Source organism: Mustela putorius, unplaced genomic scaffold (genome assembly GCF_011764305.1).
Source record: "Mustela putorius furo isolate JIRA1106 unplaced genomic scaffold, ASM1176430v1.1 tig00000480_pilon_pilon_pilon, whole genome shotgun sequence".
Taxonomy (NCBI): Eukaryota; Metazoa; Chordata; class Mammalia; order Carnivora; family Mustelidae; genus Mustela; species Mustela putorius.
Genome location: NW_025421397.1, coordinates 2,418,202 through 2,490,290, shown reverse-complemented (window position 1 = coordinate 2,490,290; position 72,089 = coordinate 2,418,202). Strand labels below are relative to the sequence as shown.

General features: G+C 39.8%; 2 long non-coding RNA genes across 2 annotated transcripts; one reads left to right on the top strand and one right to left on the bottom strand.

Moving 5' to 3' along the window:
* Window positions 1–23,397: 23,397 nt before the first annotated feature.
* Window positions 23,398–56,141, top strand: LOC123392250. Its single transcript, XR_006606962.1, has 3 exons — window positions 23,398–23,461; window positions 24,217–24,336; window positions 55,828–56,141. It is a non-coding gene; the product is annotated as an uncharacterized LOC123392250 (long non-coding RNA).
* LOC123392249 lies at window positions 52,948–62,699 on the bottom strand. Its single transcript, XR_006606961.1, has 2 exons — window positions 62,541–62,699; window positions 52,948–55,954 (listed from the first exon to the last, which is right to left on the bottom strand). It is a non-coding gene; the product is annotated as an uncharacterized LOC123392249 (long non-coding RNA).
* Window positions 62,700–72,089: the final 9,390 nt, after the last annotated feature.

The following is a 72,089-nucleotide window of genomic DNA, read 5'->3' as shown; positions in this document are numbered from 1 at the left end:
TATCAACTGAGCCACCCAGGTGCCCCTGAACTGGTAATCTTTGGAATATTAAAGGCCAGAGCATGAAGAGGAACAATTTAAGTGTGGAGCGATGAGACCAGAGAGAAAAGCAAGAATCAGATGGCAAAGTGCTTTGTGTGTCAACTCTCAAGAGTTTAAATTTTATTCTGAGACACTTGGGGACGATTAGGAAAAATCATGGGAGGTTTGTAAGTCAAGAGACGAGATTTGCAGACATATATTTTAGAAAGATCTTTCTACAAGAAAGGGCTCTGTGGAGGTTTGATTTGAATAGCGAGGCAGGGAGGCAGGGAGACCAGATGGGTGGCGGCGAAGAAATCCACTTAAACAAAGCGAGTCTCGAAGTCCATCCATGGTGGTGGGGATGGGGAAATTAGGTACAGGTGGGTGGATGAATCAATCAATGAGGAAACAGTGGTAATTGGAAGACATGATTAATTCACTCTTTTATCTGGACAATTTCTTTAACAATCAATCGATTAAATTGTGTCAAAAGAAACCTTTTTGTAGTTGGTGTCAGCAAGATGGAGTAGGAGATACCAGGCTTCATCCCCTCTCCCTGCCCTGCCTTCCCCCCACCCCGACCCGCACCCCCAAACAACACTGAGCAGCTATCCACAGATGATAGCCTTGGTAGAGCTCAAGAATCCAACTCAGACTTACAGCAACACAATCAAGGAAGAAAAAAGTGTAATAACTGTACAGAAAGGATTGGGATGGGAGATTAGCTTAGCTGAGATTTCTGGAGATGGCTGAGCACAGAGAAAGAGGCATAATCAGTCTGAACTGTAGAGCAGGTGCCATGCTGGCCCCAAGGACTCTGGCAGCCATGCCACCGAGGACCTCAACAACCCCCATGGCAGCCGCACTCCCCACAGCTTTCACAGAGGAGAACCTGGTAGTATTCGTTGGCATAGACCTAGTAGCCTCCTCTACAAAGGACACTGGTAGTTTTTGCCCCTGAGATAACCAAAAACTACTACTGTTGAAAATTCTCCAGAGAAGGAGTTGCTGCTGTATTCCTTCCAGAAGGAACTGCTGTTTTGTCACTCTACAGCCAGAGTTGCCCCACAAAACCCCATGAACACGTTGGACCCCAGAGTCACGGCTGCTGCACACGCACCCCTATTTCAGACCCTGCCTCTGTAGCTGCTCTTTGCGCTTAGGTGCACCAGACAATGATCCCATAGCTGCTCTGCCTATGCCCGTGTCTTGGCACCAGAGTTACCACTACTGCAGGCTGACGAGTGCCCCAGAAGTTGGAGTTGCCGGCGTTCTGTGTGCACTTGCATGCCGAACCCCAGCTCTGTGGGTGTTCCACGGCGAACCAGGCATCAGATACTAATGCCAACGCCACTGCTAGGGTGTCCATGAGCCAGACCCAGCATCTGAAGGTCCTCCCCTGGGCCATGGCATCCACTGTGGGAGAAAAAGAGATCAGATGATCCCCAGCAGCTTTCTCAACAGCCCTAGATACTTTGGTGGACACCCACAGTCTTAAGTATTGAGGACCCTTGCCAACACTGACATTAGCTGCCAGATCTGTGCAGACTACACGACTGATCCTTTCCCAGGTCACCAACTGCCACAAACCACCCAGCCCGCTCCCTCACTCTCACCTGTAGATAAAGGTCTTCACCTACCAAAACCAATCCATAAAGTGGAGAAGAGGTAATGGCTCCAACAAACATGCAGACAACAGCCCATGGCTACAAAACATGAACAGTGAAGGAAATAAGACCTTGCCATATGAACACAAGAACTTTTCAGGGACTGACCTCAAACGAGAGAAACCTACAGATTGCTGGCTAAAGAATTCAAACGAATTGTCTGAAGGAAGCTCAGTAAGCTACAAAAGAACACAGATATTTGACACCCAAAGCAAAGGCAACAGAAGCAAAAATAAACAAGTTGGCCTACATCAAAATGGAAAGCTTCTGCACAGCAAAAGAAATAGTCAATAGAAATGAAGAGGGAACCTATGGAAAGGGAGAAAATATTTGCCCAAAACTATATATCAGATAAGGGGTTAATATCCAAAACGTGTAAGGAACTCCTATAACTCAATAGTAAAAAAATAAAATAATCTGATTTCAAAATGGGCAGAAGGCCTGAGTAGAAAATTTGCTGAAGAAGACATATAAAGTGGCCAACAGATTGAAAAGATATTGAACACCAATAATCACTAGTCAATGCAAATCAAAACCACAATGAGGTATCATGACATACCTGTTAGAATGGCTATATTTAAAAACAAAAAACAAAAAACAAGATATAAGTGTTGGCAAGGATGTGGAAAAAAGAGATACTTAGTGCACTGGTGAAATGTAAATTGGTATATCCCCTGTGGGAAACAGTATGGAGGTTCCTCAAACCATTTGGATCACCATATCATCTAGCAATCCCACTTCTGGGTATATATCCAATGGAAATGAAATCTATCTTTCATCAAAAGATGTCTGCATTCCCATGTTTATTGCAGCATTATCCACAGTAGCCAAGACATGGAAACAATCTAAGTGTCCATTGATGGATGAATGGATAAAGAAAATGTAATATAAAATGGAATATTTTCTAGCCATTAAAAAGGATGAAATCCTGATGTTTGGAAGTCCATGACATCATGGATGAATCTGGAAGGCACTATGCTAAATGAAATAAGCCAGACATAGAAGATCAAATCCTGCCTGGTATCACTTATATGTGGAATGGAAAGAGAAAAAGAGTTGAAATTGTAGAAAGTAGAATGGGGGTTGCCAATTACTGAGGGGTGTGGGAAATGCAGGGTTGTTGATACAGGGTACAGTCTTTTAGTCACGAGTAAGTTCTGAGGGTAATGTACAATGTGGTGACTATACTTAACGATACTATATTATGTACTTGAAATTTGCTGAGAAAGCTGATTTTCAGCATTCTCAGTGCGCACACACACACACACACACACATAAACACAAATGTAACTACATAAGGGGTTGGATGTGTTAATTTAGTTTGATTATGATAATCATTTCACAACGTATATGTATATCAAATCATGTTTTACACATTTTTTTTCTAAAGATTTTATTTATTTGACAGAGAGAGAGAGAGAATGAGATACAAGCAAGGGGAGCAGCAAAGGGAGAGGAAAAAGCAGTCTCCCCGCTGAGCAGGGACCCCAACGCAGGGCTCGATCCCAGGACCCTGGGATCATGTCCTGAGCAGAAGACACACGTTAACTGACTGAGCCACCCAGGTGCCCCATGTTGTACACTTTAAATAAACACAACTGTCCTTGTCAATTATACCAATAAAGTCAGAAAGAAAGGAATCATTTTCGTGTAATATTTACCAGGGGTGTTCAGTCTAGTTGTAAAGACTGTATCTTCTGGACAGAGCTGCTTTTTCATTCGCCTTCAAAACACTGCTTTATCATTATTTAGAATTGCTGTTTAGGAGATTCTCCCTCTGAAATACCAAATTTTATTACAACCAATCAAAGGAAACTTAAAAGAGATAAAATAGTGCATATTTACTTCTCTGGATGTGTACTGTGATTTCTTTTCACCCCGCTAAGTTTTTAATGCTTATAATAGTGTTCATATCATTGGTTATTTTCATGTTAGGGAATAAAGGATATCTACATTGAAAGACACAAAAGTAGTAGTGTAGTTTTTAATTATAAAATTTAGAGGATGTTGAAACAGATCTGGTATGCTTGGTGTGGGATTACATATTATTTGGATATTTTCCACCATGTGCCTTCTTTTTTTTTTTTTTAAGGTTTTATTTATTCATTTGTCAGAGAGAGAACATGCGCACACAAGCAGGGGGAGAGGCAGACAGAGGGAGAGGGAGAAGCAGGGATTCTGATGTGGGACTCAATCCCAGGACCCTGGGGTCATGACCTGAACTGAAGACAGATGCTTAACGGACTCAGCCACCCACACGTTCCTACCTTGTGCCTTCTTTTTAGGAAGTATTTATAGTTCCTAATTTAAATTTTCTGGAGACACTAGGTCACAGAGGAAGGAGTCAAGTCATCTGTGAAGAGCATAGATTGTTAGAAGAAAGGGGGAGATGTTGGTCAAAGGGCACAAAGATTCAGCTCTAAGGGATAAGTAATTTCTTGAGATCTAATGCACAGCAAGGTGGCTATAGTTAAGAATACTGGATTGTGTACTCAAAATTTGCCGAGGGTTGATGGTGATTGTTCTCCCACACAAACACAAAGATGTTACTGTGTGAGGTGATAACTAGATATGTTACTGAGCTTGAGTGTGGTAATTATTTCACAATTATCTGTCTATCAAAACATTACATTGTCTACTCAAACATATACAATTTTTGTTTGTCTAGTAAACCTCAATAAAGCTAAAAAAAAAAGCAATATAAACAGCATCAAAAGCTAGACTGTTTACTGTAAAGGAGATGCGTAAATGCCTATCAATAAACCACAAAAATAAAAATAAATTTTAAAGAAAAAAAGAACTTATGTTGCTATATGTATAATAGGCATTAAGCAAAATTATATCATCACCTACGTGATTAACATGTGCTGTGAGCAAATTATTGAGTTGCAGTTGAAAAAGTTGAGATGTGGGTCTAAAAACATATAAGCGAAATTGTTTTCCCCATGATGTAGTTGATGAGGCAATATATATTAATGTATATTGTCTGACTGACTGGAGTGTCATAGCAATGGAAGCCAACATTGCAAGACACACCACCAAGCAACTTACGGTTAACCAAATGAACGACGGTGACAGGAAGTGTCCAGGAGGGAAAGGAAGTTATGTGGGCCCAAGTGGTTTAGGATGGGTCCCAGTGGAGTGGGTATAGATGGAGAGGAAGAGAATACAAAGATAGGGATATGCCAGTTACATTTTTGTGGAGAGGACAAGTAAAGAATTGCAGTCTGAAAAGCAGGTTGGTGCCCAAGGGTAGAAACAATCTGTCTTAGGTATTAAGAGCCCCCTTTGAATCTTGGGTTTGAATCCTAGAACAGTTCTCACTAATTTTCTTTGAGCAAGAAAGCATCTTGCTAATCCTCAATTTCTTCATCTATAAAATGTGATCAATAATGATTACTCCTTAGAGGGGTGTGTGTGCATGTGCGTGTGTGTGTGTACGCGCACGTGCGTGTGTGTGTAATAATTGACATACTGCAGATTTCTTAGTAAAGTGCTGTTTAGTGAATGGCACATTAAGAAATGTGAACCATGTGTGTCTATAGGTAACCAGGGATGGTTTTTGATGTGGATAATGACATCATGAAAACTACCATAAAAAAGCATGTTAGGATAATGCGTAAAAAGAAATGGGGGAGGGGGAGGAGAATAGGACTGGGGAGAGGGATGGCGTTATGGGCCAAGATAGTGGTTAGGAAGCTATTGCATTAAATCTAGCATGAGAAATTAAATGTCCACATTACAAAAGTAATAATAGGGATTAAGAACAACAGCAATAGAGGGTTAGATTAAAGAGGTCTTTGTGGGAAAAGAAAAATAGGACTTTGTGTCTGATTGAATATAGATTAAGGGACTACAGGTAAGAGGAAACCTATACAGGTACCTCTGAAAATTTGAGATTCTCTGACCTAGGAAATGGTGATCTTTTTATAGAGAAGTGTGAGGGGACAGCCAGTTTTTTGGGGGGGCAGTTTGGGGCTGAGTTTTCACACATTGTTTCACAGTTAGGCTTTAAAATAAAGTTCCTGGGGGTATAGTTAGAGAGGCTTGGAGGCAGGGCTACCGCTGGGAGAACTTCATACTTTGAGGAGCAAGAAAGGCACCTGCAAAGAAGGCAGGTGAAAACCCAGCAGAGGTTTTCTCCAGAAGAAGAATCCAAGGGATGTAGTGAAACCACACATGGAGTAGGGAGATCCTGCCTGGGCTGCAGGGTCTAATCTGTAGATGACACCACAAAGGTGCCTATGGGATGGACTGAGGCTCCAGTTACCATTAAGGAGGTCATCACTACCCTTTCAGTAAGCTGTTTCAGAAAAGGGGGTGGGCTGGGGAAGGACCAAGATGAGGTGAGATTGAGGCAGCAGGGTAGAAGGTGGCGGGTGAGAAGTTTGACAATCAAGAGAAGTAAACTGTAGGCAGGGGGAAGGTAGATGGGTTCTCAAGATGCCTTTTGGAAGGCAGAAGAGACAGAAAAATTCAATGGGGGAACCTAAACATGCAGAAGAGGCAGGAATTAACAAAAGCAAATTCCTGGAGCAGAAAGATGATAGAATGGAAAGAAGGCAAGGAGCTGGGATATCTCTACTTATTGGGTCAGAAGGAAGGAAAATCTGATGGATATAGAAAGAGATGTGTTGAACTAGGGCTTGCATTGGTCTTGGAAAAATGAAATTTGAACATGAAATTTGAAATTATTTCCAAACTGGGAACTGAGAAAACATGAGGCAAGAAAAGCAAAATGAGGGAAGTTCTAGGAAAGAATGGTGGTATTTAAGCCATCTTTAGGATAGTAAAAGATCAATAAACATCATGTCCAATATTGTGGGGTGAGCAAAGCCATGGTCAACTATATTAACCCATCATAAGTCATGAAGCTGTTGGCACCTCATCACAGAATTTTCAAATAAATTAACAAGGGCAATGGCAAAGTCAAGGTAAAGTGATCCCAGGGAACAAGGTTGCTTTCAGTGTTGAACTGTCCTACATTGTGAAGGCAGGGACTTGACATTTCCTGATCAGGTGGGGCTATAGGAGATTAGAAGAAACAAAGCACAGTAGCTTACAACAGCTCCGAGTGTTTTGATGTCAGTCAACAACCAGTGGGATTGCCCAGAAAGAACATTGAAACAAACAGTGGAAGCCATCCAGAGAATAAGAAACTGTTATTTTCAAACCAACCAATTAGAAAGTGACATGACAGCCTATAAATAGGCAATATGTCAGCATTTTATCACCAAACATCCTAAGTTGACAACCCAACCAACTGAACAAAATGTTACAGAGTAGGACAGGCCATTGTGAAGAGAAATTGCTGTTAAGCCAAAATAAATACTACTCCATGTGACATTTCAGAATGGCAAGCCTTCAAAAGAATAGCAGATGAAATAACCCTTACTAATAATGAATGAGAAGAGAAAAATACCCTGGGATGATGAAGAAAGACAAATAAAAGAGAAGGCAGAATTTAGATCAATAGTGGTTTAAGAGCACAGATTGCATTTCAAGAAACCTGTCATTTTTTCATTCTTTGTGCCTGAAGGTCCAAATCTGGGACTGGCAGTAGGAGACGTTTCTTCTGCCTTAAATGGCAGCGGGGTCCTATGCAATCGTTTCCCATTTACAAAGGAAGACAGTTGCAATGAAGATGCTTAAGGTCATTGCTAGTTTTGCAGTTCTGTGATGTTTGATGTTTAGGCACAAATGTTCATGTGAAAACTCAGATATGATTGGGTATTAGAGGAACATTACTTTAGGAATTGCAAGAATCAGAAACTTTGGATTCTTGTCTCTGCTCCATGTGATTGTGTGGCTTATGAAACGTCATTTACTTCTAAGTATCTCAAATTCCTTCTGTAAAATAATAAAAAGAGGCTAAGTGCTCACTAAGGTCTTTATTATGTTTTGAAAATCTGTGTTTCTACAAGAGTGGGGCGCCACATCATTGACTGCCTAAGTAATAAGGTTGTTTTTTGACAAATAACATTAGGTAGGTAACAACTATGTTGTGGGTGACAGAGCCCTTCGAGAAAATAAAGATTCCTATGGAGAAGGGATCCGATGTTAGCCCAAAGCAGAGATAGCACTAAAGCAATAGGACTGAATGAAGTGACTTAGGGAGTGGGTGTAGATATAGGAGTGTTCTGAAGATTGAGCCCAGCTTCTTGACTTCCAAGATGGTGGAGACCTAGCAAAGGAGACTAGGAGCACCCTGTGAGGGTAGAGGAGAACCAAGAACAAATGAAGTCCAGGTGACCAAGGAAAGAAGCCATGTTATGGAGGAGGCAATATTTCCAGATGCTATTGATCAAAGGAACAAAGGGTTTTATAGGAAAAGAATTGTCCATTGGATTTGGCAAGGTGGCATCATTAGTGACACTGATAAGAGCAGTTTCATCAAATGATTGGGGGACAAAAGCCTGACTGGAGTAAGTTCAAGGAAGAATGGGACAAAACGAAATAAAACTAGCAAGCTCAGAACCCTTTCAATGAGTTCTGCAGTAACAACTAAAGAAAGAAAGTCAGAAAGTTTTGTTTTATTGTGCAATGAGAGTTGTTCAATGAGAATGATGCAGTGCAATAGAAAAATTGATGATTCAGGAGCCAATAGTTAACCAGGGGGAAAAAAAACCCCAAAAACTAAGCAAAATAATTTTGGATTGCAGTAAGTACTGTGAAGCAACCAAATAGAATATGGTAGGCAGAGAAACTTTGGGATCTTACTTTAGATAAAATGGTTCAAGGAAACCTTTCTAAGATGTTTGAGTTGGGATCTGAAGATTTTCTAGTTGTTGTTGTTGTTGGGGTGGAAAGAGAAAGAGAGAGAGAAAAAGATTGATTTACAGAGGAAATGTAAAGCACAGATGACCCAGTTCAGCTTGGAACATGTGGGGTGTAGGGACGGAGGTCAGTATGGCTGAAGAGCAGCGACCAACAGAGAGCTAAAGCTGAACAGTGGGTTCATAGTGGAATCGTAGATCATGATAGGTCTAGATTTTATTGTAAGTACAGAGAAGTCCCTGCAGCATTTTAAACAGGAGAAATATTTTAATATGATCATTAATAACATTGCTAATAACAATTGTTATCATCTTGCCCTTAAAAAATACTTTATGGTCTGTTAGTGCTACGTCTCCTACGTGGAGGCTCACAGAGGACACATCAGTTGCTTGAAGGCTTTGCAAAGACCTGGGCACCGAGCTCAGTGGGAAGTACAGAGTATGGACTCAAACCCAGTTCTACCACTTGCAAAGCCAGTGTTTCTCTTCTCATCACTCTGCCATCTGCCATTTGCAACCTTTGTGCCTACTCCCCAAACTCAAGTCTGTCTCCATCAGTACTGCTTCTCCACAAAAACTCCCTACTGAGGTTCCTTTGTGCTTTTCTTTGATTCTTGAACACCTCAGGATTAACCCCAAGCATAGAAGGCACTTCAAGAGGCTTGTTTTTATTTATTTAATTTATTTTTTAAAAGATTTTTGTTTATTCATTTGAGAGAGACAGGGAGAGCACAAGCAGGGGGAGGGGGAGAGGCAGAGGGAGAAGCAGGCTCCCCACTGAGCTGAGAGCCCAAGATGGGGGCTCGATCCCAGAACCCAGAGATCATGACCTGAGCCGAAGGCAGATGCTCAACCATCTGAGCCACCCATGCACCCCAAGAGACTTGTTCTTAATGAAGAATTTGCTCTTATTGGTAAGCTAAAGTATTTGGTATTTCAAGCAGAGTAGACTAAGATTTATGTCAGATACGTAGGACCGGGTTAAGAGAGATGGATATGTTTGGTTAAAATCGATAAGATGTGATTGAAACATAGGAGTTGTATTTTTAAAGCCTGTAGCATAGCTCTTCATTTGAAACTATTAAATTCTCAGGTGTGTTTGCGAGGCATTTGGGTCATTAGTTTTTGGCATAATTCAATGAGCAAAAGGATCTTCTTAAATCTTATAAACAGAGAAAGGACTTTAAAAGACCATATTTTAATCAATGTTTAGTGAAGGAAGACTTCCTTACCAATCTTTTAGATTTCTGTTTGGAACTAGTTGCATATGATTTGTTTTGAAGGACAGAAAGAATTTACTATAAAATAGAATGTGAAGAGAAATATTAACAACAGTGTTCATATAGTCATGGACTAATCTAAGTGAAATTACCTTTTAAGTGGCTCAGGCATAACAAAAGATTTACCTGGAAGGCTAAAATCAGAAAGCAAGTGACTAAAAATGTCTCATTGGCTCAAGTTGCCCCAACCTACGAAGATGCCCCTCCCAATGGAGGAGCTGAGAAGTCAGGTTACTACCATGGAAATGGCCCAAGGTCAATCAAACTTCCATGGTATTTTACTTACTTCCAATCACCTACAGCCACACAGAAACAATATTATTGTTATGACTTTATTCATTGCAGGAAAGTTTAAGTTGTTGAAGATTTAATGCAAGATACGACCATCTGTACCAAAACATTCAGTTTACGTGCAGACTGTTGAACATGTGTTTTAGTGTGGGCCATAAAATAAGTGTGGTACAAGATTCATCTGCAGCCTATTTTTTATCACCTTATGTAGGAATAAAATCATTCCTTTTGAGCTTAAAGGGCTGACATCAAGAGACCAGAGGGGAAGAAAAACCCACCCTAAAACTAAAATTGTTTTACTTGTTAAGATAGAAGAATAACACACAGCTAGAACCTTTACTATACACAGATTACAAAATTAAGGAACTACTTTTACAGTAAGTCAAGTTGTTAGATCATATTTTTACACCACTAAATCCTAGTAATATAAAAAATAATCTGTCAGGAAATCTACAAATGATTCAACAGCAAGTTGAGACTTGGAAACAAAAAGGATGGCATAGCACCCACCTGTACCAGCTTAGCGCTAATTATATAGATAGAATTATGCGTAATTTTTTTTTCATTCAGTAACCATTTATTCAACTTGACTCAAAAGGTAATAATGGAGAACTTACCACATATAAGGCACTGTGTTAGGCACCACGAGGGAGGCACAAATCAGTAAGACATGGTCCCTGTTTTCAAGGCGTTTATAGTGGAGCGGGGGAGATGGCCAAGTACACGGCCAAGTCCAACACAGGTCTGGCTGTGACAAATGCTATAAACGATAGTATAAAAGAAAGTGCCATTTATTTTGCCCAGAGGATTCGAGGAAGCTTGATAGAGATGAATGGTGAGTAGAACCTCTACAGGCAGAGAGGGAACAGAGGGCTTTCCAAGTAGAGGAGCGATATGAGGGAAAGTCTTTAAGTTTGGCTGGAGCGTGAAGTCCTGGTGGAGAATGGATAGAGATTAATCTCTGTGGGGGATGGAAGATCCCAGAAATGAGGGGAAGAGCAAGGAAGGCTTGATGAGGACTGGAACCAGAGTCTATACAGTAGGAATGGAAATGAACCATTTCTTGGGATTTTTGTCTTCATCATGTTCTCTTATTGTGCCTAACTTACCTCCTGGGAGTGTTCTGTTCTTCCTTCAAAACTCAGCTCTAAAAAAACACCTCCAGGTGAAGCCTTCCTCCACCTCTCAGTTGACATATGTGTCTCCATTCTTGGTGCCTCCAGAGCATGTGGATCAGACCATGCTTGGAGTTCTTGTAAGGTACAGCCCATATGAGCAGCAGATTGGAAAGAGGGCTTCGTTCTGGACCCACTGTTTGCCCGGGTAGTTTTAGGTGGAGGTGGGCAGTCGGTAGTTAGAATCTCCATCTGTGGCTCTGGGAGTGCATAGGGTTTAAGGTAGATTTGGGAAGACTTTGCATAGAAATGGTCATAGAATTTTTAGATAGAATTGAGAGAAAAAATAATGACTCCATTTAACACATGTTAAGTTCCAGAAGTCTATAAGATATTCTTGTTTTATTTTTTAAAGTCAGTACTCGCTGCAGACTTATGTCTTTGATGAACTTACTATCTAGAGATGTCTGACCAAAAATAAAGCTGGTCATTTGGTGAGTGGTTCAAAGTTTTTACTGGGGTATACATGTTTTAATATAAAATAAAGCAAACATTTTCTTAAAAAAATTCCAAGCATCAGTATTTTAATAAGATAATGAATGCCTAATTGGGAAGCTATATGTTATAATTATTATTAGAAAGATGTTGCTTATGTGAAAATAAAAAATCAGCTTTCAAGTCAATAAATCCCGTTGTAAGATAAGCCTAAGTGTGTGTTAAAAACAACCATTGGTCCTCCACCCAACACCAAATCACTCAGGAATCCTCACAAAAAAGACAAATCTGGGGTCACCTGGATGGCTCAGTGGGTTAAAGCCTCTGCCTTTGGCTCAGGTCATGATCTCAGTCCTGGGATTGAGCCTCAAATCAGGCTCTTGGCTCAGTGGGGAGCCTGCTTCCCCCTCCCCCTCTGCCTGCCTGTGTGCCTACTTGTGATCTCTGTCTGTCAAATAAATAAATAAATATTATTTAAATATTTAAATATTAAATATTAAATTTAAATATTAAATGAATAAAATCTTTTTTTTCTTTAAAGGACGAATCTGTAAAATGAGACTCTGGAAGACAGAGTTGGTGAGTCTATGGCAAAACGTTGTGAAGGCTCACAAGTTACTCTAAGTCACAATTTCAAGAAAAAAAATTTATAGAATTTGTTTTGCTGCCAACTGTGTTGGGGAAGCTCTTCACAAAGGACCTTTTCTAAAGAGAAAAGGAAGTTATGTCTTTGCTTTGTCACTTGGTGTTCCAAGTGTTGATAAATCTGGAGTTAGGATGCATTTTTCCATGTCGGATTCTAAAAAAGAGGAGAAAGGAAGAAAGTTTGGGAGGAAAAGGGATACATAAGACAGACCCTATCACAGAGGAAGGGAGGATGTGAGAGAATGAAAAAGTAATTTGGAACAAAAAATTCTTGATGAAGTTCGAGAAGGTGGGGCTAGGGTCAGGACCAGAGAGCGAGGAGGAGCACTCAGAGAGGAAGGTTTCAGAGGGATGAGCAGAGAGGCAGAAGGCTATACGGGAAAGAAAACGGAACAGGAGTCAATACCAGGAGAGAAAGCAGGCAGCAACGTCGAAAACAGGTATTACTGTTAGACTGTGCCAATCCATATTTACAGAATGTGTTAATCTCTTGGGACGATGATGAAGATCTCAAAAAAGAGGCACAGAGAATTCGATTATGAGACCAATAGAGATCTCTAAGTAGTTTCAAAAATAGGGGGACGAGACGAAGACTGGAGGTGGTCAAAGGACGAGAAGTTGCGATGAGCCAGAGAAGAAAGGAGCCAACTGAAAACACAGGGATGGGTGTGCTCGGTTTTCTTTTATTTGAACGTGGAGGAGATCAGAGACCATTTGGCGGAAGGTCATTGCGAGTCTCAGAGGAACCGAGAAGGACCTAAAAACGGAAGATCACGAAAACTGCCTTCAATAAGAGCCAAGAATTTAAACTATAGAACAAATCCAGTGAAACTAGGCCAGTGTGGTTTGCTTGCCTTAGCAATGGCTCTTAAACTTTTTCCAGCCTGCGCACATGACTGAGAATGTTCATATGTTCTGTGCTATCATGGGAGTATACGCTTTCTGGCAAATTAGCTGTAATTTCACCTCATTCTCATCCACTCAAGAAAGCCTAGCAAAGTGCAAATGAGAAAGGGTGACACTGAATCCCCTCTCGTTTAGCCAAATCTTTCGCATGCATGAGCCAGAAAACAAGAGAAAGGGAAGGTCTAGAGCTATGGATTAAGGGGATAACGTGCTATCAAGGAAATGGACAGGGGGCTTTAATGGCTGAGCCATTTCAGGTTGAGAGAAGTGAAAGGGCTCCTTGCAACTGTGGGCTCATGAGAACCTCTGATGAAGAAGTTGTTCAAAGAACTGCATCTTGGGAAGTTAAAAAAAAAAAAAGTTTTAATGAAGACACTTGGTTTGGGGGTGAGAGTAAAAACTGGGGAGCATGGAGAAGACGGAGAGACTCTGAGCAAACCTCAGGTGCTGCTACAGGGAAGAAATGGTGGGGAGACAGAGAATCTGGGAAGGTGTCCTTGGACCTGAGATGAGACAGCTGTGCTGTTCTGTCTGTGCTTCACCATTGGGCAGAGAGCAGACATCACCCCAAGAGCAAGGGGCCAGGCTAGGTGATCTAGGGTTTACCTAAGTTGCAGGGTCGTCCAGAAAAGCAGTGGCTTTGTTTTTTTTTTGGTGACAACAGGCTGGTAGGGTCAGATATACCTGTTTCTCCCCACTATGCCCCTCTGTCATGGGCATTGTGTATTTTTAAGTTTTTAAGCACTGCTCAGTCAGTGGGGATTTTCTACAAGGACTTACAAAAATGCAGATTACACTGTAAAAATGCTTTTCAGCCAATAAAAGTCCTGTTTTACAGAGCAAATTTCTTTATGATGTTTAACTTCGGTTCGGGTTCTGATTCCGAGAAATAAAAAAAAATTCGGTGGAATGAGAAGGAAAAACAAAGCGCAAAGAAGAAAACCCCAAGATAGCCATTTAAAACCCCACAATCAAACCTTGTTTATGTGATACGGACTCAGAGCTTTCTCTTCAAAAATGCGTGCGATTAAGAAAATACTTTGGGAACCTAATAATAGGTCCTTGAAACACGAGCTCCACCTCTCATCTTTCTAACTCTTGGGAACGCCGTTAATAAGAATGTATGTTTTTAATACACTGATTCGTAGCAACAAAGTAGTTCTTTAATTAGTACAAAACTTGAATAATGCATTGCTTATGACTGCGCGGCGTATAACATTTGGTAACTTGTACTGGCAGATCCGTTTACATATGTCACCACTGTACCTGTAATTTAGTTTAATGCCAGGCCAGTGTGCCAAGTGTGTGTGTCTGTGTTTTTAAAGCTTTCCCCAACAGTTGTTGCATGAGGCTCCACGGTGGTAAGGAAAACAGTGTCTATGTTAGGAAATCATAATCAGTCGAAAGGATTGTCTCTTGCATGTTTCTCCGCGCACACGAGGGTATTGAGGGGTTCACTCTGCGGAGGATTATTTAATACTGTCTCTTTTTTTTTTTTTTTTAAAGATTTTATTTATTTGTGGGAGAGAGAGAGAAACGGACTTCCTGCTGAGCAGGAAGCCAGGCTCCATCCCATGACCCTGAGATCTTGACCTGAGCCGGAAGGCAGCAGCTTAATCCACGGAGCCACCTAGGCGCCCCGGATTATTTAAAAAATGGGAAACACTGGCCGAAGTGCCGAAGTGCAGTTAGTTGTCTATAATTTTGCCAAGGGAGATGATGCTGTTTTGTTTTGTTGTTTTGTTTTAAGTGAATTAAATCGAAATCAAAGCATGGGGGCTTGGAATAAACTGGTGAGACCTAATCGCATGGTTCAGGCACCGGACAGACCTGATGCAGATGTTCCGACGCGTGGTTTTTTTTTTTTTTTTTTTTTTTTTGGTTTGCATTGTTCCCCTTTCTCACACCGTGCCCTGCAGTTTTCTGAGCTGGGGAATCACTTCTTGACAGAGTACTCAAGTTTCGCCCACGTGACCAACCTGCCCGAAAGGAGGACGTATGACAAAGAATGCGCACCGGTCCCTTTCTACCCCCCCCCCACTCCCCCATCTCAAATCAAAGTTGCCTCCACAGGTGTTGTAGCTGGAAGCTTCCCATGAAAAAGGGGTTCCCCCCAAACACGAGAAAACGCTCCACTGTTATTATTTAAAACTATCCAAACTATTTAAAGCGACCCTCCCGCCTCCGGAAGAACTGTGCGAAGCGAGGGGGTCGTTCATTCCCTCACTCCACCCCGGACTGAAATGGGCGGATCGCAGCAGCCTTGGAGAAGTTTTCCATCACGATTTAGGTCGCTCAGATTAAGGGTGTGTTCTTTGTCTGAGTGTCTCCCGGGTGCAGACCTCAGCCAGCGACAGTAAAATGGAGAATTCCCGCCTTGGGTATTCACAAGCGCAACATACATAACCCTTTATCTCCAGCGGGGCTCGAAGCTTTGGGGCCTTTGGCGGGTGGATGTGTACAGGATCCATAGTGATTGCATGCAAGTGTTCTCAACGGACTCGCAAACCCTTTGATCAAACCAGCTAAACTTGATTTTCCAGATTATTCAAGAGACAAGGCACACATCTATGGGCTTTACAAGTCCTGGCAAGCAATCAAGACCCCGCGCGCGCCCCCACTCCCTTCATCAGAATCAAAGGTAAACAGGGAGCCGGTTCGCACTTAAATACGCAGCCGCATCGGGATCTTGCCTGGACTTCCACAGTTGTAGCACCAGAAGGAAAACAACAGGCGAAGTAAGAAAAAGGTTTCCTTGGCGAGGATGCCAAACTAAATAATGACACCCAAAGCCAAAACATGCCTCACTGAAACTCAACTTCAGTCAATTCAGCCTGCTGAAAACAAAGCTTTTTTTGTGATTTCAAAAGTGAACATTGTACTTTCCTCTGGCAGCCATTTCTGGGTTTTTGAATGATCCGATTATGCATAAATCCCCGGCCTCCAGGTCTTTCAGCACCTCGATCCCGTGAGTGATTTGAAAACACGACTGAAAATTTCTATAGACACTGCCTGCCCTTTGCTTCCTCTTAACCTTTTGAAATACACACTTGGCGTTACACGGTCTTGACAGACATTGTGTGTGTTCCCCCCCCACCCCCACTCTCTCTCTGTTAGTACTTGGGAAAGATTTCTAGGACGTGGGGTCTCTGCCTCCTGCGAACCTCACATTTTTCATCACCCTTCCCTGAGGCTACCGCCCTCTTGACTTCCCTGAGACAGAATTATTTGAAATTTCCATATGGGTTCTCTCCTGTGATTTGTCCAGTTTGTAGTCAAGAAACAGCGAGCAAAAGAATCATGATTTTTGTTTGTTTGTTTTGTATTTTGGTGTTTAAATAAGTAGAGCCGTGACGTTAAGGTCTTTGTTTGAAGAGTGGCAGGGGTGCTTGGTTGGGGAGTAGCTGATGGACAAACAGTATAAAATGGCACCTGCTGGAGAACATGCGGTGGTTTGGAAGGGGTTAAAGAAGCAGAGGAACATTTATTCGGCTCCACTTTTCTTTGGGGAGCTCAGAGCTAGCAATGCTGGCATGATCTGTGCCGCGTGCGTCCTGAATAAGGTCCCCGAGTCCTTGTCAGTTGCCTTCCTCTCCCACCCCCCACAACTGGAGATGTTCCTTATCATGTTGGCTACATTCCTAAATGCGCCATCACGTTCTGCGTCTGGGGAGTTTCCGCTGATATCGGCGGGACACTTTCTTACCTCACTCTACAGCATCGCCTGGTAGCTCTCTGTTCACTCTTATTTGTCCCTGCAGAACAAGTTGATGAGGGCTGCCTTCCCCACTGGGACCATGCAGGTGTGAGTGACAAGCGTGGTAAAGCCAGAAAGGACACTTTTTATCCGGGCAGATGCTCCTTGGGGGCTGCAGCAAGTGCAAGGTAAATTCTCCATAAGTCACCCCAATGCCCCAGGGAAGTCATGAATCGATCCCTCCAAGTCAGCTCTGGGATAGGGTTAAGTCTACGATCCATCATGGGATTTTCCTGAAAGGTTATTGTTGCTAAGACCCACCTTGAAGGAGAATTGGTAACTCACAGACTGGTAACTATATTTAAAAATAGAAAATTCTGTGGATCTCAGGGGCTGTTGACACTTGTTGCTCACTCTGTCTCGTATGTGTGTGTGTGTGTGTGTGTGCATGTGTGTGTTTAAGACAGCACTCTCCTGGTTTTTCCTCCTACCCCTCTGACATGTTCTCAATCTCCTTTGCTCTTTCTTCTCAATCTAGATGTTCTAAGGAGATAACATTATCTACCAGTAGAGTTTCAATTGCCTACTATATAGTAAGAATTTTCAAACCTAATCTCTAGGCAGCACTGCTCAGTAGGGTTTCAGAATCACATATGCTAATTAGTAGACCGCTGCTCTTCATTCCTGGTGAGCCCCTTCTGGCCTGTGACCTGTGGCCTGCATCTCAGGGAATAACATCACCTTTACCACATTTGCTCAAGCCATAAACCTGAGAGTCCTTCTGATTTTTCCTCTTCACTTCCTTCACGTGTTTAATCAAACCAGGGCCTATTGATTCTACCTCTCCAAAATCTCTTGATCTAACCATTTCACTCCCATCTCCTCTCTGCATCCAGGGCTCTGTGCCATTTCCTGTGTGGCTTCTTAGCTGGGTTCCTTTCCCTCAGCCTTGCAGACTGACCTCTAAACTCTACCTCAATCTCTCAGTCTTAAAACCTGCCTTAAAGCCATCAGTGGCTCCCCCTTGCTCCTAGGATAAGAGCTAAACCTTCTTTTTCTTTTCTTTTTATTAAAGATTTTATTTATTTATTTGACAGACAGAGACCACAAGTCGGCAGAGAGGCAGGCAGAGAGAAAGGAGGAAGCAGACTCCCGGCAGAGCAAAGAGCCCCATGCGGGGCTCGATCCCAGGACCCTGGGATCGTGACCTGAGCCTAAGGCAGAGGCTTTAAACCACTGAGCCACCCAGGTGCCCCGAGAGCTAAACCTTCTCAGGGCATCTGGGTGGCTCAGTCAGTTAAACATAAACGCTTGATCTTGGCTCAGGTCATGATCTCAGGGTTGTGAGATCAAATCCCAGGGTGTGGGTTTCATGCGTGGGGGGCGGGGGGGGGAAGGCTACTTGAGATTTTTTTTTCTCTCTCCCCTTCTGCCCTTCCTGATGCTCTTACATGCATTCTCTCTCTCTCTCTCTCTCTCTCTCTCTTTCTCAAATAAATAAATAAATCTTTAAAAAAAAGAGAGAGAGAAGCTAAATCTTCTAACATAGCTTACAAAGTCGGTATACTCTTGGACTCTGTATTCCCCTACAGCCTTCCCTCTTCACCCTTCACCTCTTAAGGACCACTCTTGAAACAGTCTGTTCACCTCTCCATCTTCCCTCATGCCGATTGTTGCCTTCTCCCTGGTTATGTTTGCTCCTCCTTATATGTGGATGATGTGCTCAACCTTCCAGTTTTGTTTCTACCTGGCTGTGTTTGGGAATACTTTTCTACTAGCTCTGCGTTATAGCATCTCCTATTCCTCCTCTCCACTCCTGCACATCGTAACAGTGATCTCTGTGTATGATCTCTTTAAGAGGTTCTCGTTTTCACTCTTCCCTGCCCCAGGAGCGCAACAACTTGCCAGATGTCCAGTATGTTCTATGTCGTTAATAAATATTTGGGAAAAAAAAGAGAGAGAGAACAAATGAATGCATCAAAACAGGGTCCATCAATGCTAGCAGGCTCCAACACACTGGCTGAGACAAATAATGTATCCTGTATGTCCTCCTGAATACAGTGTGGGTGGAATCATGTTTAATTGAACAGCAAGAAGTTAGGGAAATGTTAGGGCTTTCAGGATTCTTAGAGATCATCCTCACTGTACAGGTGAAATAACAAAGGCCCAGAGAGTGTAAGTCATTCATTGTCATCCCACAGGATGACTTCTGCTACTCCTGCTCCAGTATCCTTTGTTTTTCCCCCACTAGGCTTTAAAATTGTTTCCACTTTGAGGTGTATGAAATAGTGGCCCACTTTCTGAGTTTGTTTATTTTAATGTTTATTTCCCTGGATACTGCTGAGTTGAACATATTTCTAATATTTATTGGCCAAGTGGGGTCTCTCTTTATTCAGTTGTTTATTTGTATCATTTGTCCATTTTATATTTAATCATTTTTTCTTGCACATTTTTAGGAATTCTTTCTATATTCTGCATACTAATTCCATGCCATTTATATAACTTGTAAATATCCAGTAAATTTGTAGATATATATGATCTGTGACCAGGAATTCTATGCTTTGGCATCTACTCTTGGGAGAAACTCTTACACATGGCCAAAGAAATATTTAAGAAGATTGTTCTTGTGGTGCTATTGTAAAGGCACAAGATTGAAAATGGCCTAAATGTATATTCAGTAAATGAATGAATCATTAATTTATGGCACACTCATATATTGGAAATAGAAGTTTAAGTGGATGAACTAGTTCTATACATCATTAGCATTGATGATATCAGAAAATGTGTTGCTTCCAAAAAACAAATAACAAGTCAATGCACACGGTATTCTATACATATATAATGTCACAGAACAATTCTAAATAATGTTTATAAGTACATAAATATAAGGAAAAAACAAAGGACAGAATGCACATCTTTCAGGCCTGGGAAAATAGAATATGAGGAACTTAGAGAAGGGGAAGAGTTCTAATGATGGGAGAAGGTTCTCGTAAAGAGGATGGTGGAAAAAAGCAGATTATTAAAAACCTTGCTAGCTGACACAGAGTTGGGAAGACTTGTAGACCTATGTGCATTGTAGTTCCTGGAAGGAGAAACCTATATCAGTGAGAAAAATGTTTTGATTACACTTTTACAACCCATTTATATCAAATAGATTATAGGAGTTCAAAGCTCATCTTGAAGTCCAACTCCTTCATTTTAGCCACAGAAATAAATGAGGCTAAGAAAAGTCAAAGTGTAAAGTAGAGGGAGGGTATTTTGTACAAGAATATTGGGACACAACTACTTCAATCATTCAATATATTTTTACTGGTTGACTTTTTAAAATGATTTTTAAAAGATTTATTCATTTATGCTGGGAGGACAGTGGTGGGGAGAGGCTGAGGGAGAGAAGCAGATTCCCCACTGAGTATGAGAGCCTGACATGGGGCTGGCTCCCATGAGCCATGAGATCATGACCTGAGCAGAAACCAAGAGTTGGACACTCAACTGACTGAGCCACCCAGGCACCACTTTACTGGCTGACTTCTTAATTGATGTAATGACTAATTGTACCATAGTGATAGTAGGTTTTTCAAATACTGTACAGAGAACAGATAAGTTTTGATTAAGAAGTATGGATATCGTTTTGACAAGTGGGACATAACAATGTAGACTTTCACCAAACAGGTATCACCAAGTGGGCAGTTGCCTGTGATATGGGGTGTTTATAAGGGGGAGACATAAGACACTGTAGGGACACATTGGAGTTAAACTACCTCACACTTGTGCCTGTGGGTTCTGTTTGCTGACTGCCCAATATCATGCTGGAACCATTTGGGTTCTTATGGCTCTTATGGCTCCAATAAAGACTATCTCATTAGGTAGCTCAAGGCCAAGAGATAACTATAAGGTCCTTCTGTGAAAATCTATAGAAAGTGACAGAAGGGGTCACCACCACTGATGAGTTTATTTTTTATTTTTATATGGTAGATTGTCTTCTGGTAGGATAGGTTGTGAGACCAGAGAAGCACCAGTGATTGTCTTCTGGTAAAATAGGTTGTGAGACCAGAGAAGCACCAAGATGTCCATCTTGGCCATGGTGACATATACCTGAGGCTCACTGTCTGGTCCAGCCCAGATAAAGGTAAAGGAGGCAGCATAAACCACTCTGTCTAAGTTAGCTCATTCATCAGCTTTCTCATCATAATTGACCTTACATTGCCTCAGTTAGAGATAGCTGGTCTTTGGACACCAGAGAGGCAGATATATCTCCTTTGACATAAACGTATGGGGTTGAGTCAGAGAAGAGGTTCTTTTGAAGGTGTCTTCAAGAGTTTTTTCCACAATATATCAATACTATGGTGAATCAGATTAGCTCATTGCATTTCAAAAGGAATAGGGAGCTTTGTCCCAAAGTGGAAATGCAAGACTGGCAGGTTTCAGCATGTTGATGGTAGGCTAGGCCAAATAAAAAACATCACAGCCTCAAACTTCTCCTGGCCAACTCTTACTCAGACATCTTCTGACATCTTCAGGTTAAGTTGCTCTATTTTTTACACATTCTCAAAACTTGGCATTTTCCTATATAGCGCTTCTCAGTTTTATAATTAAATATTCATTCGAGTCATACGTGTTTAAAGTTTGTCTATCTAGATAGACTCATAAACTCCATGAGTAGAGGGACCACATCTCTCTTATCATCTGCAATATTATGGAGCCCTAACCCTGTATCTAGTTTAATAATAGGCACTCAACATGGAATGTATAAGTGATGAAGTGAATGAGTGTAAGAAAAAAAAAAATGGAGTCAGTGAAGAATGAGTAAGCCAATGGATGGTATTGGAGGAGCAGCAGGAACATGAATGAGGAGAGTAGGACTATACCGGCCACCATGGGTTAGGCCCTGTCCTTTAAACAATGGGGTGAGGCAAGGAGCAGCAAATGTTTTAGGGGCAGGATGGAAAAAAAAATCCCTGGTTAGTTGTGGGTACTAAGAACCTGTTTCTGAGAATAAAGGAAATTAGTTATCCCTGAAGGTATTCCAAAGTCAATTTTACCTATTTTAAGACTTTTCCTGAGTTAGCCACACCGCAATGATCTTGATAGATTACTGCAATATTACCCTGCAGCCTCAAAAGACAATGCTATCTAAAGTAGGACCATGAGAGTGTTTCTTCAACTATAGTTTTAGTCCTAATGGAGTTTGTAAGATTGGATCCTGATAATCCTCAAAACTTTAACACAATTGTTCCTTGTAGCTACCATTGTGTTTTATGACTTAACTGACTACCCATTAGTGAGATGACTCAGGACATAAAGACATTGCACAAATATGAAATATTATTACTATATCATAACCATTTGATTCCAGATGACTTACCATAAAGAACAGTGTATTCACTTCCACTTTCCCATGACATTTGAATCTCGGTTTATGAGATTCCCAGAATAGGAAGTACCAAGAATTGAGAACATAGAATTCAGCTGACTGTGTGATCTAGCTGCCTCCCTGTTTATGTGTTATCTACACTGGTCAAAAATACTGTAGTCTTATATGATATGAAATATTTTATCTTTGGTTCTGGATTGAGGAATACAGGCATAGTTTTCATAGCGATCACCACTGATCTTTACTTTAAAAATCGGTACTTCAGTTCATTTTTCTAGTTCAAAATAAACTAAAAACTCCGTGTTAATATTGCTTCTTTTGAACATGACAAGTATACCTGCAGGTTAAAGGGGTAGTTACAGTCAAGCTTGGCTTTGATGTGTTGTTTTGTAATAAGGGATGATCATCGGTATTTTCAAAAATATAACCTCCTTGACTTCCTTTTGTTTAAACTGAATTTGTTTATAGCAACATAAAAGCTTTCCCTTCTTTTTTAGACTAGGCGATGATTTAAATGTCTTTAAATGAATAGACTTTATTTTTAAAAGCAATTTTAGGTTTCCAGAAAAATTGAGCAGGAAGTACATTAACTAATCTCTCCTCTACCTCCACGGTTTTCCCTTTTATTAACATTTTGTGTTAGTGTGGCACATTTTTACGAGTGATGAACCAATACTGGAATATCATTATTAATTAAAGGTCATAGTTTACATTGGGGTTCAGTCTTTGCATTACCCAGTTCTATGGGTTTTGACAAATACATAATGCCGTGTGTACACTATCACAGTATGATACAGAATAGTCTGCCCACCCTAAAAAATCTCCTGTGCTTTAACTGTTCACCCTTCCTTCCTAGCCTCAAACCTTTCAATGGTTTAAATTTATGAAAAGTAGAATCATATTCTTTTAATAGCAGCATAGAACAATGCCAGAAACATGCCAAATACCAAAAGGACATGTATAACATTTTATTCTCATTCTATTATTACTTTCATCTTATTACTTCAAGTTCTGCTTTTGAACAATACATAGATAAATATTAATTTAATTAAGTTCTCAGAAAGCTTATCAATGAATTCTTTTCATCTATTTCTGTCTCTAGAGTCTCTGGATAAGACCAGAAATTTTCTTTCTTCTTTCCCCTCCCTCTTTTATTGAAGGTGAGAGATACTGAATTGTCAACTGTGTTTCATGGTGAGTACAATTAGCTCTCGTCCCCAAGCCGTCAAAATAATCACATACCCCCATCAGTAACACCATGTTCAGCAGCAGCATCACCAAGAATCTTCAGTTAGGACCTAAATGTGCATGGTGCTTTAGGCTTATCAGAAGGAACTGCTTGAGAACCATTCTCTGGATCCCTGAGACTTCCCCAGAGCCTTTCCTGCCTCCTGGAGGAGGTGCTGAGATCAGGGAAACCTTTCACTTAGCATTGCCAAGCAATCTAGAGTCCTGAAATAGATACCCTTTCTCTTGACATTGCTTCTGTGTGTTGCAGAATGAAAGCACATATAAAAGATGGTAGAGGCAGCATCTCTCCACTCTTGATCAAAGGAACCAGAATTTCCCAGCTCTGTAGCCACTGAACTCCCTAAAGAATAGCTTGCTTAATCCATATGAATATTATATTACCTTCTTTGGCATTCGTAGACGCCAACATGTCCTCCAGAGCATGGTACTTAATTGTTTTTCTTATTAGTTCAAAAATAAAACATGTTGAATACATTGCCATGGCTGCTCCTCTAATTAATAAAAAGACTGTGTTGAGTTTAAAAACAACTACCTCTTTTCATGTCCAAGTTACTTTTAGGAGCTATTATAAATTATTACCTTCCTCCACATCAGAGGTGTCTTATGACTAAAGGACAAGACAGCCCCCACGATGCTCTTTAACAATGACTCTTATGTTTCTTTGGTAAACTCATAATGTTAATTACACTCTGCAACAGATGGAGTGCCTTCCATGAAGGACCTCAGTGCACCTTGCAAATGTCATGAGTCATCAGAGCCCTTATAATGGAGGGAAGTATCCGTGGTCACAATTTTATGGTTAAAGCAGCACAGGGAAGGTAAGTGGTTTTGTTTTTTTAAAGAAGTGGAATGTTTTAGTCAAAAGACTTAGTCATCACTTAAGAAGGCAGAGACACTCAATGCCTATTTACTGAATGAAACTCAATGAATATAAATGAATGAAATGGTTCATCAACGAGATTTGGCTATCCTAGCAATGAACACCTGGACCATACTCATTATTTTGAAGAGTGATAAATAGATCAGAAGTGATTTCCTGGTAATTAACTGGTCTTTACAGTGATTGGTATAGAAAATGATGATTTAACCACCATTAGGATAGAGCAAATCTAGAAAATAGAAATGGTCAAAACATTTTTGTAACAATGTTACAGAGACATTGAAATTTAGAGCTAGAAGCTTCCAGAGTTTATCTAGTCAATCACTTTCGTATTTCAGACAAGAACAGTGAGATCCAGAAAGCTTACTAAGGGAGTTACATGAAATTATTCAGCTTTAATTTAATTTCTTTATACTCCTTCCTGTTTCAAAAAGGGCTTAATTTGGCTCACTCAGCTAGTCAGTGGTATTGATAACTACAATCTAGGTTCCTAACCTTAATTGATCCACGTTCCCACTAATTCCATTAAAGAAAAAAAAAATGTTCACTATTGTCTTTCTGCATCCTAACAATCATAAAATCATAGCATTTGAAAATTGTAAGGAGATTACTTTTGTTGACCTTCCTCTTTTAATTGGTGAGGGAATCTGATATTCAGGGAGTTTAAGGGAATTACTTAAAGTTGTGCGGTGAGTTACGGACCAAAAACTGGAATCTGTTTCCTCTGCTTTTGCTCCTTTGGAATCGGAATTTAATCAATAGTCAAGATCCCAGTAATCCAAATCACCAATATAATTTCATCTTGATTTTTCTGAAATCCTCTTTTACTAAAGACAAATGAAAAATAAATGAGTTAATATCAAGGATTTTTTTTGTTTGTTTTTTAAGTCCAGGGCTTATCATTAGGTCAATAATAATTAAAATTCTACCCGTTTATTTGATAACTTCCAAATCTGTGAATTCAGAAAATTATAACTATTATTGATCATAAAGTCACAGGTACTAAAGATATCAAAGTGCTTGCTAAATTTTCAAAGATTGAACTATCTCCTTCAAGGAAGTTTTTATATTTTTGTTTATAATGAAAATTGGCAGTCACTGGTAAAATGATGACACTTGTGGTTTGAACAAGAACATCTAAGTAAAGCAACACATTGATTCTTACCCATTCTCAGTAATTAAGAATTTCTAGCATTCCTAGGTGTTTTAAGTATCCATCATCCCATTCCACAACCCTAATTCTTTAACTAAATGGAGATTGCCAAATAAAACAGAAGACTGCTCGAGTGAGTTTTCAAGATGGCCTTCTCTTTTATTTTACATAGCCTTCCTTCTGTAGAAGCCGTCACACAGTTCCACACTTTGGATTATTTCGCCTATTTTTTTTTGAAAAAGAAAATAATTGTAAAATGAAAGAACCCATAGCAAAGAAATCTTGCAATATGGCGCTTTCTAATTGTATGGCTTTTTTAAGGGAAGCTGTTAAAGAACTTGCGCAATCTTCAGAGATCCCTGAGTTGGGGAAGGAGACTGCTTCTCTTACTGAGATGGGAAAGGTGGGGGTTGGGGGTGGGCGTGGGGTGCCGAGGCGAGTGATCAAAGCCTTCCCTTGTGTCACAGTTACTAAGTCCTCTAATGCTCTTGCTGTATCCTCAGCTTTCATTGCGGACAGAACAGACCAAAGAGGCTGGATCACACTCCACCTCTGGACTTACTATCATTGATATTTATTCTGCTGCCTTTACATTTTGTTTCCTTAACACACATGAGCTCACCATAGGAAAATGATTCCCTGCTGTTATTTGTATAGGAAATTAACCACAGAGCTCCCCATTACTCTGTTTATTTCTCTGTGTATACTAGGGTCTTTGAAAGGTTGTAAGTGGAATTTGCACTGTGAATTGAATATGAATAAGATAAGAACCAGAAACGAGTTTCTCTATTCCTTTGGAGATCCAGACCGCTGGGTGACCAGGGACATCAGCTCATACTGGCAGGCCTAATGTGTCCTGCCCCCCCCCCCAACCCCGATATGCCCAGTTCTCCACTGACACCTCAAGCAACTTCAAGAGATCCCTCCAAGACAGTTTGGGTTTCCTAAGTAAATCACTCAAGAAATCAGCATCTTCTGCTTTAGTCAAATGCTCTGTTTTGTTAGGAAAGCTGGGAAACTTTAACATGCTGCTCTTTTTAACTTACTTTTTAAAGGGCTAGCAATGATATTTAGCATAAGAAGCAAAGGATTTCCAACGCTTTAAAGAAATAGATCAATCATCTCTCTTTTATTCCTGTATTTTACAAGTACATATGCTTGTTTTTATAGATTTTCCCTCTTTAATGTTCTTACCTCTCTTTCTTTGTCTAGGCTCTTAACTTCAATGTGAAAGAGGCAAGGGGTCTATAGAAAAATATTCTGGGTTTGTATGTAAAATGATCAGAAAGAGAACACTGAGATGGGAAAGTTGAGACTGTGCACATTTTACTTTATTCTTCCCTAGAGCTGATTGATAGGGAAACCCAGAGGCAAAGTTTGAATGGTGGCTATCACACTTTGCTGTTAACATTTCCCACTATGTGAAAATACCACAGTGTTTAACAGTGGCTGAAATGGAGTCCCCATGACACCTTTTCAAATTAAATACATGGCTTGAATTATTAGCCTCATATAATATATGGTAATATAACTAGTAACTGAAAATCTGATTTCAGGTTCGAATTCAGGCCAGTTCGACACACAGGTAAGGAGTTTTCAGCTATGTGCCAAGCACCAGGCTGGTTAAATACTGTAGGAGGGAAAAGAGAATCAGAGTGAAATCAAGATTAGTTTTCAAGCCACTGATTTTGCCTTTTAAAATTGTGACTATTTAGAATCATATGCTTTTCAATATACTGTGTTCTGTAGTTGGAAAAAAAAAATGGAGAAATGTAACACCCGGTAAATACTCAGATATAGAAATACAATCAATAATCGGTAACTAGACTATTTCAAACTGGAATAAAACTCAAATTTACTTTTTGGGGGAAGATAGCTAAAATTGCTTATTTATTTATTTATATTTGAATTCCAGTATAATTAACAAATAGCATTGTAATAAATCCAGGTGTATATCACAATATAGTAATTCAGTAAATCTATAAACCACTCAGTGCTCATCAAGATAAGTGTACTTTTCTTTTTAATAAGTATATTCTTTATACTTTGTAAATATATGCTTATATATTTACACTGTGTAAGTATATTCTTTAATCCCCACCATCCTTCACTCACCTCCCCTCTGGTAGCCATCAGTTTGTTCTCTATAGATAAGAGTCTGTTCTTGTTTTTTTTTTTTTCTTTCTTCTTTCCTTTGCTCATTTGTTTTATTAAAATCCATATATGAGTGAAATCCCATGGTATTTGTCTTTCTCTAACATATGCTTAACATTACTCTGTCTAAATCCACGCATGCTATTCTGAATGGCAAAATTTCATTCTGAACAATAGCTATCTATCTAACTATCTATCTATCTATCTATACACACATCTATCTGTGGACACTTGGGCTGCTTCCATAGTTTACTATGGGAAATAATGTTTCAATAAACATAGGGATGCCTGTATCCCTCTGAATTAGTGTTTTGGTATTTTTTGGGTAAACACTCAGTAGTGCAATGACTGGGTCATAGTGTAGTTCTAGTTTCAATATTTTGAGGAAACTTCCCATTGTTTTCCACAGTGGCTGCACCAGTTTGCATTCCCACCAACAGTGCAAGGGGGCTCCTTTTTCTCCACATCCTCTCCGACATTTGTTTTTGCTTGTGTTTTTGGTTTTAGCCATCAATTGCACATTGCGCTTTTGATGTGCATTTCTCTGATGATGAGTGATGTTGAGCATCTTTTTGCGAGTGTGTTGGCTATCTGTATGTCTTCCTTGGGGAAATGTCTGTTCACATCTTCTGCCCATTTTTTAATTTGAGTTTTTGTTTTTTGGTGTTGCATTCTATAAGTACTTTATATATGTTGGATACAAACCCTTCACCAGATATGTCACTGCAAATATCTTCTTCCACTCAGTAGGGTGCCTTTTAGTTTTGTTGGTTGTTTTCTTTGCGGGTCAGAAACTTTTTTTTTTTTTTATGTAGTCCCAATAGTTTATTTTTGTGTTTATTTCCTTTGCCTCAGGAGATATATCTAGAGAAATGTTATAGTGGCTTAGGTCAGAAAGATTACTGTATGTGCTCTCTTCTAGAATTTTTATGGTTTCAGGTCTGATATTTAGGCCTTTAATCCATTTTGAGTTTATTTTTGTGGATGGCTTAAGAAAGTGGTCCAGTTTCATTCTTTTGCATGTGTCTGTCTACTTTTCCTGACACCACTTGTTGAAGAGACTTTCTTTTCCCCACTAAATATTCATTTCTCCTTTGTCTAATATTCATTGATCATATAATTGTGGGTTTATTTCTGTGTTTTCTGTTCTATTTCAGACTAGAATAGTGTCTATTTTTGTGCTAGTACCATACTGTTTTGATTACTAGAGCTTTGTAATATAACTTGAAATCAGGAATTGGGTTGCCTCCAGCTTTGTTTTTCTTTTTCAAGTTTGCTTTGGTATGCAAGTTCTTTTGTGTTTCCACACAAATTTTAAGATTGTTTGTTCTAGTTCTGTGAAAAATGCTGTTGGTATTTTGATGGGATTGTATTCAATCTGTAGATTGCTTTGGGTAGTATGGATATTTTAATAACATTTATACGCAATCAATGAGCACAAACCTTTTGTTTGTGTGTCTTCAATTTCTTCAGTGTTTTATAGTTTTTAGAGTACAAGTCTTTCACTGCTTTGGTTAAATTGTTCCTAGGTACTTTACTATTTTTGGTACAATAATAGTAAATAAATAGGATTGTTCTCTTAATTTCACTTAAAAAAAAAAGATTTTTTATTTAAAGTAATCTCTACACCCAACATGCGGCTGAACTCACAATCCCAAGAGATCAAGAATCATATGCTTTACCAACAGAGCCATCCAAGTGCCCCTCTTAATTTCATGTTCTGATGCTTCATGGTTAGTGTTTAGGAGGAATTCAACAATTCAACAATTCTGTCCCTTGAATTTGGACAACTTTCCTATTGATTTTGGATAACTGCAACTTTTCTGAATTAATGTATGAGTTTTAGTAGTTTTTTGGTGGAGTTTTTAGGGTTTTTTATATATAGTACCATGTCATCTGCAAACAGTGGGAGTTTTTCTTATTCGTTACCAATTTGGATGCCTTGTATTTCTTTATGTTGTCTAACATCTGTGGCTGGGACTTGCAGTTGAATAAAAATAGCAAGAGTAGACATCCTTGTCTTGTTCCTAACTTTAAGGGAAAAGCTCTAAGTTTTTTCCCATTGAATATTATTTTTGCTGTAGGTTTTTCATATAAGGCCTTTAATATGTTGAGGTATGTTCCCTCTAGACCTACTTCCTCAAATGCTTCTTCTGCATCTATTGAAATGATAAAACTCAATTTAATTCTCTATAACAAAAATTTAAAAATTTATTTGCCAAATCTCCTGAATATTACTATAATTTCTAAAAGCCCTTCTATCGTATGCAAAGCATGGCCCCAGGTGCTGAGAGGACCCAGAAATATGAATCCAAGGGGCCGATTCTGAGCAGTTTTCACCATAAGGTACTGATGTGGAATATGTACTAATATAGAGTCATTACTTCTGTTTTACCAGTAATGAAAGTCTTATCTCATTTGTACACATTATCCATCCCGTAGCTTTGGTTTATTCCATTGCCCACTTTCAGTACAATCTAAAGAACTTTCCTACTGACTGTTTCTCCCTGTATCTTTTTAACACTCTTGTGATCAGAGCAATGCAGTTATTATCCTCATTTTATAGACAACAAACTGAAGTTATTAAGAAATGGAGTCAATTGTTCAAGGTCAAGCAAAGTCTCCTGGCTGCCCTATTCATTTATTTTCACTAAATTTTCCTGCCTGGAGGATACTTGATTTTTCTCACAAAAAGCTAGGAGATACTTAATACTTTTTTTTCCCCCCCAGTAAACCTTTTTCTAATTAAAATATTTGATTAGAATACAATACAAAGAAAGGAAAGAAAGAAAAACACATCTCCTCCCCCTCACCCAGTTTTTCTTTCTAGATAATCTTTTATAATCATATAAAGTTTAAAAAAAATAAGATTGTATTACATAAACTGTTTGTCTCCAATAAATGCTAAATGATTGTCTTACTAACTATATGAATGAACTATAAAAGAATTTTGCCCCTCTTTGTGGCACGTGTTCTTCGCCTTCTATCACTTAGTATAGTTCTTGTTTCTCAAGTGAAATTTCAATTCTTTGGGGGTGAAATCCATACACCTTTATTTTTAAATTCCTTAGCATTTAGCACTGTGTACTGAACAGAGTATGTGCTCCATAAACATTTGTGGAATGAATGAATGGTTACTTCCAGTGGGGAAAATAGAACACAAACATGTCAGTGACAGTAGATTCTCTGCTCCCTGAACTCCCTGATGGCTGTGGCTTTTCTATTGCTGCTAACATAGCTGGTAACGAAAAGCCTGACTTATAATTCTGGGTCTCACATTTCTAGCGTCTCCTTCAGCGTCTTATGGAGCACCTAGGTCTACACAGGTTCTCCACAAGTGTTTGTGGCACGAAGAGAGCAAGAAAAGGAGGAAGGGAAAGTAGCTAACAGTAATGCTGCACAATTGTCACAGGCTCTTTAAGACCCGGGGATGACTCTAAATGCTTTATCTGGATCTTGGCATTTTCTTTTACGAGGTTTATCCAATCAGTATCCCCATTTACCAAAACCAAAGGAGAGGGAGTTAATACTCTGCCCAACCTCACATAGCTGACAACTGGCAGAAAATAGGATTCAAACTCAGTGTTCGTATTGCCTGTTGATAGAGCCACATGTGGTTTCCATTTAGCACAGGAGGAAACTACCAGAACTTCAGTCATAGCCAACATTTTATAGTGGTGAAAGCACTAGAGAAAGATCCCAAAATCCTACGTCCCAGTAATAATTTCTCCTGATTCATTTAACTTCATCGAATGTCTCTGGGCTCACTATTCTAGTCTGCTAAATGGGTATAATTATCCCAGAACCAATTTACTCAAAGTTGTTGTTAATTAATGTAAACATAATTTGAACTGAGTGAAGTATTAAGTGCTATGATTATGTAAGCTGAGTATTTTGATAGCCTTATAGACACGGTAAAATGTCTTTTATCTGTTATTCTCAACACCGCTTCACACGGCAAGGAAAATTGACTTTACTCAACTGAATAGAGGCACTAAAATGAGCGTTGTTAGACTCTCCATAGATTCTTTACAAATGTAGTTTGATAAAAGACACACATTTTAAATATTATTATAGACTTTCTATGAAATTTTTATGATGGGGCATGGATGGAGTCTCAGTTTAGTATCTGATACATCTGGCATTACCTGAATACCGGACAGCACAGTGGTGGGGGAGGGGCGTGGCGGGGTGGGGGTGGTGGTGGTGGTGGTGGTAGGGTAGGGTGGGGTGGGACTGGGAAGGGGAGGGTAAATGCATAATCAGAGGAAAGAGCTCCACCTACTGATCAACAATACCGCTTCCTCCCACACCCTTGGAAATCCTCTTAATCCGCAACTTTAGAAACTCAATTACGGTTACTATCACCGCACGCACCTGCAAACACAGAAACTCTGCCGTTTATTGAGTATTTGCTATTTGATGAAGAATTGAAAGTTGTTTCCGTTAATTCTAAAGGCAACCTTGGTAGGAGTGGTGAACAAAGGACCCTGAACCCAGGCCCCCTGGGCTCAGAGTCTGCGTCTGCCATTTTCTAGGTGTGTGGCCTTGGGCAATTTACTTAATCTCCCTGGGCATCCATGTCCCCATCTGTAAAACAGGGTTTCTTAAGATTTTCTATCTCCTTGGGTTGTAATGAAGATTAAATGTTTGTAAACAGCTTATGAAAATGTTTGACATATAATAGGTATTTGTGAGATAGTTTTGAAAAAGGAAAGGATGGTCGATGAAATTTACAGAAGTTTGTCACAGAACTCTTGAGAGGGGAACACAGACTTTCTGACCCTCAGCGTCTGTGCTCTTAAACACGAGCGACACATCTTCTTAACATGTCCTCTAGGATGGAAATACAACCAAAAGGAACAAAGGAGCACATGCATCTGGGATCTTAATTACTGATGAAGATTTTCTATTTTACTTTTTAACCTTTTCCATATTATCTCTTCCATTCTTCTCTTGGATTCCTAATCATTGCCCAATACCTTCCCTTCATCCAATTGTTTCTACAAGAATTCTCATGAAAAAGAGCCATAATTCCCCCAGATTGTGATGGTCACAGAGCATTTCTCTAACTTTCCTTGTAATTTGAGGGCTCTCCTAAACATCTCCTTGTCATTGCTTACCAATTTCTTATTTCAAGGTTCTGTCTCAACCTGATTGTTAAAATCACTATTCAACTTTTAATAGAAAGGCCTTCATTTGTAATGATCATCTGTTCACTCTATTGAAGCTGCTTGTGGGAATGTTCACGAAGATCATAAAGGAAAGACTTGGTGTTTTTTGTAAACTTGAATAAACACCAATTGCTCAGGCAGGGGCTTCAGACTCGCTGGAGGAATTTGGAATTTAGGTTGAATGGTAGGCCTTTGATGATTCCTAACCGAGAAAGGTAAACAGGCTAAAGGCGGAGAGAACTATTAGACAAAAGTTCTGAGCATCAGCAACCCCAAAATGAGGATGAATAAGAGACAGATCCGTAGGAAGACTGATAGCATACAGTTTCTTTTCCTTCCTAAATCAACATATTAGAAGTGATAGGCACAACTTAATATGTGAGATGGGATGAAATATTTATTTGAGAAAAATTTCCCTTTTTCCCTAAATATTTATTAGGAGAAGCTACTAGAGATTTATTACACCATTTTAAGCAGGGTTGGATCTCTCTGTATTTTACATGGGATCTACAAAATTTGGTAAGCTCCCAGGAAGAAGCAAAGGTAATTAAAATGTTAGGAAATAGAGTAGGTGAAGAAAAAAATGAAGGACTGTGAGGAATTTAATCTGGGAAAAAAGCAATTAGGGATAACTTCAGTGTTTTCAAGTCTATGGAATCCTATTTCTTGAAGAACCAAGTTATTATTTTTCTATTTCAGTAGAGATCAGAAACAGAAATGGACTTGTCACAAGAAAACTTATGTTTACACACCATAAAGAACTTCTTTTTTTTTTTTTTTTTTTTTTTTTTACCATAAAGAACTTCTTGATTAAACTCTAGAACTTACGAGGGAGGAAAATTGTGGGTCTTTGCTTCAGGAAATCTTTAAGAATTGAAAAGGTAAGCCCTAGGTAATCTTGTGTGGTGTTAGGTTGAAGCAGAAGGCTTAACTAGAATTTCTTTTGGTCTCATCTAGTACTTAAATGCCATGATTGCATTAATAAGAATGTGTCCACAAAGCAGGAAGAGAAGTAGACAGAACAACCAGGCATGACCCATTTAGCAATATAGTCGTTATTCCTGAGCAAAAATTTTGGCAATCTCTGTTTTGAAGCAGAGTTACAATGTCTGATACCTTGTAAGTTATAGTAGCCAAAACCTTATGACCACTTTGGAAGGTTCTGGTCAGCATTCACTTTTCTTAGCCTTATGGATTGGGTTACCTTGAGTAGAAAAGGATATATTCAACACTTTTCGTTTGTGTGTAAATTTGTAACTATCGTGTGTGTGTGTGTGTGTGTGTGTGTGTGGTGTGTATCTGAACACAATTCCTGTTATCATATATACAATAGTGTGGACAAATATGTCTGAGACAGGCACAGTTTAGTCACTTTTTGGTAGTTGTCAGATGACAGACCTTATATTGAAATTAAAGGCTCATGTCTATATCTGGAGATGATGGTGAGGTGTCCCCCAAGAACTGGGAAATAAGGTTGCTGTTATTTTATTATTCTTTTTAAGGTTAACCTTTAAAAAAATAAAAAATTAATTAATTAATTAATTAAAGTTAGAAAACTCTTACACAGTGAATACAATGAGCCATCTAAATATGGTAGAAGAAGAGTTTGGGAACAATTGACACTTGAATCGAGGTGAATTGAGGAAGGAATATCAGAAAGGAGAGCTAGAATGTGGTTCTAACTTTATAATTCAGTATGCAGAAATTTAGGCATTTGCTTCCTATCCTGTCTTGGAGAAAGCCTCAACACATATGATGAGGCTCACCCACTATAGAAGCTGAGAAACGGCCAAGTCACAGAGGCCAAAATCATCAGGGGAGATTTGGAAAGACCCTCCTTTATTGGCTGAATGTCGAATGTTCCTTGAGGTTCTCTTAGTCCTGTTCTGATTCCATCCATGCTCACCAAGCAAACTTCAGATGATTTGGTTTTCCACACAGCTGGACTGTGGGAGATAGTGTATCGATCTGCCAACTCAATCAATCTAACCTTTTTGACAGTTAAATTTTTCATCGTAAATGACTTATAGATCCATCCCTGTGAGCTGAATTAATGTAAATCTACTCAGGAGAGATGGCTCACCATCGGCATGCCGATATGAATGATCCGAATCAAGAGGTTTCATATCCTGGTGTGTTCCTAAGGCAAATGCCAACGTTCAGGGGTTTTAACAGTCCGTGTCTCCTGGCCTCCCTCTCATTACTTGCCTTCCTCAAGCTAAAACAAAAATACGATTTAAAACTATTTTCACACAAGTGACTCTTTTCCAGTTCATACATGTGAGAGCCCACTCACTCGTCCTGGAGGGTGGAAGTGAGAAGACCAAGTAGAGACTTGGGAGAAGGAGGTGCTGGGCGCCTCTCAGGCTGTCCAGCACGAAGGATAATTCTCACGCCACAACTGGGTGTTAGATGACTCATGAGGTCAGCAGCCGCCCTTATCAGAGACTTTGTGCCTCGATCATTTTGAAATGTAACAGCTCTGTTTCTTCCATGCTTTCCAGGGCCACGCTAGAAGGTTTTGTCGAGATGACTGGAAACTGTAGAGTGCTGTACTTCAGAAAACATACGTGCATTGGTTTCAGATGGTGATGGGTTTCCCAACGCTTGCACGAGCACTGCAGTGGATCTCACTACCACACTTCCTCCGCGTGTGACCTTATCAGATTTCATAAGCTAAAGAGACCTTGGCTGAGGCGGTTTGTGAAAGGCAGTGGTCCAAGAAAAACCAGGTGCTCCAGGAAGTGGAATGGGTGATTCAGTCAGGTTCATTCTTTCTTATGATTCAGGTTGACCCACTAACTCATCACTGTGAGTGGGCACTCTGCTCTCAGGGGTGCTTATGAATAAGATGCATAGTAAAGGTCTTAATCACTTTTGCTGACTGAAGAGCTTTCACAGAGATGGCTCTACACAACGCCTTCAGAATTTCAAAATGGAGGATTCGATGCTATTGTGGTAATAACTGTCATTGCTAATACCATTTTAGGTATGCTGTAGTCTCTACTTCCTATCTTTACTCAATATTGAAATGTAGAATATGCTGTGAAGTACTCAAGGCATAATGCTCAGAGGTAGTTTTGCCCTTGGCAGTGAGTATATTTATTCCTTTTTTTTTTTTTAATTTGTCAGATCTTTGGACTTTAAAGCAACACTTATAAATAAGGTTACTTGTTTGTTTCATTTACTTGTTTATGCTGTTAGGATTTAAAAAGGACTCTGAAGTAGAAGCAAATACATTAATAAATAACTGAGGTAAGAAAAAAATACAGCTGAGAAGGTATGGTAAGAGAGGAGTGAGCAAACATACATTAAACAACCTATAGCACATATCATAGCTAACCTGTAAAATACAATATAACCTGTAATAGACAAAATATAGCTCACCTGTAGATACAACCTGTAAATTTTGACAAAACTATTCTTGCCTAATTCAGAATAATGATTGAGCTCTTGCTCTTTGCCATGAGACAGATCCGAGTTTGCCTCTGAACTCTGCCATATACTAGCTGTGCCATTTTGAGCCCATTACTTAATGTCTGGACTATGAAATGCAGATGAGAATAAGATCTATTTCAAAGAGTTATGAATGAGCATTTAAAAAGATAGCCGATGTTACATATTTAACATGCTGTTGGGTACATAGTAAAGCCTATGAAATGGTAGCTATTTTTATGATGATGATGATGATGATGATATTAATTCCCATAAATGTATGCTTGAATGGAGACGTTCCCAGTTGACTTTTTGCTTCTTTAATGGCTTTACTGAGATTCAGTTGCTTTTTTAAAACACATATTTTGAAGATTTTTTGAAGAAACATAATTCCAGCAAGCCATGACGCATATGACATCATTCAAATCCATTTTATCCCCCAGGCGCTGAGCAGGGTCGCTAATGACACCCCAGGTCAGCCTCCAGGGCTATAACCATGTTCCTGCTATCCTCAGGTCATGTCTTGTTCTTGTCATTTTTAACTTCTCAAGAGTGATGTCTGTGATACCTGAAGACTTTGCTGGCCACTGATGGGATCTCTTAACAATATATTCATTCATTTTATAAGCAATCTAAGTTTGTAGGAACTATAGTTTTTTGCTTCATCTTCATTCTGAAGTGATTAGAAGATATCCTTGTCTTGGCTGCCCCTCAGTGCCCATGGCCTAGAGAAAATGGAATCTTCCCAGGGCTTTGGCAAATATGTTGTACAACCTGCGGGGATCCTTACCTAATCCTTCAGTCTATTCTTCCTTCTTGAGGAGCTGTCCCTGATTCTCTGCCATAGGCACAACCACCTACTTATTTAGAGTGAAACTTTGATCCTGAAATATAAGCATTATTGTAATGAAGCTGAAGCCGCCTTGGGCAGGATCACAGCTCATGACGAATTTGGGGAACTAAAAATCTGCCAAGGAAGGTACAAGTAAGGGGGCCGGAGCTGGTTGTGGAAAGAGAGGGGACCTCACTACCCTCTCTAAAAATATTTTATGACATTAGGAAAAATGATTTAATTCTAAATACCCTTTATTTCTGGAAGGTATTTACTATAAGGAAAATAAATCACCCACCAAAAATATATTCTCAGGCACCCCATATTTTTCTTCCAATATGTCTTCTTAAAATGTAGTCATCAAGTTTACGTATAATTTAGGTAAATTCAGAACTAACAGAACTTCCCATCTGAAAATAGATCAGTCATATTTGGAGTGATGAGCTACGTGTTTACAATCTAGAAATGAGCTCATCAAGCCCTCCCTTACATTCCCCTAACATCTTCTACCAACCTTTGCCTTTCAGCAGATATTCAATTAAGTAGAATATTTGCATTGCTAAAATAATATTTCTGTATTGGATGTATTTGTCCAGTAAATTCTTACCTGAACAAATCAGATCTTAACATTTCAAACTTTTCTATGGTCTCCGAACTTCTTCTCTTCTCAAATGACTAAAGATGGTTCCTTTCGGGGGTCGCTGGAGTCAGGGTGGGTTCAAGTCCCAGTTCAGGCACTGACTAGTTGTGCACCCGAAAGCAGCCCATCTTCTCTCCTTAGTCTGAAATTTCTTCATCTGTAAGCTAAGCATTAATAATAAGGTTGTGCAGATTCTGAGCACATACAGCCTGTGTTACCTACTGCTGTATGACAGTCCTTATTTCAGTGTTAAATGTTAACTTCTAAAGAGATCAACTTAAAGGATAGGAGTATATAATTTATAAAAGGAGATATTCACAAGCCACATAAACTGATGCGGAAATATCCAAATTCAGTAAATAAATTTATAATATATAAATTATTAAAATATATATTTATATATAATAAATTTATCTTATCCAGATCAATGCAAGTTCAACATTGATCATTTTTACTATAGAATTGGAAATTCAGACTTGAAAATGTTAATTTTCTATTCAGGCAAAAGTACAGTTAAACAGGCAGGTACTCTCCTACCTAAGTGTGAGACTGTAAATTGTTATAACCTTTTGGGAATGCAACTTAATATGTATCAAGGGTTTTACAAGTTTTCACACTTTTTGACCCTCTAATTGGACATGTCCCTTAAGGAATTAGTCAGTGAGGCTGTCAGAGATTTTTATGAAAGCATTAAATATAGTAATGATAAATGTGAAACAAATGTGTGAAAGAGATGAATGGTAAAAATCTACCAATGGAATGTTACAAAGTTTATATTGAATTCTCAAAGAACACTTAAGGTTAGGAAAAATATTACAATATTACAAATCTGAACAGAGTATACAGTCTCACTTGGTTATTACAGATATATTATATGTGAGTATTAGTGAAGGCTTTTAGACAACTCCACACATATGGCCAGTAGTCACTCAACCTTGACCTGTCTGCATTCCAATTTTTTTATTCCCAGGCCCTAATCCCTAAATATCCCCTCTAATCTTTTTCATCTTAAAAGATGGAAATCCCATTCTTCTAGTTGTTCAGTTAAAATCATTCCTGAACTTCTCTCTTCCTTTCATACCTGCAGCCAATCCAGCAGTCAATCCATTCAGCTCTCCTTTCAAGCTGTGTCGAATCTGACCACTTGTCCATCTCCAGCTCTTTCTCTGTTTCAAGGCTCTGTCACCTCCCAGTGAGGTCACTGCAGAAGTTCCCCATTTGGGGTGCTTGCACCTGCCTTTCCACCCTCTGTGCTCTTTCCCCAGTACAACATCCAGAGCAAACCATTAAAATATGTCTGATCGTGTTGCTCCTCTGTTCAGAGCCTCCAAACTAAAGCCAGATCGTCCTGCTTGGCATTTCTACTCTTTCTCTGAAGTTGTTCTCTCCCATTCTTCTCAAATTTTTGGATTCAGCCACTCTAGCTCCTTGTGTTTCTTTCCACTGGGCTGTTCTACCCACTCTTCCCTCTACTGGGAATGCTCCATGTGGCTGGTGCCATCACTTTCCTTAGGGATTTTACCTATGTGCCGTCTCCCCACGTGACCACTCATGTTAAAGGACCCCCAGCCTCTCCTACTAGAACTTCCAAAAAAGCTACCAAGATCCATTTGTCGGACAGAACATATTGTAGTCAAGCTTCTAAGACTCCAGACACATCCAAATGAGGCACTGCATGTAGTAGTCTGCCTTTCTTTAAAATAAATAAATAAATAAATAAATAAATAAATAAATAAATAAATAGATAGATAAAGGATCCTCAAGCTTACCCCAGTATTTCCTCTCCCTACCCCCTTAGATAACATTTTAAAATAGCACTTACCACCAAATGACTTATTTATGCTTTTCTTACCCATGCTCCCTTCCCCACAGAATGTAAGCCCTCTGAGAGATGATGACTTTTTCTTTTTGCTCACTATTGAATCTCCATTACTTAGAACGGTGCCTGACTTATTTGTTGATAAAGAAATGGGCAACTAAATGACATACCTTTAAATAAATTCGATGTTTTTTATTTCCTTGTTTCCTTTTTTCTGTACTTAAATTTTCAAAAATGAGATTTTTTTTCTGCTTTTATTATTAAAAGAAAAAGAATCACTGTGATTGTTGTTCTTCGTTAAATTTTTAACTTGGTAGTTGTTGGTATTCAAGGATTAACTGAATACATGACTCTTCCAGTCTTGTCTATATTTTGTCTTACGGAGCTCACTATCCAGTCCAAATCAGCCTGATAAAGAATGAAGTTGTTTGCCATTCCTTAACTCTCCTTTTCCCCTTTTCATGGCATTATTGAAAAGTACTGTATGTTCTGCACTTTCTAAATCTGAATCAGTATGTATTAGGCTGGTGGGTTAATTCCTTGCCCAGCCTTTCAATTTATTACTGCCATGACTAGTACTTCAATTGCTTTGCTGTTTGCAACCTCTCAGTTTCTGTCTTCCCTCTCCGCTTCTTCCAATATAGCAAATGCTATGCTGCAGTTGTGTACCTGTGAGCATTGGAAGGATGTTAGTATCTATAGGATAGTTCAGGTTCTGGGAAATTGGCCTAGTCATTTTACATATACTATCCTCCTTCTCTCTATTTTTATTTATTTATTTATTTTTTTCGAGAGAGGGAGAAAAGGGAGGGGCAGAGGGAGAGGAAGAGAGAGAATCTTTTTTTTTTTTTAAAGATTTTTTTAAAAATTTAATTTCTTTTCAGTGTAACAGATTTTATCGTTTGTGCACCACACCCAGTGCTCCATGCAATACGTGCCCTCCACCACCAGAGTCCCCCAACCTTCCACCCCCCTCCCTTTCAAAACCCTCAGATTGTTTTTCAGAGTCCATAGTCTCTCATGGTTCATCTCCCCTTCCAATTTCCCTCAACTCCCGTCTCCTCTCCATCTCCCCATGTCCTCCATGTTATCCCTTATGCTCCACAAATAAGTGAAACCATATGATAATTGGTTCTCTCTGCTTGACTTATTTCACTCAGCATAAGGAGAGAGAGAACCTTATGCACTCTACATAAGGTAGAGCTGGACACAGGGCTCAATCTCATGACCCTGAAACCATGATCTGAACCAAAACTGAGAGTTGGACGCTTAACTGACTGAGCCATCCAGGTGCCCGTATCCTTTTATTCTCAGAATAACCTTTAGCAGCTATTACTGCCCTATATGACAAGGAAGAAAGTGAGGGTTTGGGGTCTTTGGAAACACACCAAAGAACACACAACTAAGAAGTAGCAGAGTACATCTGGCTGACTCCAAAGCCCATACTCTTCCCATTTTTTATAATACTCTGTGGTTGCCTCATAGCTTGCAATTTGTTTATTTTTACATTTATATACTGCCTCCATTCAGAAAAGATTCGAAGGAGCTGATGCTGTTGTTATTGTTAACTCTGGCTTCTGCCGCCATTTTGCCCTAGCTCAGGAGGTTGGGAGGATGGCATGGGTTGGAGATGCCCAATGGGAGAAAACTCATCCTGTCCCACAACCCATTTTCTTTAGCATCAATACCAAGGTTGGGGAGGGAACTTGCAATGGAATCTGGGATGTGGGATGTGCCTGGTAGAGGCAGTGTGAGGGGTGTTTGCTCTAGGGTGACTCTAAGCTTAGCTTGGTAACCACTACACTAATAGGTCTTTGACATAGAGCTTCCATTAGTCCTTTGGTGACTATTTTCTTTGCGCTATTCTTTTTTCTTTTCTTCTTTTTTTTTTGATAAATGTTAAACATATCCTTATTTGATTTTCTTTGTGGGAAAAAAAACCCTCATTACTTTTTGAGAAGGGAAGAGGATGATAACTAACATCTGTGGAGTAACTCTTTAAATGCATTATCTTGTTTAATCTTCACAAATCCCCATGAAATAGGTCCATTATTATTTTTTTTAAGCAGATGAAAAAATTAGGGTGGAGAAAAATTAAGTAATTCACATAGCAGGGGCCTAATGTAATTCTCCTGGACTGTAAAGTCTATTTTTCTGTCCACCACTCTGTGTGTTCATTCTACTTTTATGTACGCAAACATTGAGATATGTTGGACTACGGCTCTGACACCCAGGATCTTTTTAAAAAAGAAGAACATGTTGGCACGCCTGGGCGGCTCAGTTGATTAAACATCTGCCTTTGCCTCAGGTCATGATCTGGGGTCCTGGGATCGAGCCCCACATTGGGTTCCCTGCTCAGTGGGAGCTTGCTTCTCCCTCTCCCTCTGCCTACCACTCTGCCCTCTTGAGCTCTCTCTCTGTCAAATAAATAAATAAATCTTTAAAAAAAGAAAGAAAAACATATAGAATAGTTTTAGAAGTTGAGACTGCTGAGGAAACCAGCAGTATTTCCATCAAGTAGAGAAATGTAGCCTCACACTGGGCTTCCCAGGAGGTCTGAGCATTGGCATGCTATTGATGTATCTAATCTGTGACTTGCTTCATAATTTGGAATAGGTCTCTACATGTCTGTTTGTAACATAAAGATGTTGATATTCCTTACCAAAATTAACATCACCAGGCTGCTCTGATGGATAAACATTTGTGTAAGAAAGTTTAAATGTTGACTTGTCTGGGATAACTCAGGGGTTAACAAGATGGCTTCCTCAGCTCCTTTTCTTATCTTGACAGATATAATTCTATTGCTAAACTTATACTGCACTCCTAGGTTATTAATGATATATCACTTATCTAGAATGTGATCTTCTAGAAGCTGCTTGCACTTGGGAAGAATCAAGTTCATCTCTGATAGTATTTAAGGGGCTGCTGAAGTAAACTTGTTCCACCAGTGTCGGGAAACTCTGAGTCATTTCATCTCTCATGCTCTCTGACTGAATGAAGAAGGACAATGTTCACATAGAAACCGTATAATTTGTCACGTTGAGAACAGACTGATCTTGTTCTGACGCTCTTGCAGAACTGCAGATATCTTTATATGAAAAGAAATTTTCAGAAATTAATAAAGTAAGGTTCAGCCTTAAGGAATGTGACTAATACATCTGAGATGAATGACTCAAAACATGAGAAGGGGGAGATGCTTGTTGTTTAAGCATTTAAGTAGTTTTGAGTTACATGAAATTTTTTAAAAGAAAATCATAATAGTGCATTGTTTCCATATTTGAAATACACAAAAGTTTCTTTAGTTCATAGATTTAAACCACTGGACAGAAGAAGATAAAAAATTTGGTCCCTAAAGGGTAATATCTTAGTAGGTTATCTCATTATAAAGAGCAAATACTTGGATATAATTATTTGCATACAGACCTTACTGCGTGAACTTAATCACATAATAATTTCTTAAGATACTTTTCTAATGTCCACATTTCCCTGAGTGCTCAAGCCACTCCCAGACATGTGTGTGTGTGTATGTGTGTGTGTGAGAGAGAGAGAGAGAGAGAGAAAGAGAGAGAGAGAATAAGAGAGAGAGAGAGATAGAGATTAGGTCTGCAGACTTGTGGGGGCAAGTGTATGTACGAGAGCCTGCACAGGTAATAGCCAGCCCATCAGGGATTTCAGACGTGCTGAATGTTGGAAATGGGCAATGGTCTGTGTTTGATGACCTTTACCAAAGTGGAAAGTGCAAATTGGCAAAGGAGTTTGAGCATTCACAACTGTAGTTTTGAACATGGAAGAAATGCATAACTTGTCAAATTCCTAATTATATGGAGTCATAAACTGAGGATTTTTTTTAATAGCAGATATCCATCCTTTTATAATTAAACATGCAAGAGGTTGTTTATCTCGTCACGCAGGGGCTTAGCACTCAGTTACCACTAAATACCCATTAGCAACTGAATAGGCGAATACCAGAATGAATGAGTAAACGACAGAATGTGGTTGTGTACGCACACACCAGGAAAAGAAAGCCAGGTGTTTTCTTATTTTTCTATTTTATAGTCCCTGTGAATTCTCTTTAGATGACTGAATCAATTCCTTGTTCTCTTTCAGTCTTTATTCCTGGAAACACCACCTGTTCTTCCCTGAACCAGACCCTTCTTTCCTCTGTTTTCACTTCTTTCCCAAAGTTTTGCTTAGTAACTGGGAAAAAGGCAATTTCTTCCTCCACTTCACTTTGCCTGAACATGTAGCAACACATGAGTCACTCATCACTTCTAAAGCACAATAGAGCTTTCCATGGCTCATGTTTGCTATAAATGTTTACTGCTCCGATCTCTGATTTATTTAGGGTTAACAAAATGTCTGGGTAACCTCAGACCTTGATATATCTGTACTAGCCTCAGTGTTTGTTTAAGATCTTAAACTCCTTTAGGTTCTAAATTTGGTAAATATGGGATCCATTCCAGTTAAGTGAAGGTTCCTGACAAAGTTGAAAATACTGTGTCTTTTTTCTGGGATGCTAGGTGTTGTTCTAGAGAATGTCTGTGTATCTATCCATCTATCACATATCCTCAAATTCTTCTGATGATCTTAAGGAGTAGAAGATGTTAGCCCCACTTTTTTTTTTTTTTTTTTTTATTCCAGATGGGGATGCTGAAACTCCAAGAAGCATAGTGACTTTTAGAAAGTACTAGATCCAGATTCAAAGTGAGATCAGTTTGATTCTTCCGAGTAAGTTCTTTCCATGACATTGTGAACTCACTTCTTCCCACTCCTTATTTGTGGAAGCCACTTAAAGGCACAGGGACATTAAGAAATGACCACTGTGGGCCTCCCAAGGCAGACAGCTGCTCACCACCCCTTGTAGGCCTATCGATCTGGGGAAGGCATGAAGAACAGGGGAGAACAGGAGTATAGAAAACTGTTCTCTTGCCATGTCTCTCAAACCTGTTTGTAGTATTACTGAATGGGGAGTAAAGAGATATGACCTGATCCAAGGCTCATTAATCTGCCCTCCATATCTATGGAGACACTTCATTTTTACTCAGCTGAGTTCAGAATACCAAGCTGGGGTGGAATGATCACGGCAATTGGTCAATTGTGTTTTAGAAGGCATTTGCATATGCTTTAACATTGCTGCTATAAAAATATGCTCACGCTTCACCATTTTCACAGCAATCATTCACCTTCTCCATCTGAATACCATCTTTCTTTCCCATAAGTAGACATGCAGTAAGTGTCTCTTTTATGGGATTTACATTAAAAGATTCCAAGAGGATCTGAGTATGTGTAGTGAAACCTCTGCTCCCTTTCCAATGGAGGAGAAAGGCATATAACCCTTGCAGACTAAACCGAGACCAACGTTATAAATTCTCTCATTCCTCCCTTCCATCAAAAAACATTTATTAAGCTCTACTTATGTGGAACACATAAAATCTTAGTATAAAAGGCAGAGTGATAATGTGAAGGATGGGCAGATAAGGAGGAATATAAGAGATAGAACTTACAGAGAACAGAGCAGAGTAGGTTTCATGATGAATATGGCCTTTGTACTGTATCTTGATGATTTGGAAAGGGAAAGCATCTTACATAGAAAAGTCTATACAGATTTATAAGGAGATGGGGTCAGATTTCAGAAGGGGAATGGTAAGTTGGCCAGTTTGAATGAAGGAAACAAGCAGGGAATGAAGCTAGAGAAGATGAAACTCTTTCTGGAAGACAGGAACCATGTTTGACAAAATTATTTTATGAGGTTCAGTATATACTCAGAGTGATACTCAAACCTCACAAATCACAAGTGTAGATCCATGTGCCAGAAAATATGTTTATGGAGGACTTGGAGATGGTAGTGATGACGCTGACATACGTGATGATGACCATGGTGATCTGGTGTTGGGGTGATAGAGAGGAAGAGGGTACATAGTAGGAAAGGCAGAGTATTGGAAAGGGAATGGAGATCCCACATTTTTCCTACATCACATTACTGGTTAAAGTCTATCTTAATTCTGCTTAAGGAATGTAGCATCAACCATGGGATTAGGCACAGGGGAGATCATGGAATTGATAATGCAGTAGATTTAACTGTCAGCTAAACTAATTAAAGAAGGCAATGAATCTAATGAGAGTGATCAGGCCTCTTTCGAACAAAAGAAGACCCAATTAAAGACAAGTAAAACTGGTAACTAGGAAACAACCTAAGATACATAATTAACCTGTAGAACTTAGTGTCAGAGGATAGCATTAATGGATAGTATTAATTTAAGTAGAACTGTAAGATGTAAAAAGCATTTGGCACTTACATGAATAAGCAATGTTATTAGTATCTAATATCCCCAGAGATAAGTATCATTATCATTTGTTAATGTCACTTAAGATGCTGAAATATATATTCTATTGCTTCCCCTTATGAAGTTCAATAAATATAAGAGTCTTATACAGCCTTGAGTTAATTAGGAGCCACATGAATTCCATAGTATAACATCATTGAAATAAATAGAATCGACATAACAATTAATCTATGTTTTTGCTGCCAGGATTGTTCTTCTTTTTTCAAAATTCCCATTAATATTTTTTTTCAACTGGTTTTCAATGTCCCTACAATGGCTTTCATTACTGCCCTAGGGAGATTATTCTTTAAAATAATAGTTGTTACTCTTCAGCAGCTTTTCTTTACTCATCGACCTCTTTCTTTCTCTATCCATCATGATTCCAGATGTATCTTCTTAAAAAACAAAAAAAGGCCAAAATCCTTACTCGAGTCTTATGTCTATTTATTCCTTCCTTCTAATAGTTGTAAATCCATATTCTAAAATCCTTTTTTCCTGCACCCACTTCTAGCATTCATTCATTAGTTTGACACACCTTTGGAACACCTTTTGAAACACCTTTTGACACACCTTTTGGAATGCAGTTTGGAATGGCAGAGAGGGGGATGGCTTTGGGATCTATCCATCTGTTGGGTCAACGTTTGGATCCTGGCTATGGTACATAACAGCTGAGTGGCCTTGGACCAGTTGTTTGACCAGCTTGAGCCTCCGTCTTCATTTGTGAAAGTGGGTGGAAATGCCTCCCTAACAGAGTTCTAATGAAGATTCAAGATAATGTCTGCCAACTGCCCGACATATGGTGGACATTCAAGAAGACAGCAGTGGCGAATGCAATGGGCTACTTTCGTTTTCCCACTATTGTGCCTTAGGAGAGAATTCAGAGCAAAGTGTCTTCTAGCTCTTTTTCATTTCTGCTCCTTCTTCTTGCTTTCTAGATCTTTTACTTCTGGAATCTCATGTCAGGCCTAATTGGACTCTGAGTCTTCTCTGTTCCTCCCAGGCTCCTTCTTATTTTCCAGAATGAGGTATATTTCCATTGGTCAAGTAGGCTACAGGGAAGGCCAGCCCTGCATCTTTAGAGAGTTCATCTTGACGCGGACAGTTTTTCCTTGCCCTTTCTTCCAGATTTATAGGCTATCATGATGATAGGAAAGCAAAAACTTTATCTTATGAAGTAATTTTGTTTGATTTACAGGAAGGAAATGACTTCCTAAGGAGCTTTCTTCTAGTGTAAAGGTTCAAAAAGACATGAATGATATTTCTGGAGTAGTAGGGAAAATTTTATCTGTTGCTTTGTTGCTGGCTGAAAAATAGATAAAATATTATGAAGCTGTAACATAACAGAAAATGTACCTGCTTCTTTTCTTGTTGCAAGCTTATATTTTTAGTGCTTGGCTGTGGTTTAGCTTTGGGTTGTTTTAGAACTGGGTCAAACAGATATCGCACACAGACTTGAAAATGGGAGAAAAGCAGAGAAATAGCCCCAGAAAAAAAGATGAGAAACAGAGATAGGGAGAGAGAGGAATGAAATTCAAGTTGCTAGGGTGCTAGGAATCAGTGAGTCCTGTAAGTTTCACTGAGAGGTCAGAGTTTGCAAAGCACAGGATCTGCACTAAGTGTGGCATCCAACGTCTGGCGTAGGGCATTCACTCAATACGTATCTGTTGACTGACTGTTGGCAATTACTTGCCCTCTATTAGTTCTCTGTAGAGAGACCACTTTCTCCTCCTGTTCCTTTTATTCAAACCTCATAAGGCAAAAACATATACTTTCATCGAAAGTGTTCCACCTTTTGCCTCTCAAAGTCTCAAGAGCAACATGCTGAGGTAGGGCAAGGAGACTTTATATATGTAACTAAGGTCACTGTCTCCCCTTTTTTCAGTCTAGTTTCCCTAGAGCTGGGGTTGAGGGGCTTGTCCTGTTCCTGTTCCTCCCATCAAAACACACTGGCTCAGGCCTAGCACCTACTACTTAGAGACAGGTCAGAGGCCCACCGGCGCTCTGAGCCCTGATGGGTATACTCGCTCTACAGTCTTAGAGTGCCTTTCCTCTTCATGGTCCGTCCCATTAAGGTTTCTACATGCAGAGTTCTGGGAAATTTGAAAGAAGTCTCTTTTCAACGAAAAATCCAAATCTTCTTTTCATTCATTCATTCATTCATTCATTCATTCTTTTTTTTTTTTTTAAAGATTTTCATTTATTTATTTGACAGACAGAGATCACAAGTAGGCAGAGAGGCAGGCAGAGAGAGAGAGAGAGAGAGGAGGAAGCAGGCTCCCTGCTGAGCAAAGAGCCCGATGCGGAGCTCAATCCCAGGACCCTGAGATCATGACCTGAGCCAAAGGCAGAGGCTTTAACCCACTGAGCCACCCAGGTGCCCCCCAAATCTTATTTTCTAATCCAGGTTTAAATTAACATAGAGGATATTTGGATTCCTCTCTGGCTTTTGGGTAGACGTTTCAGTAGGTGTCAGTCTCAGAGAGGGTAGGGGGATAAGGTGTTTTTAATGAGCCTTCTTACAAAATGCAAACCTTCCGACTTCATTATCCCATGGCGAATTCACTAGGAAAGCTTGAGAATTAGGCCCAAGGGCTAATGTGTATCATCATCATCATCATCGGCGGCAGCAGCAACAGCAACAACATCAACAACAAAAACCTTTGGCGAAATACAGGCTGTGGGCTCAGCAGAGGGGGAGGTGTGGGTGCTTATTAAAGCACACTGTTCGTTGGTCTTTTCTTAAGGTAAAATTTCAATTTTATGAGGTTGTGTGTTGAATACAGTTAAATGCACATGTGTAGACTAAAGTATGGTGCAGTTGCGTGAGGCTTGTTGAGACGCACGGCTGCCCCGTGCTCTTCCACTTCCTCCTTCTCCAGTGGAAACTCCTTGCAACTCTTACGACTGTTCTTTCGGTCTTTACCTCCCAAGGATTACACCTGGATTTTGAATTTTAGACATTTCTTATTTACTTAGGCTTTACTTAGTGACTTCCCACTTTGGAAAATAAAGATTTGGGTCTCTTTCACACCCCATCTTCCACCACACAAGCAACGTTCCCATGCCCCATTCTCCTAATGTTGTTGTAATGTCGGTTAGTTCAATCTTCAGGATTGAATTATTGTGATCATAAAAGAATTATTGGCAGCCGAATTCTATAGAATAATGGTATTGCTATCCTTTTCTGTACTACTTTTTGGTTTTTCATGGAATTAGTTTTTTTTTTTTTTTTTTTAAGATTAATTTATTTATTTCAGAGAGAGAGAGTGAGAGGAAGAGGCAGGGAAACAGACTCCCCTTGAGCACAGAGCCCAAGAAGGGGCTCAATCTCATGAACCCCAAATCAGGACCTGAGCCAAAATCAGGCATCAGATACTTAATTGACTGAGCCATCCAGGTGCCCTGATTTTTCACCAAAGCAGTAAAAACTTGTGCTTTTTTTAAAAACAATTTTATTTATTTATTTATTTCACGCAGGGGGAGTGGTGGAGGGAGGAGGGGAGAGAGGCTTTCAAGCAGACTCCATGCTGAGCATGGAGCCCCGCATGGGCTCAATCTCACGGCTCTGAGATCATGACCTGCGCTGAAATCTAGTGGGATGCTGAACCAACCGAGCATCCTCGGTAACCCATGCCCCGACAATCTTATGCTTTAATGCACCAGTTATTCTATCCGTATAACTTTTGGAAAGGGGCCTTTCCTGATCTCTCTAGTATTGACTGGCCTACCTAGTATTGACTGGCCTCCGTTATTCTTGGTGCTCTACTGTCCACTTAGGCTCTCTCTTCACTATAATCCTGAGGACTCCCTTCTGTCACTTTTGTGTTGAATCCCTTCCTTCCTGGACCCTAGGCCTCCCTTCTTCTTTACAAGGATATCCTCCATTAGCTTCCGGCCTAAAACACTCACTTTGGAATAATCAGAGGTATTTTCCCCAGAGATGAGTCTCTAGTCATATAACTCTCCTCAAAATTAATAGAAGTGAGTTGCTTCTTATGACTCAAGAGTTTCCCAAGCAGTTTTATATTATTATTGTGCTATATGCTCATAAAAAGAATCATCCATGAGAACTTAATCTGAATTTAGAATTTAGCCTATCATGATTAAAAACTCAGATTTAATAACACTGAATACACACACACACACACACACACACACACACTTTCACTTTTGAAAATCCCATATGACTGACAGCCCAATGTTTCATCTTCCTATTGTTGCTGTAACAAATTACTACAAACTTAGTGGCTTAAAATAACATAAATTTATTACCTTGCAGTTCTGGAAGTCAGATGTTTAAAATGGTTTTCACTGGGCTAAAATCAAGGTATGGGCATAGTTGTGTTTCATTCTCAAAGCCTTAGGGAGGTTCTATTTTTATGCCTTTCCTAGCTTCCAGAAGCTACTTTCATTCTTTGCTTTATGGCTCCTTCCATTTTCAAAGCCAGCAATGGCCAGGGGAGTCTTTCTCATGATGCCATCTCCCTGGATCTGACTCTTTTGTTTCCCTTTTCCCTGTTTAAGACCCCTTGTGATTACATGAGGCCCACCCATGTAATCCAGAATGATCTTATCTTAAGTTCAGCTCATTAGCAAACTTAACTCCATCTACAAGTTTGACTCCATGTAATATAAAATAGTCACAGGTTCTGGTGATTAGGACATGGACATCTTTGGGTGGACATTATTCAGTCACAACATACAGGAGCTCTTCTTTCCACTAAAATGCATTCATTTTTGGAATAAATTTGACAGTCTTTACATTTTCTCCCCTGAAACTATTACTTTAACAGTCTAGGACAAAAAGTGAACAATGATTCATCCAAGCAGAACTTGGGCAATTTAAATTGGCAAATAGTCAGCTGAGACATTGCATTTGTCCTCAGTTTACCAACTTCTTTGGCCTTGGTAAAGACAGATACATTTCTGTCAGCATAATGTAGATGGAGAAAACATTATTTTAAATCGCTTGGTCCTAAAAAATGTCTCAACATAAGTGGTTTGATTCATTTTATAGAAATATAAGGTTTGACGTTCTTTATGCTATTTTGGATGGTTTCACTTGCAGATTTATTTCCTACTGTTTATTTAAAATAAAGTAATTAGTGTCCTTATACCAATACTGAAAAGGATTCTAACAGCAGTATACACAACACAATTAAAATAACAACACACACACATACACACATGCACACGTACACACACAACAACACACATAGGACCACATGCCTCCCTATTGTTAATGGTCTAGAAGTCAGAGTCAAAAATGGAGAGATTTGTTGTAAAGATATTAACACACTAATAATCATAGATTATCGTTTCAAGAGGTATGTTGAAAGTTAAAATAGCAGGCATTTTCCAGGAAAATGAATATGTAATACTCTGAAAGGCTCTGCATCTTTCACTGGTCCTTCTAATCGGCTCATGCTTTCATTTCCTTTGTTTTGCTCAAGTCAGTAATGCAAATGTTAAGCTCCCTCTCTCTATTAGTGCCCCTTAACAGTAAGTTGATACTTTGGAGCTTTTAAGTGGACCCAAATGGTTTTCAGACATTTTCATTTCTGTTTTCTACCAGGCAGGGAGACCCTAAGGTGGAGAGAGTCATGCCTTCTTTGTAACTTCTCACAGTTTCTATTGAGTCTATTATGGACTAAGTAAGATTTTTGTTATTCACTTGGGAATACAATAGTACTTGTCTGTAGAAAGGAACAGGAAGGAAACATTGTTTACACGGGGAAATGGTACCACTTCTAAACTAAACTAAAGTGCGTTTTCAAGGCCTGTTTTTGAGTTGAGACTCTCAGTACAGAAAGCTAAGGTTTTACAAGATATATTTGTATAAGGTTATTTTACTTAAAATTAGTCATGTTTTCTCGTTGACCCCAGTGGTTCAAGAACCAATTAAAATACGTTAGAATTGAGCTTCAAACTATTCATTCTCCTACCCCAAGTTTCTAATTGTTTTGGGTGTCTGATTTAGAGACAGTCTATATGGTATTATGGTTTTCTAAGCTCTAAAATAACAGACAACTCAGAAAATGTGTGTGGGTCATCTTCTATCTCCAAAGTTGGTGAAGTAAATTGCAGTGGATGACTCATTTCTCACAGATCCAGCATGTTAAATCAATGAGTGTGTTTGCTTGACTCTTGTCTCCTAATGAGCTGAAACAGATAGAACATTTCTCATGCATCCAGATGGGATTATTTTGGAAAGTAAACTAATGCACATGCCCACACAAAATTCCTCTGCTATCTCTGGCCAGATTCTGTTAGCTGCTCCCCAAGATGATTTACCAGCAATATGAGACCGAGTTACTCCTTGATGTTATTGGTACCATAGGAATTCTTCCAGAGAACAAATTTTCCTATTTTGCTTTGTTCAGTATAATAATCCCATGGACTGTATATATATATATATATTATGAGTTGGTGTGTGTATCCAGGAGTGTGGGGGAGGTTTAAGTTTTATTATAGTAGATGGAATTCATTTAGTACAGTTATTTGATTGAGATTGATGATTTATGTCAATGATTGCTAAAACTTAAAATTATTTCACTGAGGTGCCTGGGTGGCTCAGTTGGTTGAGCATTTGACTCTTGGTTTTGGCTCTGTTCATGATCTCAGGGTTGTGAGATTGAGCCCCTTGATGGGATCTGCGCTCAGCATGGACTCTGCTGGAGATTCTCTACCTCTTCTTCTCCCTCCCCCTCTGTTTCCCCCCTGAACTCACCCCAGTCTCTCTCTCTCTCTCTCTCTCAAATAAAAAAAAAATCTTTAAAAAAAAATAATTTCACTAAGTTTATCGTCCTTAACATGTAAAAGTCTCTTATAAGTCATTAAGAAAAAGTATAAACAACCCAAAAGAGAAAGGAATTTGCTTTGGTTATATAAATTGGAACAATTTCCAGAGTTCATTTTTTCAATATGTATCAAAAGTTTTAAAAAATATACGTTCTGTGCTGCCAGCAATTACACTTCTAAGATTGTGTACTAAGGAATTAATTTACAATAGCCAGGGATAAGATCTTATGAAAATTTCACTGCAGTGTTATTTATTAAAAATAAATAAACAGAAAAATCAGTAATTGGTTCATGTTAGCTCAGGTCCTACAAAACCCAGAAATCAAGATAAAATCACCAATCCAGAGATTTATTGGGGTACATGCCAGTGAAGGGAGAACCATTAGAGACCAAAATGCAGGTCTCACCCTTGTGAAAGAGAAGGGGGAAGGAAGGAAGTTTGAATGGAGGAGCTTTAGACAGTAGTGCAGTTGAACGGTTTTGGCAAGGTTGTTAGAGTCTTCAAGCCAAATTTGCCTATCAAAGAAGCCCTGTGTCTCTCAGGAATGCTCATGGGAAATGTGACCTTTGCTCAAATTCAGTGGTGATTCAGAGAGCAGCAGCTGAAGCCATCAGTCAGTTATACTCTATGCGATAGGAGATTGGAGAGGAGTATTTTTACAGCTACCAAGTGTTAAACAAGTTTTGGCCTGACCACACACGAACTTAATCATTAAAGTGAGGGAGATGAGTAACTGTTGACAAGGAAAACTATGATAATTTATTTGTATTTACAATTATATGTTTAAGTTTATAATTAAAATATTAATCTACCTAAAATGTTAACTAACTTTCTATCCTTTATCATATACATAAACTAATCCCAGATCATTGTTATACTTTTTAAAATTTGGGAAAAGGAGCCCATGGGGGTAAGAAAACAAACTAGAAAGACACTACAAAGACAATTCAGTTGCTTCATACTCACTCTCATTTTTCCTTTCCTAACCTCTAAGGCTAAGTTTTAATCACAATAATGAGGAAGGAACTTATAAAATTTGATATTGGGTATGGGTATGGGTCAGTCATACATGAATATTAGACTGAGAAAAGTATTCCAGTTAAAGTCTAATTGAGGCTGTTGCTTTAAAAGATTTTCAAATAAAATTGATCTTATTTTCTGGAAAAGAAATGATGTATGTGTGGTGGATATAATGCTGAGTAGAGAAACAGACCATGTCGATTACTTAAACTTTATATTGCCCCTAGGAAACGCAAGGAGAATAACAGGGTACAATGAGTAATACCAGTAATAAGTAATACCGGTTTACATTATGATGAGTCTTGGACATTCTCTCTCTGACCAAGGCCATGTGTGCATGGGAGATCAGCCCCCCAAGGGTGGGGAGAATAGGTGGAGAATAGGAAAACCCTCCTGCTGAGGTAGGATTTATATATGCCTGCTCTGTTCCATGTTCCCACACATCCACCTGTGAAGCACATCATTCAATGATGATTAATAATTGCTGTGATGATGACCTTTGTATACATGCCAATTTGCAATTAGCTACTTCAGATTGAAAAATGGAATTTTAGAGCTGGAAGCAACCTTAGATTACACTAGTCCCAGGATAGTCTATGAACAAGAGTCCCATGGTCAATCAAATAAGCTTTCATGTTGCTACGTAGCATAGCCCCCCCAACTTAGGGTCGCAATTAGTATATTAGAAGATGGGGGAAGTCCTGCTGTAAATCTCCATTTAACTTTGCTTAATATAGTGTTTCTGAAACACAAAGTAAAAATCTTTCTCCACATAATGTCTACTAACCCAGTGTGTTCATGAAGTGCCCTGGGGGAAACCAGAATCTTATCCTATCTTTTCATTTTTATGTGAAAACTTTGAGTTGAAAGGGGTCAGATGGCCTGTCCACAGTCACATAGATGGGTTCTGGAAGCTGGTCCCAAGGCCAAGGCGGGCTGGTTCAGTAGTGACACTGTGAGAGTTCACATGGCCGTTTTGGCATCTGTAGATAAAGGTAGTTAAATGACGGAGACCTTTTGGAACTTGAAAAAATAACATCTAACGTAGCAGATTCAGAAAGGATCCAAATTATTTGAAGTATACCAAAATCACAAGTAGAAAATAAGATTCGTTATCTTTTTCCTTCCTCCTCAGCTTCTGTTTTCAGGATGTGTTTTAGATTATTGGGCCGAACAGCAAACTTCCTTGAGGAGCTGCTTCTGAGTAGCAATTTATTAATTGCTTCTGAAATGATTTTGAGTTATATTTCTTTTATTGGATTCCATTTTGGAATGCAACAGAGTATGCTGCTTTTTCTTTGATGCTTTTAGAGTTATTATGGAAGCATCTATTTGGCCAAGTGCAAAGCAGATTAAAAAGCAACCATTGAAATGTACGCTTTGGGGTGATTGCAGATTCCTCATCTCCTCAGGGAGACTGAGCAGCTGTACCCTCAGGTTGCCCCTTCTCCTGCCTTGAACGCTGAACTAATTTCCCAGAAGATTCGAAGTAGATTGATGTACGGGTGTGCAGGCTGGGGGTCAGACCATAGGCTAACTGGCTCTTTCGGTTGTTGATGTTTTTGTTAAAGTTTCCAGTGATCTTGATGCCTCATGTTGAGTAAGAGATCCAAGAATGTAGCCAGGTCGCTGGACTGAGACCAACTCTACAGATTGTGCAGCTCTGCTGGGCTCGCACCAAGAAACACAGGTGGTCTTACCGAGCCACTTCAATCCTAGCCTGGCCTGAGAAGAGCAGCAAATACCTGGGTGTGTTTATTATTCTCTAACAAATATTTTCCCATTTATTTCATTTTTAAAACAACCAAAGACAAAGCTTATTCAGCTGTAAAAATGAAATTATGTCTTGATTCGGTTTACTTTTCTTTTGTATTTTTCTCAGTAAAAGGGAAAGTGCTGGGGAATAGCAATTATTTATACAAGGCAATCAGGGAGCCCTTAAAAGAAAAGTATAACCTGACTTTTTTCTTTCTTTCTTTCTTTCTTTTTTTGCAGGGGGGTGGAATAAGGGTCTCCTGGCTTACTCAATTATTTCTGGACTCTTCCACAAAGACCCTCTGACTGTTTGTTTCCACAGAGATCTTGACAAACACTAGAGACTCATCAACTGCAGTGAATTCCCTCAGTGAAATCGCTCTCCTCTGCCAAGAATCAAAGGTCATCCCAGTGGAGTGCCGTCTTCGTGTTCAGCCGCTACGGAGTGTCTGGAACAGAGTGAGAACAAAAATTATCCTCGTTCCGTGCCCCCTGACTCTTTCGGGAAGAATCCCAACCAAGCTGCCACTGGGAATTCAGAGAACACATTGGAAGACTGGGGAAGGGCCAGCCTAAACAGGGGAGAATGGTGATGTAGAGACAATAAGATAAAGAAAATAAATGACTCAAAGAGAAGTTTTAAGCCAATATTTACACCCATATTGCCATATTTACAGCTTAAACACCATGCCCCGAACATGCAGGAAGTAAATTTTTATGAGTCTCTTAATGAATGTTAAGTCAATAATATCCCAAACAATGGGCCCCAGTGAACTTTCTTATGAAGGCCATACAGTGAGTTATTCAAATGTAGTCAGAGTCCATTGAACTCTGTCATGCATATATTTAGAAGAGGGATTTTCAAATTCGCCTTTTTTGATATGACAGAAAGCTTTGTAGACCGTGACATAGAATTAGAAGAAATTATTAAAAGAAAGCATGACGTAGAATTAGGAGATTCCCCCAGGCCCTGACTAAAAACATCCACATAGCAGAATTTATGGCCAACAGAAGCAATGGTCAAAGAGCAGGTGCCATCATCCACCACCATCACCAGAGAATAAGGACCCACACAGATAAAACTAATTAAGGGTCTGATGAGCAAGATCATGTGCACCCTGGAAAAGGCCGATGGCAGCCAGACAACTGAGCAGATAGAGAGGAGTTTATCAATTGCTTGGTTCGTGTAATCAGGAACTGCTTTTTCTCCCTTTTTGGTCTCAGATATTTGACCATACTGGCTGACTGGCATGTCGAGATGAAGGCTTGGTAAGGAAGAAACACTCTGAGCTCATAAAACACAAGCCCGGCCAAACTACCACTGAACCCTTTGATCTCACTGAGATGCTCAGAGAGAGCACTTCTAAAACTTTCATTTATTTTTTGGGTGCCCCATTGTTCAGTGTCCTCTGGTTGCATTTAGAACCATAATAGCAAGTGACAGTCCTGCCAGTCTTTCTGAAGATGTCAAGGACCGTGCCAAACCAACCTCCTTCCAACACATTCCCCACACGTATGAATCGTGCCAGATAACTGGCATCACAGAGAAGACCTCATATTTTGAGAACATTCAGTCTGGGAAATTCTGACTTTCTAAGAAAAAAAAAAAAAAAGTCCTTCTAGTCAAAAGTACCCCGATGGCTCACATACCAGTGAGGAGAAAATTCATGAGTCTACTGACAGCCAAATAGAGCTTCACATCCAATTCTCTACCTCTGAAGACTGAGACTTCATTATTACACAATTTAGGGCAAACCTCATTATCACCCGACGTAAAGAGAAAGTGGTTGTTATAGCTGCTAGCCCTTCTTCAAAGGAAAATGTCATTATCCAGGCCAATGTTACTGGAGGAGTATAGAGATAAAACCACTGGTGAAAAATGAAGGCTCCAGTGCTGGCTGAGGGGAGTGTCGGGTTGTGCAGTTCACAGATGTACAAATGTATTTCCTGGGCCTCAGTTTTCTCATTGGCAAAAGCACTACAGTATCTGTCTCTTAGGGTTGTAATAACAATGAAATATTTGTACCTATGAAATGATGTAGTTTCCTGCCTGGCAACTTCCATTAATTGAATCGGGGCAACTTGTTCTTATAACCAGAGATTTCTATTGATAGAAACCTGTGGTGGGTTTCCAAACGTGTGTACTCATGAAGGAATGTGAGAGAAAAGAGCAGTTAATAATGTCATCTTAATATTGTTATGAAAAGAATTTGGACTTCACCCCCTCAGGGTTTCCCAGAGCAACCTTCGAATGCCACCAGACTAGACCAGGCATTTGAGCTTGTCGGCCAAGGAGAAGCCCTAACAGAAGCAGCTGGAAGGAGAAGTAAGAAAGGGGGAGGGGGAGGGAATTAAGTTGAATCCTCCTGTGTTAGGTATTTTTACCAAAATCTCTAGGCAAAATGTGTCATGGTGGGCAGGTGCCAAAGATGACATGGTTGCTAAGGAAAGACAGATTAAGACATACATTGATGATTCTCAGGAAGGTGAAATGAGTTAGCAGATAAGAATAGGTATTTCCCCCTCTAGGCTCTAGCCCCTTCTTTTCTTCTTTTTAGCTTCATCTACCATGTTTTTAAAATCAGTGTTTAAAATCAACCCCAGTTTATATATATATTTTTAAAGATTTTATTTATTTATTTGAGAGAGAATGACAGTGAGAGAGAGCATGAAGGGAGAAGGTGAGAGGGAGAAGCAGACTCCCCGTGGAGCTGGGACCCCGATGTGGGACTCCATCCTGGCACTCTAGGATCATGACCTGACGTGAAGGCAGTCGTCCAACCACCTGAGCCACCCAGGTGCCCGACCCCATTTTATATAATTAATGACTGTGGTCCTTATAGGTCTAGACACAGCAGGCGCAAGAGTCCGCATGGGAAGCGAGCACTGGCCTAGAGAGAAATGAACTGATTGGGGTGATTCTTTCTTTCTTTCTTTCTTTTTTTTTTTTTTTTTTTAAAGATTTTACTTATTTATTTGACAAAGAGAGATCACAAGTAGGCAGAGAGGCAGGCAGAGAGAGAAGGAGGAAGCAGGCTCCCTGCCAAGCAGAGAGCCCGATACAGGACTCATCCCAGGACCCTGGGATCATGACCTGAGCCAAAGGCAGAGGCTTAACCCACTGAGCCACCCAGGCGCCCCTGGGGTGATTGTTTCATGTGAGCTCATGGGAGCCATGTTGAGAGTGGAAGGTGGAGCCTGGGCTTGGTCTCTGCACGGTAAAGAGGATCAGAGAGCACCCAGGCCAGGACGAGGCTCTGTAAATCTACAGGAAGGTCCAGCGGAGCCGTGCAGTGGTCTTTCCTCACATGTGCAATAAGCCAGGAGTGAAGCACGGCTTAGAAGCGCTCATCCAGGGAAAGCACACGTTTCCATTACTGGGAAAAGGGAACATAGCCAACATTTTGTTGTGGCAACCGTAGCGTTGTGTTTTAGGTGCTCAGTCCCTCCGTTCCTTCTGTTGAGAACTGCGAATGATCTATTCACGCATGTTTATTCTAAATTAAGAAAGTGTGAATCTCTGTTGGAGATCCTGTGAAATTTTCAAACTCCAAAAGGTTTTAGGAAAAAATGCTCATGGAACATCCATGAATCAATGATGGGAATTTGGAAAGAAAGTGACTTTTTTCAATCTCAACTACTTTAATAGGTCACAGAATAAAAATCAATGGGAAAAAAAGTTGGCCTGGTGTGTTCACAGCTTTGCATATTAAATTCGGCATTGTTGTGTCTCTAATTTTTAAAGTACAGTTTGTACTTAATATGGTAAATCAAAAAATGATGTAAAAAAGAATGAAAACTATTATTGTCCCATTATCATCCTAAGAAAAGTATAATGACTTTCAATAATAATAAAGTATATTAAGATACATTTGTATACAGACATCCCCGGCTTTTAGAAAGTTAGCATTATGCCACTTCGCTTTTAGGAAAGGCATATATTAGTACCTGTTTTCACTAACAGAAAGAAATCAGATAAGGTTTTTCACTTTAAAGAAGAAAGGCGAAAAGCAAAAGTAGTCTTCAGTGTCTGTTTTGCGGGGAGCCCTTACAGAGGCCGTGCACCCTCCCAGCGGTGAGAACCGTCCCTCAAGCTCCCTCCCCAGGAAGTAAGCTCAGCATCTCAGCATCAAGCAACCACCAGAACTTTGAACTGTCTATGAGCATCTGTGCTTTTTTTTTCTTTTTTAAAGATTTATTTATTTATGAGAGAGAGGGAGAGAACGAGTGGGGGAGGGGCAGAGGGAGAGGAAGAGAGAGAGACAGAAACTCTCAAGCAGACTCCCCACTAAACTCTCGAGCAGACTCCCCACTGAGCTTGGAGCCCAACGACATGGGGCTTGATCTCACCACCCCAAGATCATGACCCAAGCCCAAACCAAGAGTCAGGTGCTCAACTGACTGAGCCACCCAGGCTCCCCAAACGTCTGTGCTTTATCTTGATTTATTTTGGGCATTCATTAGCAAGATGTGTCTTAAGGTACCAGAAGAGCCAAAAAAAGGTTTTATGGGGGAGGTCTGGAAACCCTAAAAAACTTTTTCAAGGGTTCCTGGGTGGCTCAGTAGGCTAAGCATCTGCCTTCAACTCACGTCTTGGTCTCAGGGTCCTGGGATCATGTCCCACATTGGGCTTTCTGCTCAGCGGGAGTCCCTTTGCGTACTCTCTCTCTCAAATAAATAAATAAAAATCTTAAAAAAACCTTTTGTGTATACTATTGGCAATCGATTCTTTGATTTATGTCATTTTGGCTTTGAAGCTTTCATAGGAGTGCTCTACTTTTGGATAATGGGGGAGACCTGTATTTCATTGTCATTTTAAGTTATAACCATAACATCGCTTGCTCACAAATTCACTCTTCCAGTGACTTGTAACAATTTTTTTTTAACACAAAGTAATGGAGTATTATTTTTTTTTAAAGATTTTATTTATTTATTTGACAGAGAGAGATCACAAGTAGGCAAAGAAGCAGACAGAGAGAGATGGGAAAACAGGCTCCCACTAAGCAGAGAGCCCGATGCGGGGCTCCATCCCATTCATACCATCCATGGTCCCTGAGACCATGACCAGAGCTGAAGGCAGAGGCTTAACCCACTGAGCCACCCAGGTGCCCTGTAATGGAGTATTATTAAAGCACTCTGCTTTTTATGTAGTTTTTTTCCTTTTACATACAGGTATAATAGTTCCCTTATTCTTGTTCGTTAAGCATAGTATTCCAAAAATATGTTTTGTAGAAGTTTATTCTACAAGATGCTTATAGGTGTTTCTTAAAGAAAGTTTTACTGTCAAAGAAGTTTGGAAAATCCTGGGCTCAACAGAGAAGAAGTTTCTTAATAACAGTACTTTCATGAGCTTTTGTTATGAATATGTTCACGAAGAAACTTCAAGATGGTTATCCAGAAAGAAATGCTTCCAAATGTACTTTGTTAGAAAAACTTGATTTCATGGGCGATCTATGACCATCTCTCAGGACTAGAATTCTGAGCAAAAGAGCTTGAGAAAAGTTGCTTTACATTAATAGACAAAAACAACTAGATTTGTATTTTATATGTTTGCAGAGCGACTGGGTTCTAAGATTCTGAAGGCAACTTCTTTAGGGTTCAAGAAAACCAAAATGCAACGTGAATCTGGCAGATGTGTTACCCTAATATTTTGTTGCTCTTCAGAAGGCACATTAATAAAAAGAGCTTTAGTTAAAATAATCAAGTTAGGGAAAGGTCACAGTCAAAATTCCATCCCTCCAGCTCTCCCACTACCGGGGCAATAGATCAGGTAAAGGGAGACACAGCCTCTGAAAAAGAGAATGGTTTTTCTGTAGTGTGTATGTATGATTCTTTTTATATGTACATGAGTAGATAGTAATGGTTTAATTGTCTATAGGTCAACTGTCCACGGCCCCTTCACATTTGCTTCTGCTTACGCTACTGCACGTACAGCACTGACTAGCAACACCGTCAGTCTCTTCCGTGGGATGAGGAACAAGAAGAGTTGTGAAATTAGGGGAATGGGGACAATGGCTTGTCCTCTACCTTTTTCAGAACGGGGCTTTGGGATTTCAAATGTCCAGGACTCAGACGTATTTACAGTGAAATGGAAACCCGGAAATGCTTTTCGAGGAGAAATATACAGGATTTTTTTTTTTAAAGATTGTGTTTATTTATTTATTTGACAGACAGAGATCACAGGTAGGCAGAGAGGCAGGCAGAGAGAAAGAGAGAGGAGGAAGCAGGCTCCCGGCTGAGCAGAGAGCCCGATGTAGGGCTTGATCCCAGGACCCTGGGATCATGACCTGAGCCGAAGGCAGAGGCTTTAACCCACTGAGCCACCCAGGCGCCCCCAGGATTCTTTTAATGTCTTCATTTTCAAATGTTAGGCCACCATTCTCTTTTATGGATACGGATGCTCCAGGCCTGGCTATCCTGGGTTCGTGCCTAGGCTTGAACACTAAATCAACAATCGAGTCAACATTAAACTGTTCCCATTTTAAATGGGCTCCACAAGAAAATAGCACATATTAAATACTGAAAAACAAAACACAACAAAAAACCCCCAAATCACAAAACCCACCACTACAGAGAATAAACTCACTAAACGATTTAGTTAAATCACTGCACTTCTCTATAGAATTCCTAACCTTCCCACAACCCCCGTACTCTCTGGATCCCTTCAGCTATTCTGAAAAAGCCTTCATTCCTTAATATACTTCAACAACTGGAGGAGCCCCTTTGGTCTAAAGTATAAGAGAACACTGAGTCCTAGGTAAGTAAGTAAATAAATAAATACATACGTAAAATAAAATAGAATAAAATAAATCGGGGTGTAGGAGAGGAAAGGAGGCTAACGTCTTTAACCTGACCAGCTCAGAAAGTTGCCGGCACAGATGAGTTCTTATCTTCTTTTAAGGGTGAGTGCATTTGGTTTTCTATATTTATATCCCTCTATCCCCGCGCGTACAATGTAAGCTCTGTGATGCTGTGTCTGGCGGTGTTTTGCATCCCTTTACGACAGGCAGTAATTGGAGTTCGCGCGTCATGTACCTGGGGGGGCGGTGGTAAAGTTGTTGGAGTCTCCTCTTAGCAGGATCCTAGCTGGGACAGCCATGATGTGTCCTCCTGCCTGGTCCTCCAACCCTTCTCCATTTAATGATAGTCTTATGGTTTGTTTCCTCTGATCCAACATGTTGATGTGAGGGCAGTTCTAGAACACATAAAAGTCAGTTGCAGGGTGGTAATTATTGACCGTGGTTTTACAGAGCACCTCATGTGGTAAGAAGATAGGTGTGTAATCACGCGGTAATAGGAAAACCTCTGACTGAAGGACTAAAGGACTTTGTCATTTTACTCCACCCTCCTGTGAGTCAGTGAAATGGATTGAATTATAAACCAGAAACCAGCACTTCAGTTCGATGAAACTCATCCTAAAGAGGCAAGTGTCACTACATGTTAGCAGTTTATAAAATGGGACGAGCTGCCCTAATCCGGGGGAACCAACATGTCCTTAATAATAGCAACATTCTTGGTAAATTAAATAGCTATTAATTTCTTTAAAAACTTGTCAGGATATGCTTATGCAGTGAGGCACATGCAATCATAGGCATTTCTATTGTGTCAGATAGAGAGAAAAACAGAACCCCATTTGGAAATTTTTCAAACAGCATCCACGTTTGTGTATCTAAAGGTGCGGATGAAAAAGGATCCAAAACTCTGGCGTGATTTTCCACATCTGAAAGGGCTGAGTCCTGAGATGGCGATATGTGTCACAAGGCTATTGTGCCTCAGACCCCCCCCCCCCAATCAATCATTCAACAAATAAATATTCCCTGAGCGCCTATGCTGTTCCAGGTGCTGCTCAAGCATGAAGCAGAGAGATGGCTGAGATCCTACCTACCTACTTCCACCCGGTTCTGCTGGTTTACCCCTCTCCAGTCAGCAACAAGATACTCTGGTTCCTTCTTTTCTTTCATGTGAGGAGGTCCCCTGTCTCCAAGGAGATGACCTTCCCTGGGCCCTAGGTCTTCAGGGCTGTCCCTACAGAGGACATTTGTCCCACAGAAAAGGAAGAAGTGGGTTATGTTGATGACTTAGCCAAAAGAAATGTATTTCTAGCATGGTGCTGTAACTTTGGTTTTTTTTTCCTTCTTCGAACCACATGGACCTCAAGAGAAATTTCCTAGAATTATGTTAGAACCCATTAACAATTCTTTTGTAAGGCTATTTAATTACCTGATGACTAGTACACATAGACATTGTAACATCGAGTCACCCAAGACAGGCTTAAAATAATTTGATAATACAGAGAAATCTCCTGACATGCCTTACAGATAAACCACCACAAGAGTCATCTTAAAGGAAGGCTTTATCTTTCCTACATCTGCTTATAACCTTGGTAATGACGTGTCTGAAGCAGACAGGATATGGCAAACTGGGATGTAATTAGGGGGCTTATTATCAGCAGATCTCACTTAATGGAATGTTATCAAGGTACTGCAGAAAAGCGCAATAGTAAGCTTGAGACTGATGGTTGCGATGTTGTCCATAATATTGAGTGAAAACAGCGAATGAACAGTGAAACCCAGAACTGTTGGATATGTAAGCTGTGTCTGGCGTAAGAGCACCCAGTGGTGAAGATAGCTGCTGGCGGGGGTGCTGGGGGTAAAATCCAGCTTGCACCGTGCTCCCTGGGCCGTATGACCTGTGGGGAACCTACATCATCCCAGAGGGGTGCCGTTTTCAGATTTGCACAGGGACGCCGTAAGGAGTGACCCTGGCACCTGCATACTTGTCTTCCCAACGTAGATTTTTGAAAGTTCTGTCAGGCCAGTGGGAAAGGAGGAAGGCTTGGCATGGTCAGGATTTCGGAAGAGCTGTCTTAACTGTGGAAAGGGGGACTCATTCCAGCTAGGGTTGATGTTTGTTCTCCAGGCAAGCTGGGCACTCGGAATCACGAGTGATTCCAAGTTCCTAGGCAAATCTGGGGGTTGAAGAGCATTGTTGCACCATCCACCTCCTTCTCCTGGAGAATTGTCAAGAATCAAGATTTCCCCAGAGCTAGAGTAATGACGGAGTGGAGTCCAGCCCTCACTGCGAAGTTGCAGGGTTGATTTCCCCTGAAGGGGCTGTCTCCCGCATCCTGCCACCTGAATCACAGTTGGAGCTTCCATGTCTGGCCCAGAAGCTTGGCAAAAAAATATAGAGCCCAGGCTTAGAGCGGCTCTCTGCACGGCGCGAGCATATTAGCTTGTAAAAAGTGCCTAGAGTTCCAGTGTTATCACACACCACTTCCATGAAATTAGCTTGGATCTCACTGGCTTTCTGGAATGTTCCATATCTTAATGCAATCCTCTTCTGTGCTTGTGTGTTACATGAGAGCATGACAGCTCACGAATTAGCACACTGTTCCACTCTACATTTCCGCGCTCAAACACACACACGCGCCAACCGCTATCAGTACCAGTAAAATTAAATGAGAGAAGCTATCAGGAAATAGATAAAGAGGCACACAATAGAGTTTTTTTTTTTTGAGAGAATGAGACCAGGCAAATGGATTTTAAAATTCTGTTTCTATGACTGCACTGCATTTATAAGCTGAAGGCATCCATAGTTGACACTGCTCATAGAATACCAAGGGAAAATTCTGAAAAGGAAGTATCTCTTCTCTTATTACCCAAATGTAAATTATATGTGCTCTTGAAGTATGCCCTTTATTTAATTTTAATGCATTTTAAATTTTAATACGGATTGCACTACATGAATCACCCTCTTTGTTTTCAACACCATTAGCACGCAAAAATTGAGGAAGGGTTTCTATTTTCTGGCAATTCAAAGTATTTTATGAAGTGTGGCACACAAGATTGCATTTTCTATAGAGGAGGGACTCAATATTTGTTGAAGCAATTTCAATGTGATATGTTAGCTATGATCTATCACAAGTAGGTAATGTTTTCCTAAATTTGCAGGTTAAAAGGATTCTTCTATTACCATTCACATTAAAAAAATTCTTGGTTCTCAATAAAACTGAAGCACAGTTTTATTAGAATACGTTGGCACCTCTCTCAAAGACTTATGCAATCAAAGAGATTCAAAGTCAATTGCTCCGTGCCAAATTATTTTCTTATCCTACAAAGATGCACTACAAAGTCTGAATTCTTTTTCATTTGGGTAAATCCAGAGATTGAAGAACCTGTATGTTGAAGCATGGGTTATTTCAGTTAGTGGGCTAGATAGAAGAAAAGACAAACATATTTTACAAACAGACCAAAAAAGACTGGGTTCGTGTTTTGATGTACTTTCAACTTTGGAAAGGAGAAAAGACAAGTACACATGTAACTGTGATGCAAGTTAGAATATGAAATACATGAGACGAGAGACTGCCAAGATTAGGAACTGAGTTCAGACGTGTTTCTGGGACAGGATGGAAGACATCACGGAGGAGGTGGGGATATGGTATGAACAAAGGCTGAGCGGTAGGATGGTGTACAGTCATTGGAAGAATGAGTGGTCTCATTTGATAAGAGTAAAATTCACAGAAAAGCAAGAAGTTGGAAGATCAGGCTGCAGGATAGGTTGCATCCAGGATGAAAAAGTCCTTCAACATTGAATATGACAGGAGCAGCCTGTTAAATGCTGATACTCAGATACCGGGTGGGGAAAGAGTTGCTAGGTTCGTATATTTGGTGATTTTTCTGTCTGCACATGAGGCCGCTGTGTATGGAATTGGGAAGAGTTACTAGCAATCAGCTCTCATGAGCTGGGACAAGGAAGCTCCTACACATCGGTGCCTGTTAGTTGAAGCTGTGAGAAGGGAGGAAACTGTGAAGGGAGAGTGTAGGGGGAAAAAAAACAAAAGAAAAGAAATGATCAAACAAGAATAAGACAATCTGTTGATCGCCTTCATTAAGGACAGTGAGGATGATGTGGAGCCAGATGAGGGGACAGGTGCTAGGAATTAGAAAAATGGGACATCAACATGAGTGAGTGTTGTCAAAGTCAAAGGAAGAAAAAGAACATCATGACCAATTACTGCTGAGTCTGGCAATTAAGAGAAATTAGGGGATTTTAAGAGAACAGCTTTAGGAAACTGAGAGTGACAGAAGTCAGAACTTATAAGGGATTCAGAATTGAGTCACTGGTGTACGGATTTATATTTATCAGCAATCACCATTGGGTCATATTCAAGCAATTCTACTATCTCAAAGAAAAACTGTAGAGGCAATGAATACAGACATACGAATGAATCCAAAAAAGTGAAGTTAAAAATTCCACAGTCAAGATTTTGGCAAACTCTCCGTGACTCAGCTGACTTGAGATGTTTCAATGCCTTGCACATTCTTCTCCGTTTCTCAAATTTATCCTTCCAAAGAAAACCTCCTCAAGGCTTATTCGTGAGCAATTAGGCATGATACATGAGGTAAATTTTTTTTTTTCCTGAGTCCACACAGAAGAGAACTTTCAAAATGGTTAAATCTGGAGAGTCTGCTGAATTCTTACAAGACCTGTTGGCACTGCCCACATTTTAACAAACCCCCCATCACCCTCCTGAGCCTTTTACCGCTGCCTGGCTCTCTAAAGGCTAAGGGCACAGAACCTTAGTCTCCAGGATTTTCCAAGGGCTCTGGGCCAGAGTTGTCATAAATATCAGGTTCTTCCGTCTCAGGCCCTTTACCTAGAATGACCGAAAGGTTTTATTTCACAAATGAAGACACTTTGGAGAGTAAAACTAACAGTCATTACTCTGGCACCATATGTCTACAATTGCCTTTACCTCATGAGATGGCTTGCCACCTGAAATATAAGACATCTAGTTAAAAGGAGTTTTAAATAGACAACAGATGACTTGGTAGCCTCACCTTGTCTCGTGCAATATTTGGGACTTATACCAAGTGTCTGTGCGTTTATTTGCTAAATCCGGCAACCCTACTCATGAACCCTTTACCCATTTACACGAGCAACACCCTGTCTCTATACCAAGCAGCCGAACTACTCTGACCCCGAAGTGGGTATGTAATTTTCAAGGCCTGGTGCGAAATGAAAATATGAGGTCTCCTTGCTCAAAAATTGTTACACATTTTAAAACAGTGATAATGGAGCATTAAATTAAGTGTGGGGTCCTACTAAGCGTGGGGCCTGGGGGATCGCACAGATCACACGCCGGTAAAGCTGGTCCCATTCTTACCATTTGGTATGGTGTTTTGTTGCAGTGAAATCTAGAAATAGTTCCTCTTATATGTAAAAAAATAAATAGGTGGAAACTAGCATACTTTGAACTTTTGGTTTTGAGGAAACATTCCGAGTGCAAATTGTATTTGGAGGGGATGGGGATTTGATTATAATGTGCCTGAGTGTAGGGATTGTATCTACCCTGTGCCCCAGCACTATGGATAGTCCCTGACCCAAGGAAATCACTTAATATGTTGAATGAATGTCTTAGAGACCCATGTATAGTATATATTTATCTTGATGTGGCATTCAAATTAAAGGACATATTCCAAGAGGAATTATAGTTTTCATTTGAGTAATAAGATCAAATGGCAAAACACACTATAATATTACGTGTATCGTATGCATGTAGGTATATTATGTAATATGAATGTATGCTTATTAGGTAGTGTTATGTGTGTTCCTGGCTTTTCCAGTTGGGGAATATATATTTACTGTCAATGAATATATATTCATTGACAGTAAATGTGCTCCTTTTGATGCTCTGAGCTCCTCTGCTGATAATAGATAGGTCCTGAGTTTTCTAGATTCCCCTCTCTCGATACCTCTGAGAAATCTTAGAACTACTAGGTGTAAGTCAAGTGTTCCCTATGTCACCTTGTTGGTGTTAGGCAACTCTCTTGCCTTTGGGAGTGCTAGGAGGGGGACAAATGATGAAGCTCCCATGCCAGAGACTGTGGCTGTCACTTTCCATCTTTCTCATGGTCACTTTGCGGCTTTTGGACATGGGGTCACTGCTGCCTCTCTCCCCTGGACCAACAGTTCTCACACTTTCTGTGCCCAGGTCTATCATGGTGGACTCCCACAGCAGAGTGGTTGGGGTACCAGTAACACAATCCTTTATGTCATGCCAAGGCTCCAGGAAAGAGGGACACTGGGTCAGTGGTGGCCACATGCAATCCTGGACCTCCCTCCACAAAGATGGGAGTCAAATGATGTTCTGTTTACTCCCAGGGTCCCATTTTTTTCCTCCCTAGAGCGGAAGGGGCATTGTTTTACCTGTATAAATCCAACCCCTAACTCAGTTATGGTCAGAGGTTAAGATCTTTCTCAGGGAAGCTTGGGCCCCAGGCAAATCCCAGATGTACTGGGCTTCTGTGGTCCCAAATAATCTGTGATAGTTATGAGACAGTCGGCCTGGTACACATGAGGTACATTTAGGTGATGGTGGTGTTTATTTTTCTAAAGTTTTAAGGACCATGAAAGGAGTGCTCAGCTGGTTTTGTAGAAGGAAAACTGAGTATCTGTGTTAAATGTTAAACCTCTGGAAACTTCGCTTTTGTATCATGTTAATTTGCTCCTAATTGTATTACATAATTGTTCCTTAAGTTTTACTAAATAATTTTTTCCATTTTCAAGCTTTCACAAAAAAAAAATCTCAGGTGAAACCAGGTGGGCAGCACTTTCTTATTCTCCAATCCAGCCTAATCAGAAGTTTACTCAGGAATCAACTGGAATGCAGGCATTTTGTCTTCTGAAATGTGATTTATAAACTCTCTAGAAACTATCAACCTCTTTTAATGGATCATTTTTTATGTACACAACCCATTTAAAAATTAATCATTAACATTTCATGGTTAATCAACAACTCAAGATGGCATCAAAATAGTCCTTTTGTGGTATAAATATCCAATACCATTACGTTTTATATTCTATGTTTTTAGTTTTTTTTGGTGGTTTATATATTAGTCCTCACACTGTGAGGGTCCTTCTGCATATCTCTGTGAATACCTAGCTCATCCATCCAAGCTTCACACACACACACACACACACACACACACAGTCCCTCAGAGAGTTTTCCTTTTCTCTATATGGGGGCCAAATTGAATGATTATAATAAGTTATTAAATGCTGATCCACAATGTCAATGTCAAAAGGTGACTTTCATGGTGTACTAATGGGTATGTTTTCTGGTGAAAGGATTGTATCTAAGTGAGAGCATAACTGCTCATTCCTAAACCGGATATCCCTGAGTGGATGATGCCTAAGAACCATATAACAGACTACTTTTTAAGACTGCATGATGTGTTTAAAATGTACCATGAATTGACGACCACATATTTGTTTTGGTAGGCTTTTTCTTTTCATTTTGTGGCAGATATAGATTTTGGTCTTCTCAGGTTTTGAGGCAGCAGGACATGGTGGAAATAACATTGGTTTGGAAGTTGGCAGTCCTGAGCAGTAATCTCCAGCAACTGCTAACTTTGTGAACTTGGGCGCATTACTGGTTTCTCTAAATCTCAGTTTATGTACTCATTTGTATACTCAGAGCTTATAAGGATGAAAAGAGCTAATGCAGGACCCATAACTCTAGGAATGAGGACATACGTTATTGACCAAATAACCAACTTTTTCTTAAACGTGTTTAAAAATGTTTATTTTCTATAAATATTCTACCCTTACTTCACTCTTCCTCATTGGCTGTCCAATGTTCTATCCTCTTGTTACTCCTTCCCAGACCAGCCCATAAACTGTGGGGCTAGTTCAAGAATACAAACAGTGGCCCATATACTATATGTTTAAATATTTATAAGATATGAATCAAACTAAGACATTGCTAAATTAAATACACGCTCTCTTCCAACTTGTTAAACTTATGTTCACATTGGCCTGGAAGGCTGGTTTGCTGTAGCATTCTCAGATTGCATGAGGATGTGGTAGGGTGAGAAAATATGGCCCCCGTCTTTGGTTATTGGTTTGTTAGTTTTCTTCTACCACCCTAGTCCCACCAACACTTATGAGGATCCTTATGCATATTTGTATAAATACCTCAGCTCTCCCATCCAAGCTTCTTTCACATTCTCCCTAAGCAGTCACTTCTCGACCCCAGGTTTGATCCACTAATGTGTTCAGTAGAGAGTAGATACAATTGGCCCTCAGGAGAATGGGCCAGGTAAGGGGCCACCCAAACTTGGTTGCATTTTTGGGACAATGAAGATGGCAAATTCTGGGATCCCAGACACCCAGAGCATGGTCTAGATGTGGAGGTAGGGCTGGGACAAATTCCTAGTGGATATGTACACTAATTCCATGGACCATGTCCATGGACATTCCATGTCCATTTCATTGTACAAGAAAGGAAACAGTTAGAGGGAAAGCCTGGGCAGCACCCTCAAAGCACAGAGCCCAAGACTGGCCATTTTCTCTAGATCTAAAAACACTACTTTCTAGTTTTTAAACCCTGAGATTGTATTTTTCAAAAATGTGATCTAAGTTGTTTTTAGTCTTTAATATGGTAATGTCTATGGTGAATCTCTGAGATTTCTGACCATGGAACAATGTGTATGTGTGTGTGTGTGTGTATGCATGCACATGCGCCCACGTGTGGAACATCTCCATAGTACAGGGATTGGCAAAACCTAGTCTACTCTCCAATGGCACAGAGTGTATATTACTCTTCCTCCTACTGCCTCTTAAATGTAGGGGACCCTACCTTCACTTCCTTATATTTTCTTGTTCCACATTCTTGCTAGATGATTTCAACCATATCCAAGGCTATAATCACTAAATAGATTCCAATGATTCCAAACCCTCCATCCTTACCTCTTTCTTGACCTCCATGCTTAGTACTGAATGGCTCTACCTGTATCCACAAGTTCTGTATGTTGGAAGCTCAACTCATTATCTCCCTCTGGCCCTGCTTCTCCTAACATATTCTTCTAGTGAGTTTCTCCTCTCAGTGAATGCATCATCTAACATGATTTTGTTAATTGCCCTGACCAGAGTCACCTTGATTCTTTTCCTGAACTTACCTCCTTCCCAATTTTTCTCCATATTTTGTTGACTTTCTCTCCTCAATATTTCTTCAATCTCTCAGGTCTATAGTTTTCCAAGGATCTTATCATTTCCTGAGCATACACTTAAAATTTTCTATCTCACTAACCCTTCTTTTACATTGTAATGAGAATATTTCTTTATAAAAGTCTGAGGAAGACTTTTACATATTGATATGAAAAAAATTTCCAAGATACATTATTAAGTAAAAAGGGTCAAAACTGGACATAGATTTTGAGTTTGATGTAAGAAAGGAAGAAAATGGGAATATTGATATTTATTTGTATCTACAAGCAACTAAGAAAACTGGATGTCTGCCTTTTTTCTAAAGATTTTATTTATTTATTTGACAGAGAGAGATCACAAGTAGGCAGAGAGGCAGGCAGAGAGGACAAGGGAAGCAGGGTCCCCACTGAGCAGAGAGCCCAACGCGGGACTTGATCCTAGGACCCTGAGATCATGACCTGAGCTGAAGGCGGCGGCTTAACCCACTGAGCCCCCCAGGCGCCCTGGATGTTGGCTTAATAAGAATGTTCCAGGGCAGGGATGGATATGAGATAATTCATTGTACACTTTTTGTTTATCTCAGTTTTTGAA